Genomic DNA, 70,148 nt, shown 5'->3' with positions numbered 1-70,148 from the left:
TAGTCCCTGAATGATCCAAAAGTTTGTTTTAGCATGCCAAACACTTCAAAGCCTATTTCTAAGCTATGTAAAGGATATTTAAGGTATGTTTAACTTATGGACATGTTCCGAAATGTTCGTTACAGTTCAAATTGGCATACTTTTGCAGTTTGTCAAGTTTAGTCCCTGTAAGCGAATTAACTTGTTTTTGCTATACCAAAGCCTTCAAAACTTATTTCTAAGTTATGTAAAGGATATTTAAGGTATGTTGAGTATATGTTGATGTTCCGGAGTATTTGTCGCATTAAACCGAGTACATTTACGCACCAGTTTGCGTATAATTCTCCAGAAAGCGATATAAAGTTTGAAATTGAACAAGAATTGATATGTGCAAAAGATACACATATTTGTACAAGATCCCAAGTATGAAATACAATATTTCATTGGCTTGGTATTTGTTTGATGGTCGCGGTGACACAGGTGTCACAAATTTCTTCTCTGGGAACACTTGTGTATCCAGTCTTCACTGGTTCACTAAAAAGTGTCTCTCTATTTGAAGGAACAAGTCCATCAGTGGATGATATTTGGAGTACACTCCCTGAATCAACCACTGTTACAACCACTGCTAGTGGGAAATCAGATGATCCCGTTAAATTGGGTGATGGTTTAAAAGTTCAAAAGGTACCAACCACTACTGCTCCAGCTCAAGCACCTGCACAACCTGCACCTGCTGCAAAAGAGTTATGGAACTTATTTCAACCACTGCTCCAACATCAAAGACAATTGGCTGATCAGCAGCATGAGATACATGTTCAAAAGCTGAGAAACATGATGGAGTCAAGGTTTAAAGACACCCAAGCTGACATCAAGGCTATAAAGGCCCACATACTGAACACCACTGGCATTGCTCCTCCCACTGTTCTCTTTATTGATAACCCACCACCGGATAATGCCAAAAAGGGGGAGAAAATCAAGCAGTGGAAGAAGAAGGGAATTGAAGATGGTCTTTACATTGAGCCACAACAAGATAGTATGCTCAAAGACATCCCTTTGCCAGATGGGTCCAAAAAGATTGATGTTACCACTAATGCCATTGCTGATGCATTAGCAGAGGTAAAAAGGGATAGAAAGGCTAAGGATAATGCCAGGTGGGAACAGGAGAAAAGAGCATTTATGAAGCTAAATAAGCAGGGTACTTCTGAGCCTAAGGATGCCAGGTGGGAACAGGATGAGCCAAAAAGAAAGAATCCCACTAGAAAAGTGAGGGAACCCAAAAACAAATCATCCAAACCCACAAAGCAAACTTCTAAACCTACCAAAAATCTCACACATCAATCTTCCACCCAAACAGTTGTTGTAACACATGTTGTATCAACAACTACAGATACTTCAGTGGTTTCAACAACTGCTAGCCAAACACCTGCCACCACTTCAATACACACCACTTCAACACACACCACAACCACTGCCTTACCACCACCACTAAAAATCAACTCACCACCAAAAACATCACAAACACCACCCTCATCCCCTGCCAAAAAGCAGAAGACAACAGATGTTACAACATCTGTTGTAATGGCAACAGTTGTTGAAACACCAGTTGTTTCAACAACTGTTAGTCAACAACCTTCCACTTCAATCACTTCCACTACAATAACCACCACTCAAATCACTACTACTGATCCATCCAAAACATCATCAGCCTCTCCTCAACCTAAAAGGAGAAGGTTAATTCTGAAAGATGATGATACTTCACCACCACCAACATCTTCACAACCTCTATCACTTGTTACTATACCAAACCCTATTCCTCTCTCATCAGCTCAGGTTCAAAAGCCAATCACTGACATTACTCTTGCAGGTGTCCAATATCCTCTAGAACTTGCAGCAGTCAGAGAAGAGATCAAATCCTTCTACTTTGAGGATGACCCTGCTAAAAGGAGTTTGCCATCAGTTGGAGGATATCCCAGGCCTAACAACATTGAAGAATACTTAAAAGTTAAGGCTCAACAGGCAGAGGATATCTCAAAGAAAAATTCACAAGGAAAGTCTGACAAAGAAATACAAAGGCATTATCAATTTCTGCTCACACAAGTCAGATCTTTGGAGCAGTTTGCAAAAAATGCTTGTCAGCAAATATCAGAAAGAGCAGATGAATCCCTGAGAAAAGATTACATTGAGAATATCATGGCTTATAACAAATACAAGGGAGAAAAATATATGTATAAAAAATGGACCATTCCTGAGCTTGAAAGTGAAGCAGCCAGGATACAAGACATGATAAAAAACAAGGTCAAAATACTCCTCCTGATTGGGCAAAGTACAAGAAAAATGTGCCTGATAAGGCATTGGAGCTGAGGAGAATGAAAGAGGAATTAATAACAGCTGAGTTTGGGTCTAAAAACCAAGTGATGAGGTGGAAAGAAGACAAAGTCAGGGTCACTTACAAAAAGTTGGAGGATCTAAGGAAGAAAAATCCAAAGATTCCACAAAAACCTGACTACTCTGAAGCAGAGGTTTCAACAAGACCACCAAAGCTGCAAATCAGAAGAGCCACTGCTCCAGCTAGTGCCTTTCTTTATTAAAGAAGAAGGCAAAAACAGATGGATGCTGAAACAGCAGAAGAAATAGCTGCTGGTAATGAAGTGATAAAGATGGTTTACAAACAGATGATGGCTGATATTCCTGAACTTGCTCAAGCTCAAAGCACTGCTCAATCAGTCATCACCAGGCCAGCATCTCCAAACTCCTCATCTAATAAAAATCTCCCAAGAAACCCACCAGACTCAAAAGTAATAAAGTGGAAAACTGATAAACAGTCCCATGTACTGACTGTGATCAAGTCTAGTGGAGAAGTGAAGAAAATATCAAGGGAACAAGCACTTGGCCTAAGTCTTGAAGATCTGCAGGATCTCCTTGATCTTCCACTGTGCAGGGATGAAGATGGCACAGATGCCTTAGACTTTGAGTTACAACTCAAAGGGCAAACAAGGGAACTGTTGATGAGGCAATGAAGCTCCACAATAATGAAGAGTTTTGGCATTATCTGTTCCTAGGGGAGATTGTTGGGAACCCTATCAGAGGAACAGATAATTAAAGCCAAAACTAGATCAGAGCAATGGATCCAAAATAAGCAAATGTTTTGTATACAAGTCTTTCCCCTTGAAAGTGGTTTCAACATCTGATGACCTTCAATCCACTAATCCTTACAACTGATGACCTACAACTGCTGATCAAGTCAAAGACTGATGAAGACTAAAGCTCTGCTGATCAATCTACTGCTATGGGTCAAGCACTGCTTAATATCTCAAGTACTGCTGGAGTCACAACAGTGGAAGGATAAAGTAGTAGTTTAGCTTGTTTTATATAATGTATTGTAATCAGTAGTTAGCGTAGCAGTGTTTGTATAGATCAGTTGTTTAGAGTTTGTTAGGAGGTTAGATGTCACTTTCATGGTGATGTCAGCAAAGATGCCACAGTGGTTTGGGCGTGCCTATAAATAGAACAGTACCCTGTACTGTTCTATTAGCTCTCTTCATTAGTTTCATTCCTGTACGAACAATCATTGTGAGCTCAAGCTGAGGGGGAGTTTGTTACATACTTGTATATTGTAATTGAATCTTGTAATAAATTCAAGCATTCGGTTCAATGTTAAACTTGTATGTTGAAAGCAATTCTCCTGTTTGATTGTGTGCAAAGTTTGTTTCCATTTATATTCTATTGCATTACTCATTCATCTTTCATCTTATTCAAACGTAAAACACAATCAATCCAAACTCAGATCCTAACAGTACCCTTTGTCCTTTTTCTTCTCAATTTGTGGTGATAATATCATAACTAATTGAGATGAAAGATAACCACAAATTGAGATGAAAGATAACCACAAATTCAGCCATGTTTTATATAGTTTATATAATCATAACTTGATTATCACCACAAATTCATACATGTTCAGATGTGCATGCCGTGCCAAGCTATAGGGACGGTCATGCATAACTAAGTCATCACCAAAAGTCAAAAAGTCAACCCAAGATGGTCAACAAATGTGTCGAAGCCAGCCTATAGCCAAAACCAGAAGAAAACAAAGTCATGCATGGCCATGTACATTCTTGGCATGACACTGCTTCTATCCCATAAGTTAGTAGATATGCATGGTCATGCCTCATCTGGGCATGGCCATCCCTATTCCACAGCAAGTCTAAAGGATTTTTGAATGGGACAGGTAGAAGAAAAGACAATAATTGCTAGGAGACAACCTACAAAAAGGAAAAAGAATATTGTCCTCCTTGTCTCCACAACTACAGCAAGTACTAGCTTCTAGAAAGCCTTGTCCTCCAAGTATGTACAAGATGCCATAAAGTTGTCTACATAAGGACGAGCATAGCCATGACCACACTAAGCACGACTGTGCATTAGCCAGCAATTCACCAAGACGTCAGCAGCTAAGCACGACCATGCACGTGCCTAACACGACCATGGCATGTCAAGAAAAAAATTAGAAGCTTCATGATATGATAAATATGACAAGGCTGAAGAAACTGCTGGGACATGTGCCCACGCACGACCGTGCAAAATATAAGCACGGTCGTGCCGGTAGTATCCGGGATCAATAATATGCCAAAAGTACAATATTGGTGGTTTGTTTGGTAACAAGTATACGCACAGTTGTGCCTGTACTATGCACGACCGTGCACCTATACTAGACAACCACTATAAATAGAGGCCAGGGGTTATTCCTTTTCTCTCATCCCTGGAATCACACGATTCCCGCACCTAACAGGAACACTCTATCCCACAAAAACACCCCTTGGGGTTTAGGGATCACTTTAAAACCCACCTGTAATAACCATAATAAGAGATGGAGAGAGAAATCTTTTTCATTCTTATTCAAGAAGTCTTGTATTCTACATTTGTTCATCATGATCCATTCCATGATCAATGTTTGTAAGCAAGCTTGTATGGCAATTCTTGGTTAAACTTCTTATATTGCTTGGGTGGAGATGAAACTTGGTACAAATTACATGTTTAATATTTAGAAAAATTATGTGTTTATGTTTTTTTTTATAATTCTTTCCACCCTTTTTCTTTGTGATGAGGCCTTGTTCTTCAATTTTGGTATTTGATCTGGTGAGTGTTCTTGATAAGTTAGTAGTGTGAAGCTTATCAGTACACTCATGGTATGTAACAACCCATACACTGGTAAAGGGATTCCCATTTTGGTAGTGGCTAACCCATTTGTGGTTGAAAGATCACACTTTGAGATTAGCCCTCGCTTATCAAGAACTTCATTGGAGCCTGTTCGGTCTATATACTAGGCTCTAATCTTAAGCCAAAACTTGGTTGGATTACATCGCCTGCACGATCTTTTTGCTAGGCTTTGGCACGGACCAAGAGTTGGTAAACTCATGCTAAAATGTAAACGTCTTTGTATATATATATATATATATATATATATATATATATATATATTGAATCACGAACGCTTGTTGCAGAGAAATTAAACCGAAACGTAAAACATAGAAAAAAATAAATAAGTCAATCCAGGACCCGCGCGTTGGTCGAACTTGTTAAACGGAGAAAAATAGATGTGCTGTGACGGGCCAGTCAAACAGGAAAAAATATACGAAAAAAAATGTTGAACCCCACACGCACGTTGCGGTGCATTAACTCACAAAATTTAGAACGAAACGAAAAACTTGGAAAGATGATAAGTATGGTGGACCAAAATTGAAAATAAAAAGAGTTGGGATTAAATTGCAAAAGATGAAAAGCTTTGGGTTAAAGTAAAAAACAAAGGGTCTAAATTACAAAATTTAAGTTATTTATTAATCTTAGATAAAGATAAGGATAAAAATAAATGATATCTATATATTAGTTATTACTATTAATATTAAAAGAAATTTATTAATTAAATAATTATAAATAAAATTTATGATGTTGAAGGAGATAATGACATGTGGCATATTGAAGTCTTTTATTATAAGTTAGATGTATATATATATATATATATATATATATATATATATATATATATATATATATATATATATATATATATATATATATATATATTATAGCGTCACTTGTTAAATAAAGATCAATCGCCTCTATTAAGACCATGTGTAGTGGTAACTTGTTATAATGCCCCCACCATGGGGCATTATCCGACACGTGGCAACCCAGTAAGCATGGGGCATTATAGCATAAAGTGGTGTAGTGGGGATAATGCCCAAATAATGCCCCTTCCAATTATTAAACAAAAAAAAAAGCAAACACATGGATGGATGGTGATTGGCTAGTCAAAGTTGTCATACAAATGCTCACCATTGATTGGTTCAACAAACATGTGCACAGCGTTTTAATTGAAACGCCCAACCAATTTTTTTTTCGAATATAACGCCCCAAAACGCCTAGTGTAGTGGGGGAGGGGGCGTTTTGGGGCGTTTTTTTTCAATTTTTTTTAAAAATAACGCCCCACTACGGGTGGTCTAAGAAAAAGTCACATCAGCAACATTATTACCAATTGTTTATGCCTTTGTTGGCCTTAAAAAGGGATCACGATTATAAAGTTGCACAAGTTGTTAATGTTGTAAAAGAAAAAGAATAGTTAGATGTCTTTAATATAGACATTACGGTGGTTTTATAAACAAGCTTTTCAATGGGCTAAGGTAATACAGTAACCTGACAAGGAGCCCTTACATTTTAACCACAAAAATATATTTTGTAAATTTAATAAAAACTCACTAGGGACCTTAGTGTCACACCCTACAAAATCAGTGTTGGGCGTAACGACTGGTATCTTCATTGCATAGCGGAAGTATAAAATGCTAAGACTTCTAGATAGTTGAACGCCCGCTAAATACTCGAATCAAAGTGGGTTCTTCTATTCCAACTGTGCCATAGTTTGAATGAGTAACCTGAGAAAGAACATGCGAAAAATCAACATAAAGTTGGCGAGTTCATAGTTTGTTTGAAAAAGATTTGGAATAAATCTTTTTGATAACCGGTTTAATAATATGAGCAAACGTAATAACATCATTTTCCTCGGCATGTCATTTGAAAACTCTGTACATGTAAAACTTGTTTAACCGTCAATGTCCGGGTACCACAAAGACAACTTGCCTGCATGAGCCTATAACCAACCTCGTGCTAGAGAATGCCTCGCCAAACCATTTACTCAAGACGGTAACTGGCGGTTATAGTTCCGATATGCAGCGAGGACGTCCCTGTACAGTTTTAAGAACCCTACGGCTCTTACGGTTGAGTAGAGAACAATCCAGTCCTTATGTTTGTATGTAGGACAATCCAGTCCCTGTATCTGTATGTAGGACAACCCAGTCCCGATGTTTGTAAGTAGGACAACCCAGTCCCATTGTTTGTCTGTATGGCAACCTAGTCCCGTTGTTTCGTATGTAGGACAACTCGGTCCCTAATTGTAACTAGGACAATCTCGTCACTAGTCATGAAACTCATGCATGTTTCTAAAATACGTGTGTGTTTTGTGAAAACCAGTATGTTTAGCGTAAACCTTTCATAAACCATTTGAGTTAGTTGGAATTCATATGCAACATAGTTTAGAAATACGTAGTTTTCGTTCATCGAAATATTGTGTACTTTTTCAAAACTTGCATGTCTTTTCACCCCCGAAAAAAATTATAAAAATGTAAAACCGTAAATAGTGAGGGTTATGAACTCACCTGTATATCCTTGTGCAAAGCTAGCATAATACAATCCAAAATGCCGTTTCCAATATGTCAACGCTAGCATGCAATCTATAACATTCCTATCAAGGAATAAACTTATAAGTTTCTACTAAAAACGTAGTTAAACTATGTGTCACCGAGCTCTACCGCCGCATCGTCGCCAGCTTCGCCGGCCGGAGTCTGATCACCGGACAAAGAGTGAGAGAGAGTGTGAGGTGGGCTAGGGTTTGAGAAATGAGGGTGAATGAGAAAGTGTGGTATATATACTTAAGGTTTTGGTGGGTTGGGCCCAAGGCCCATTAGCCCGTTTCTATTGTTTTGTGAGGCCCAATTATATTTCTAAAGCCCGCTTTCGCACCCGAACTTTGTGAAATGTCGTAAAACATATTAGATTTAAAACACGTAAAATAGGGTTGGTAGTCGACGTTTGACGCATTCGTTCGTCGGTTGCGTTAAAATCGCGTAAAATGCTTTGGTTGTCATTTTTCGATCCGCTTTCGACTGTGGATATTAGAATTTGATTACGAAGCTAAATATATCATAATATTTCAGTTTTTAAGGTAATACACGAGTCCGATGCTTCCGTTTCGTTTTTGGTGCGTTCCTACAGTCACGTTTGTCGTTCATGTATACGTTTTGTGACGTTCGAAAGCATGACAATTTAGCAAAACCAATTCACGTGTTTAAAATATACGTATAAGACTCGTATTGTTGGCGTTGTCAGTTGTAACTTTTCATTTTTTTTATATTAAAATAGAGTATATAAAACTTATATTATTAGACGGGTAGATTACGAGTAAGTTGACTGTTAGAAATATGAAGTACCTAGACGGACCTAGGAACCGTTTAATAATTATAAAAAAATACATTATAATTGACCTTACTCCGTTTTTAATGAAATTTAGGTCAAAATGTAGATAAAAATATTCTCGTTCTAATGACATATTCATCGTTTTATAAAACGTCATATCTTAGAAGTTATAGGCGATAAATGAGTGAAATAGCTGAATTAATTATAATATATAAAATAATAAAATAATCAAAACAATTGAATTAAAATGTTGTCTACTTGTATGGCGAAGATAAGAAGGCATCTAAATTTCGTGGCCTCCAAGTTGAAGCCTTCCACTATAAATAGCACATAAGCTTTTTAGAAAATTTTGCTCAGATCCTTTCTTTGTCTCTCACGCTCTCTCTCTCTCTCTCTCTCTCTCTCTCTCTCTCTGCTCTACCTTATACCCATTTTTCTTTAGTATTACACCCATAAATCCTACAAAGCTCTGCTCCGTTTTAAGTGTTTTAACCCCTGATCACTAATTCGACACCATGTCCGATTGATCTTGAACCCAGCAACGGATGTCAATGAGCTGCCTGATTAAGGCTATGCTTTGTAAACTACGTTGGGTTTCTGATCTCATGATGTATTGATAAACTTGAATTGGGTGCATTGTATATTTTATTAAAAAGCTCAGGAGTTATACCCAAGATTACACCAGGAGACTTTTATTTAAACCCAAAAGGTTACAAAGTGAGTCATTCTCCTTTTTCTCACATTATTGTGTGACATTATTTAAAATGCTTTGCAAAACTCTAAATATTTTCAGTTATAATTACAGTAATTAAGTCTTTATATTCTGAAATTACTACCAGTATGTGGGAATGCTTTCGGAACCCTATTTGTTATATATTATTTGATGTACATTATAGGTAAATGTCACCAATACAATTGTATATTTATATACTATTTTTAATAATAAAATTAAATGACATTATAGTGTCTTTAATAAATGTCTACTAAGATAGACATCGTGAGTTATTTAATATTTAAAATAGTATATTATAAACCTTAATATGTATAATATATAAACCTTAATCTATATCATAACAAAATTAAACGATATATGTCAATTATATATTTAACTTTTAATATACTAAGATATACATTGGGAATACATTATTTCAAAACCCGGTATGTGGGGTTTGCTATACATTATTTGATAAGCGTCACAAGTTGAAAGAATGATCAACAGTGATATGACCACAGTCACTAGTTGAAAGAATGATCAACAGTGATACGACCACAGTAACTAGTTGAAAGAACGATCAACAGTGTTACGACCACAGTAACTAGTTGAAAGAATGATCAACACTGATATGACCACCGTCACGGGAATCGCTTAGTGACAAATACCTTTGAATAATAGTAAGATATAATATATACATTACTTGATAACCTTCACTATTGGACGAAAGTTAGCCAATGAGTGATATGACCACCGCCACATCGAAACTGCCACCGTGTGACAATACTGATTGAGTTTTTGGTAGATATAAACATTGTAATATCCTTCTTAATACTGTAAAATATAACAATATATTTTTATAAAATAGTATGAACTCGCCAGTATTTCTTGCTGATAAAATGTTTTTAAACGCGTTTTAGGTAACTTACTATGAAAGTAATAGAAGCCAGCTATGGAGCACTGAAGGCTTAAATAAAGTGGTTATAAATACCGGAATAAAAGAAGAAATTATGTTTTATTTATTGGGTTTATCTCTATAAAAACATTTGAATAAAATACGGGTTTTAGCCCATTTGTTTAATATTAAAAGTTTGGCTTTTTTTACAAACTCTGAAATTATTTCCTAACTACGATGCTGATGAAAATTTTTCCGTTACTATTTAATAAACACCGGTACCACTTGACTGGTTCCCCGCTCCCGCTCCCAGGGTGCGGTCAGGGGTTGTGACATCAGTATTTTGTCCGGTGTCAGATTGTTATCGTTTAACGTTCGGCAGTTGAAGGGGTATGGTCCTAAATCTCGCACCAGGCTTGGCTACGAGAGACCATCACTTACCTTGTTACCCCTGTCAACAAGGACCTCATGCGGGCAACGTGCGAACCCAATTTACTGTCCCAATCGGAAAAGTGATGAGAAGACTTACCTTGTGTATGAAAATGGGTTTTCGTCACTACAAGGGATGTCGTAACCACTGCGGTTACCGCACATAGCAATGCGGCCCAAAACCGCATTCTGTAGTCCCATCAGTGGCACTGCCACTTTGACTTCAGTAACAAGCAAGCAAGTGGCCTGTCCGGGCACTGACAGCGGTCAGCTGCCCAGCCCACTTGCATGAACAGATGGCAGACAGACTGACAGTCGCAGCAGGACGTGGCATCACCTCAGGAAACGTCCAACGCTTCCGTGACCTGCGCTCCTGACACACCTGTAGGGGCTACGCGTTGTCGGTCCAATTACCCTCCTTCGCTCTTTGGCAATAAATACTCATCCTGGACCAGGTTTGAGGTAACGCTAATCTGCTCTCACTCACATACTACTCAAACACACACTTTGCTCTCAAGCAAATACTAATTCTCATGCCGGAGAGTGGTAACAAGGAGCACCCCCACCCCATCCTCCTTGTTACGAGTCACGGTGTGTTTCCTTATGCAGGAGACATGTTAGAGGATGGCCCTACCATTGATCTCAGAGATAAGGGATTAACCCTACTTGAAGAGCCCAGTGACTTAACCCTCCCGGTTAACAACTGTTTCATCAGTAGTTTTCCCGCAAATCACTATTCGCATACTGTAAAGCCGGATAAACGTTCCCAGGCATACCAAAGGCCTAATTAAGTTAATTTGCGTCTTAAAACACTACTTATTGTTGTTTTGATGTTTGTTATGTGCGTAATTAAATCCTAAAATTTCCTGTTGTTACACTTAGCTCGGAGCAGAGTATTTTTAATAAGTTCACCACATCACAATGATAATAACTTAACTAGAATTCATTCCAAGTGGATTCTAAGCCTAAAGCAATACTTTGATATTCTCCACTCATTATTATTACTCGCATTTGTTTTCTATTTTTATATTTTTTTTTCTACAACCCAAACAAAAGATAACTAACTAAACTAGTTGGTAACAAAAGAAAAGTTGATTAAGTAAAAGTCATGCCTTTTGGGTTCGATACTTGATTCTTACATAAATTTTACTACAAACGATATGTACACTTGTCTATTGTGTCTGTTAAGTCTAAGTAAAAATCATTTATTATAAATTTGAAAAAAGACAACTGTGTTCAAAAGTTACTAAATTAACACACCTAAAACATGCATATCGGTATGTATGTATGTATGTATGTTTGTATGTATGTATGTATGTATGTATGTATGTATGTATGTATGTATGTATGTATGTATGTATGTATGTATGTATGTATGTATGTATGTATGTATGTATGTATGTATGTATGTATGTATGTATGTATGTATGTATGTATGTATGTATGTATGTATGTATGTATGTATGTATGTATGTATGTATGTATGTATGTATGTATGTATGTATGTATGTATGTATGTATGTATGTATGTATGTATGTATGTATGTATGTATGTATGTATGTATGTATGTATGTATGTATGTATGTATGTATGTATGTATGTATGTATGTATGTATGTATGTATGTATGTATGTATGTATGTATGTATGTATGTATGTATGTATGTATGTATGTATGTATGTATGTATGTATGTATGTATGTATGTATGTATGTATGTATGTATGTATGTATGTATGTATGTATGTATGTATGTATGTATGTATGTATGTATGTATGTATGTATGTATGTATGTATGTATGTATGTATGTATGTATGTATGTATGTATGTATGTATGTATGTACGTACGTATGTACGTATGTACATGGCCATGCATGACTTTTGACAGCTTGTCCTCCTAGTGACTGATGCGTCAGGCTGATTCCTCCTAGTGGCTTGGCTCTCCTCTTCTACAAAGATCTTGTTTCTTGCATAACCAGTGGTGAGAGCATGGGAAGCAAGCAGTGGCGGACCTAAGAATTTTTTCCTAGGTGTGCAAAATATTTTTAAAGATTTTAGGCCCCTTGCTTATAAAAAAATCGGTTCATAGCGGGTCGGATCGGGTCGGGTCGGGTCATGTAAAACAAAAGAACATCAAACTAAAATTTATGTAATCATCAAAAACACGTCAAACGTCATTACAAACGTATTCAAAATTGTGCCCTGCAGGTTTTCATTTTTTTAAATCTATCCAAAACATCATCTAGAGATACTAAACACACCATAAGTTTAATACATTCTTATTTATGATTCCTATCACATATAAATTGCTCCATAAGTTCATAAAACAACACTAAACACTTAAACAAAATAAACAATCATATTCAACCATAGTTCATAATTTTCAATTTTATTTTCAAACATTCAAGCCCTAGTATTAAATGTTGTTTACTTGTAACTAATCATTTAAACAAACAACGCTAAAAATATAACAAAAAATCATTTAACTACAAGTCTAGAACAACCAACAAAACATAAAAAAATATAAAAAGATCAAACCCTTATACATCTATATTTTTCTCCTAATCATCACATAAAACAACAAAAAAAAAATTCAATAAAGAAATCATACTAGTTCTACATCGGAATTCTGGCGTAATATGGGTCGATCTTACCTGAATTTTGGTTTTTCCGGCAAAAAAAGCCGTCCGGCTGTGGGCAGTGGCGTCAAGTCGCTGAAAGTTTTTTTTTTTTTTTTTTTTGCGGGATTTGGAATTGGAATGGGTGGATGGTTTTGGGTTACTTTATTTAGTTCAAATTTCTTTGAGTTGGGTTGGGGCTTGAATTAATAAAAATAGATTGTAGATTGAGCTTTGATTGAGTTAAGTAATAAAGTGAATAAGTGGTTAAAGAATAATCATATAAATTATGTTATATACTTATATATTAAATAATAATCCGTGTTTATTTTTTTTATAAATTCATAATATTCTTTTTCTGGGTGGGGCGTTAAAAAGTTTCAAGGGATGCGGGTGAAAATTCCTAAGGGGTGTGACCGAATTTCTGACGTAAAATAACACTAAAAATTATCTTTTTCAAGGGTGCCCTCGCCCACCCACGGGGTGGAACAAGGGATGTCAAATCCTCCACCGGCGACGAAAATCAGCGACGACAACAGAACCGACGATGCGACCGAAGATTCAGGGTGGAGGGTATAGTCAAACACCTTTAGGGTGTTTGAATGAAATCCTAGCCAATAATATTATGCCATGTCAACTCACCATTTCACTCCTCATTTTGCACTCAATCAGAGGGTATAGTCAAACACCCTAGGGTGTTTGAGTTATATATTTTTTAATTTCTAGAAATTATTCATAAATAAACAAAACATATTAAAAAATATAAAAACAAAGGTACTTTTAATTAAAAAACACATTACATAAGAAAAAACCTAACCTAAAATATAAAAATAAATTACAAAAAACATAATTTAAAATATAAAAATAAATTTACAAAAAACTAATTTAACTATTCGTCGTCGGAATCCGCTAAAAGGTGGGGTAAATCTTGTTCTCCAAGATGCTCCACAAGATCATATTTAAGTCTATAATGCGTATCTTCATCAATGAGCTCGTTATAAACAGTGTCTTCGAAAACGGGCTCGACTGGAGGATCCCGAATATGTACCGGTGCAATCGCGTTTCCGTCATCTTTTAGAATCATATTATGCATAATAATGCACGCATATACGACCATCCTAATTTTTTTAACACTCGTAGAACGCATCGGGCGATGAAGTATATGCCATTTTGCCTTTAAAACACCAAAAGCCCGCTCCACGTCTTTTCTTGCCGCCTCGTGTTGCCTCTTGAGCTTCTTTTCTTTCACAATGTGAGGATACAGAAATGATTTAACAAACACGGACCAAGTAGGGTAGATTCCATCGGTATGATAGTATCCACGCTTGTACAAGTGGTTGTTCATGTAAAATGGGCATTTTGGTGCAGTTCCATTTCGCTCAGTAAGAAATAACGGAGATTGTTGGAGCACGTTGATGTCGTTTTGTGAACCTGTTGGACCACAAAAAGCATGCCAAATCCATAAATCCTGAGAGGCTACCGCCTCGAGCATAACTGTCGGGTGACTGTGATCCCCCCTCATATATTGACCCCGCAACTCCGTTGGACACATTCTCCAAACAAAATGTGTACAATCAAGACTACCCAACATCCCAGGAAGGTGATGTTTCTCCTCATGAGCTTGGTACAAGAGCGCAACGTCGTGGCTAGTAGGTCTACGTAAAAACTCGGAAGCGTATAAATTACAAACCGTTTCGCAAAAATATTCTAGACTTTCTCGGGAAGTCCTTGTGGACATATTTAAATACTCGTCGAACTCGTCTAGAGCATTGCCGGTTGCTAGTTGCTTAATCGCCGAAGTAACTTTTTGAATCGATGTAAAACTCTTCCTACCACTAGCATCCGCGGCGTCTTGAAACCACGAGTTATTCGCTTGCACGTCACTCAAAATTTTTAAAAACAACCTTTTGGACATACGAAACCTTTGACGAAAAACGTCTTCATTGAATACGGGCTCGTCGACAAAATAATCTCTCATAAGGTTGTCGTGACATTTCACTCGATCTCGATACACAGTTTTCCTTTTTTTAGAAGTGCCTGTGTCTTCCAGTTGAGCGGCTTCGTTAATAAGATTTTGGAAAAAAATTAAACTACTATCGCTCGAGGAAGAATCATCGTCTTCACTAATATCAATCGGAAGGAATAGCGGTGGTATATCATCCATTGAAAAAATGGGAGTGATGATTTTTTAAAAAAAAAAATAAAGTTGGATGGAGAAGAGTTGTGTATTTTAAATTGATTGGAAATGTGGGTATTTATATTAAAAATTCAAACGGTCAATTTTTAACGTTCAAAATATTAAAAAAAATGGGTCAAATCAGTCACTTCATTTCGGTGAGTGTACACCGAATTTGCCCTTCTCTCTCCCGCTCACCGATTGCCGCTAAAAGGGAGGTGTGGTCACCGAATCGGTGACTTCACTCACCGAACAAGTCAAACATGCCTATACCCCCTACCCTAAGGGTGGAGGGTATAGTCAAACACCTTTAGGGTGTTTGAGTGAAATCATATCCAATAATATTATGCCATGTCAACTCACCATTTCACTCCCCATTTTGCACTCAATCAGAGGGTATACTCAAACACCATAGGGTGTTTGAGTTATATATTTTTTAATTTCTAGAAATTATTCATAAATAAACAAAACATATTAAAAAATAGAAAAACAAAGGTACTTTTAATTAAAAAACGCATTACATAAGAAAAAACCTAACTTAAAATATATAATAAATTAAAAAAACATAATTTAAAATATAAAAATAAATTAAAAAAACTAATTTAACTATTCGTCGTCGGAATCCGCTAAAAGGTGGGGTAAATCTTGTTCTCCAAGATGCTCCACAAGATCATATTTAAGTCTATAATGCGTATCTTCATCAATGAGCTCGTTATAAACAGTGTCTTCGAAAACGGGCTCGACTGGAGGATCCCGAATATGTACCGGTGTAATCGCGTTTCCGTCGTCTTTTAGAATCATATTATGCATAATAATGCACGCATAATCAACCATCCTAATTTTTTTAACACTCGTAGAACGCATCGGGTAGAACGCATCGGGCGATGAAGTATATGCCATTTTGCCTTTAAAACACCAAAAGCCCGCTCCACGTCTTTTCTTGCCTCCTCGTGTTGCCTCTTGAACTTCTTTTCTTTCACAATGTGAGGATACGGAAATAATTTAACAAACACGGACCAAGTAGGGTAAATTCCATCGGTAAGATAGTATCCACGCTTGTACAAGTGGTTGTTCACGTAAAATGGGCATTTTGGTGCAGTTCCATTTCGCTCAGTAAGAAATAACGGAGATTGTTGGAGCACGTTGATGTCGTTTTGTGAACCTGCTGGACCACAAAAAGCATGCCAAATCCATAAATCCTGAGAGGCCACCGCCTCGAGCATAACTGTTGGGTGACTGTGATCCCCCCTCATATATTGACCCCGCAACTCCGTTGGACACATTCTCCAAACAAAATGTGTACAATCAAGACTACCTAACATCCCAGGAAGGTGATGTTTCTCCTCATGAGCTTGGTACAAGAGCGCAACGTCGTGGCTAGTAGGTCTACGTAAAAACTCGGAAACGTATAAATTACAAACCGTTTCGCAAAAATATTATAGACTTTCTCGGGAAGTCCTTGTGGACATATTTAAATACTCGTCGAACTCGTCTGGAGCGTTGCCGGTTGCTAGTTGCTTAATCGTCGAAGTAACTTTTTGAATCGATGTAAAACTCTTCCTACCACTAGCATCCTCGGCGTCTTGAAACCACGAGTTATTCGCTTGCACGTCACTCAAAATTTTTAAAAACAACCTTTTGGACATACGAAACCTTTGACGAAAAATATCTTCGTTGAATACGGGCTCGTCGACAAAATAATCTCTCATAAGGTTGTCGTGACATTTCACTCGATCTCGATGCACAGTTTTCCTTTTTTTAGAAGTGCCTGTGTCTTCCAGTTGAGCGGCTTCGTTAATAAGATTTTGGAAAAAAAAAATTAAACTACTATCGCTCGAGGAAGAATCATCGTCTTCACTAATATCAATCGGAAGGAATAGCGGCGGTATGTCATCCATTGAAAAAATGGGAGTGATGATTTTTTTAAAAAAATAAAGTTGGATGGAGAAGAGTTATGTATTTTAAATTGATTGGAAATATAAGTATTTATATTAAAAATTCAAACGGTCAAATATATATTCAAACGGTCAATTTTTAAGGTTCAAAATATTAAAAAAATAGGTCAAATCAGTCACTTCATTTTGGTGAGTGTACACCGAATTTGCCCATCTCTTTCCTGCTCACCGATTGCCGCTAAAAGGGAGGTGTGGTCACCGAATCGGTGACTTCACTCACCGAACAAGTCAAACATGCCTATACCCCTTACCCTCATAATCGACAGTTCCACATCCAGACTTGACCGACAAATCTACATCCAAACGTAACCGGCGAATCCATCTTTCTCTCTGCGACTCTTCATAATCCATCTTTCAAATCAAAGACCTGCAATGGCTCTAAACTTGCGATTGAAACCAGAGACCTGCAATAGCCTATGAAATCGCTGCTCAAGTTCTATTTTGGCGTTTCTTCAATTACCGTTTCGTCCTCTTGTGCAATCTTGTTTCGCCGACGCCGTAAACCTCCGATGGTTCAGAAGAAGCCATCGATTTTAAAAGTCTCTGCCAACGTCGTTCGGATTTTTTATAAATAGGCCATTTGTTGTTGTTTTGTTGGACCACAAATACTCTCTCTTAAATGTGACATTTTGGTAATGTGAGTTGGTCAACTGACATTTTGGTAATTTTCCCTAGTTTTATTGTTTTAATTCATTTGACTAAGGAATAGGGCATAGGAAATAGGGACTAGGGTTTGAACAATTCCAATTTTACGAATTACAAGTTATTAACTTTAGATTCAAAAGATTGTTTGTTTGTATGAGTAGACGAGTAGTTAATGCAGATTAGAAATAGAGGGTGGAGGTAAAATAGGAAGTTTATTTCGCTAGGAAGGATAGGAAGCAATCATAACCGTCCAATTGCACAATCTACGGTCTAGATCAAAATCAAATTAAAAACTGTCATTTAAACACGCTCTCCGGGGTTTCAGGGGTATTATCATCAAAATCCAAAATAACCACCATTGAATATACATAGAAATCCTTCGAAAAAAAGTGCATTACGTTTTACACTTCCATTGAACGATCAAACACACACAGAAATTTGAGAAAATCATACTCCATTGAACTTCATGGCGTCGTCGAGAGATAATTTGAAGGTTTACATTCGAGTTACTCAAAAGAAATCCGTCGCTGAAAACCCTAAATCATCAAAGAAGCAAAAAACATCATCAGCAGAAGAGAACATAGATGAACAAGAAAATATTAGCCGAAAATCACCAATGAAACAACAAAGAACTAGAAAACGAAAAGATATTTCAGACAATGGTAATTTTATCTATTTTTGCTCTTTAACTGAATTCAAGTTACGTTTTATGAAGTACAGTAGACCTAATATATGATATCCGTTCCGAAAAATAGTTAATGAGTTATATCTTCCCCTATCTTAACATTTTTGTTAGTAGAGACTACATTGCGTTTTATGTTAAAACTATGATCTAAGATGCTAATGCTTCTTATGGGATTTATATATTGTGAATTAATGCGTTTTACCTTAATAAAGTTGCAGAAACAAAGAGATTATTATTATGAGAATTGTAATCGAATTTTAGAACATTGCATTTTATCTTTGAATTTGTTGAGATACATATGTTGTTAACTATTGCCTGTTAAATAATATGATTTAAAGTATTGCGTTTTATCTTTTTTTTTTTGAAAGGAAAACTTCATTAATGTTTTATCTAAAACATGGGAATCACTGCTTTTTATCTTTATAGTGTTAGCTAATTCGATTTATCATAAATTTGTTAATTGACATTGTTAACTAATGCGTTTTATATTAATTTATCATAAAAAACAAAATGAGATTATGTAATGTTAATTTGCTGTGTTAAATAATATGATTTAAAGTATTGCGTTTTATCTAAAACATGGGAATCACTGCTTTTTATCTTTATAGTGTTAGCTAATGCGTTTTATCATAAATTTGTTAATTGACATTGTTTCATTATTCTATTTGAAGTTAAAAAACAAGAGGAAAAACAAAAAAAAGGAGAAAAAAGAAAGTGGTGATAGAATCATCAGAAGAGACAGTTTCTGATTCCAATGATAAAAAATCTAGTCGAGCTATTGTTCTGCATACTTCCGAACAACAAGTAAATTCAGGTAACATAAAACGCATTTAACAAATTTCAAGAAAAAAAAATATATGTTTTTAACACAATTCAATGTGTCAGATAATGATTTTGTTGATCCACAACCAAGAGTTAACCCGACAAAAAATCAAAAGAAGGAAAAGGCAGAATCAAAACCAAAGAGATCACAGAGGAAAGATAAAACAAAAGAACTACCAGAACAACAACCATATTATGATTACGACGGAAAAAAAAATCAACATAAGATGTGCAGTCAATAATCTAAAAGATTATATTGAAAGTTTGTCAAAAGAGCAAAGGGATACTGTTAGAGAAATAGGGTTTGAGAGCATACTAAAATTCAATCTGCATTCAGTTCCACGCAAATTTGGATATTGGCTGGTAAAAAACTTTGATGCTGAAAATGATGAGATAAATACCGGAGATGAAAAGATTAAGATCACAGCTGAATTTATCCAAAAGGTACTTCAAATACCAAATGGAAAAACAGAGATTGAGGAAAAATTGAGACCAAAAGACACTGATCTTATAATTAAATTCTGGCGCGGTCAATTCAGCAAAGATATATTGAAGAGAATGTATGCGCACAACTTGATTGGTTATTTAAAATCAAGAAATGAGCTTGGAAGATTGTTCAAACTAAATTTCTTGGTTATATTTTTTACAATCATGGCAGAGGCAATGCAAAGTAGTAATGTTAATCAAAGATTCTTGCCATCAATGAAAAGTGACAAAAAAACCCAGGATTTTAATTGGTGTGAATATATTCTGTCGGTTTTAAGGCGTACAAGAAGACAATGGCCTGGAAATGAGAAGCTCTTCAATGGACCTATTGCATTGTTAGCGGTATGAAATCTGATCTTTCACTATTGCTGCATATTTGTTGAATGCTTGTTTAGGCTGCTTGTTTATATTCTTTGTTTGTTTAAAATTTTACTTTATAAAACGCAATTTATATTATAAAACTCAATGATCTTTCATTTTTGTTTCTTTATATTCTTTATTTGTTAAAACTTCTTTTCTAGTGTAAAACGCAATATTTTTGTAAAACGCAATATATTTAAAGTTACAAAACATTAGTTTTGTAAGTTGTTTACAATGATTTATATTTTAAAACTCATCAAAATTTGAATTGATTATATTTCTAAAACGCAATGATTCATACAGATACTATATGCTTACAAAAAACAAGGATTTGACGATGCTGAAAACACTGAAGTGTTCTCTCTTGATAAAATTGACTCTACAACATTACAAGAATTTGAAGATGAATTGGAAATTGCTGCGCAAAATGAGGGGAGATGTCTTGTGATGGAAAAAAAGAAAAAAGTCAAAAAGACTAAGCAAAAAAAGAAAGATGAAAAGGATGAATTTTATGTTTATCCAACTGAATCCGAGAATGAAAACGAAGAAATTTTTGAAAATGAATCTAAAGAAAATGATGAAGACGATGCTGAAGAACAACCAATCACATTACTTAAAGCTGCAACAGACTGGATTGATCAAGAAGAGAATCAAGAAAATGTTCAAAACAGCCCAATTAAAACCAATGAAACTGAGAAAACACAAACAGAAAGTGGAGGATCATGGGGGCAATTCTTCATTAAACCATCAATAGGAAATAAAGATAAAATGTGGGTAGACAGTTAAAGCCGACTGCGTAATTTCATGCCATCACAAAATCAAAGTGAAGGTCTTTCTGACATTCATTCAACAAAAAGTGGCGATGAAAATATGAAGAACACTGAAGATAAAAGATCACATGAAGAATATCTTGTGTCTGTTTTGGATAATCATTTAAAAGGATTTGAAGATATTTTCGAAAACATCCAATCACGCATAGATGAGCTTGTCGAAGAATATCCAAACAGTGAAGCTATTCATAACAAAGTAAACGAATGGGTTTCATTGATGGAAAAATTAAACCATCAAGCAAAAAAGCACAAGAAAGTTAATATTGATTCAAATACGATGGAAACACCATCAAGATTTCTAAATTTGAGCCAAAATGAAGACACTGAAAATCAAATCATTTCAACTCCATTAATTATAAAACGCAATGATGATGATGATGCAAAACGCAATGAGGATAACACAGCTGTAGTCCAGTCCTCCAATCCAGAAAAAAACAGTAACAATGACCCTGCATCTATTCTGCAAACACACATGGAAAAACCTTCAATGGAACAATCATCATTTAGCGAAGAAACTCCATCATTAATGTTGGAGATGATCAAAAGGACAGATGAAGAAGAAAAAAAATCAAATCAAAAGAAAATTCAGGATAATGAGGTACCATCCTTTGATTTGAAAATTTCTCAGTTGTCTTCAAATGTTGATGAAAGTGAAGTTGAAGTTGATGCTACTCCTCACGCTGCACAAACCGAAATTCAAGCGGAATCTGAAAATAGATCAATCGAAAAAGATGTTCAAATTACTGGAATACAAACAATGTTTGAGAAAATTGAAGAACAGGATAATACTGAAAAGCAAATCAGTGATCTAATTCAAAACACATCATTCCTCAACCCACAAGAAGATCCGTATAAAACACCTGCAAAATCAGTTCATCAAGAACAAACAACAACAGATATAAGCAAAACAGAAGAAATAATAACAAAGATGGTACGACCTGATCGAGAGAAAAATATACCAGAAGTATTTTGTTCACCATACTATCTAAGACAAGTAGCAATGAAGGAAGCAAGAACGGCACACGAAAACAACATATCGGGATACGCTTTCCATGTAGAAGGAGAAATGATGTAAAAATTCATTTATATAGACTAAAACAAAAATAAAAAAAATATAATTTATTATTAATTTTTTTTTTTGCAGGGATACTCTCTTTGAAATCAAAGAACATGTATTTCTATATAGATATGCTGTTGAAACAATGAGGCCAGGATTGGAAATCACCGGAGAAGTAATCAATTGTTGGTCTTATATTTTGAATGAAGAAGAAAAAAGAAGATCAAAAGACAACAAAACTCCAAGATTTTTCTGTACTATTCGAATACTGGTATGATATATCACTAGTACAAAAATGAACAAAGGATGCTATGGGTGTTTTCAAAAGATGCGGTTGGTAGGTTGCAACCGCATCTTTTGATTCATCTAACAAAGTCATGTATTCATTTAAAAAAAACATCGCCCAAAAGATGCGGTTCTAATGTAACCGCATCTTTTGCATCTTTCAATTTCGCAAAAGATGCGGTTCTAATGTAATCGCATTTTTAGCATCATTCAATTTCGCCCATAAGATGCGGTTATAATATAACCGCATTTTTTACATTCTAGTGAATGAATGTACTTGACCCATTCAATAATTAATTAATTCAATCCATAAAGTCTGACAACTTGACTTTTATATACATAAATTCGAACCATTTTAACCTTAATATAAATAAACTATTGATAATATATACAAATCAACTCACATATATCTTAAATATTTATTTTTAAAAAATAAGATATTGATAATATTTTGACTACACACGTAGTCAAAGGAAGGAGAAAGAATTCAAAAGTTTGAAAATCATCATCTTCTTCCATCATCTTCTTTCCTTTAATATCTCAAACAAACATTTCATATTTTTCATATCTTTTTCCTTTGATACTTGAAGAAACGAAGGCTCGTCAAATTTGTATCATCTTCTTCGTTTTATCTTATGTATACATTAAACTAAAGGTATTATTTCATTTATTGAAATTTTATTTTAGTTTTATTGAATATTATTGAATATATTTTGTTATATTTAGGTGAAGGTCGAATTTTACAAGTTTTTTTAGACATCTCATTCAATCATCAAGCAAAGGTATGAAATTTTAACTTTATGTGGTTATTTGTTATGTGTATGTATATTTGTGTGAATACCTTCGGTGGGTCGTAAGTCGTGTTGCACGTTAGGTCAAACGACTCGTCTATAGAGCAACAGGAGCCTACACCGATACCAAATAATGTTGCCATGAAACCAAACACTAGAGCTACATGTGAAATAAAAGGAAAAATCATCTCATCACATGCAGTTATCTTAAAATAGAATGCAAAATAATCAGGTTTGGGAAAGATAAACAAAGGCAAGACATGAAAAACTAAAAATCTTTCCATTTAGATACTGCTAGGCGTAAGTCACGTCACACACACATACATATATAGGCACAACACTAACTATATTGGACCATTTACTAAGTAATTAAGTTTTAACATGGCCGATGGCCGATGTTGTTAATAAAGAACCACGCAGCTAATGTGAATACCATGACTAGAAATTTTGAACCATTAGAGATTGGTCGACAAGCATCTGGTGTTTTTGCATCACCGATGTATCCTGGCCAACATGTACAGTTGTAGCTCCCTGTTGTATTAATGCAACGCCCAAAACAAAGGAGGTTGCTTTTATCGTCACTCTTTGACGTCTAGGAAAGAAAAATGTTCAAAAATTAAAACAAACTTTTTTACAAGTCAACTAAATAGAATAATGCATGTGTGCATTATATATATAGCAAACGAATATACAATGCTTGTTGTAGGTAGACTAGCTAATATATCTCATAACAATCAAACTATAAAAAAAGAACTTTAAGCAATTCAAGTATTCAACCTGCTTCATACCAGCATCGCGTTACTCGTATAGGTGAACTGCAATGAAAGAAACTGGCCAAACTAAGCCATAGCTAGAATAGTAGAAGCCCAAATTCTAACAGCGAAAAAATGAACCAATAAACCCTAAAACATAAGGAAATTAAGATTATACGGAAAGGCAACCAAGTAGACATCAATCAAGTAACAACATATCAAAATGTAGCTGCAAAAAATCCATTGAACATTAAAAAGATCCATAATATAAGAATAGAAAGCAAAAAAAAAAAAAAAAAAAAAGACACACCTTCGCAGCGACGCCAAGTTCATACATAAACACAAATCGAATAACGCATAGCCAAAATTAGACCTGGCAAACGGGTTGGGTCGGGTCGGGTCATGGGTCAAAACGGGTTCGGGTCAAAACGGGTTAATTAAAAAACGTGTTGTTTTGGTTCGGGCGTTCGGGTCAAAACGGGTTCGGGTCAAAACGGGTTCGGGTCGGAACGGGTTTGGGTTAGAACGGGTTTCGGGTCGGGTCGGGATGGTTAAAATAATGTTTTTTTTTAAGCGACTATCCATGTTTAAAGGTATTTCTCCTGAGAGCTTGTTATTATGCATATTTAATGACTCTAAAGAAGATAAATTTGCCAAAGACGTTGGAAATTCACCAGTGAGATTATTGTTCTGTAAGTTCAAAATATTTTTCACCCTGATTACCATACACCTGAAACATAACGATTCACCTGTTGTAGTATTTGAATCCCAACACCAACAATCAATGCTTGTTTAATACCAGCTTGGAAAGATCAGCCCAACTCCTCACATCTTTAGTAGACGGTTGCGGCTTGATCAGACCCGACTGAATCGGGTTCTGACCCATCGTATTATCTAAACAAAGAACTGATCTACTAACAAGAGCCGAGGCCCGAACCCCGTCACCGTCGTCTGCAACCGGGAGTGAAGCAATGGACCCGCGTCTGGATTCTGCACCACCCTCCTGGTGCAAGTAAATCCGCTGCAACCCGCCCGCTTTCTTCCCGTCTTCGGTCTTCGTATACGCCAACTGCCACCCACCACCAATCCCTATCACACTATTCGACTCGCTAGGCTGAACTGTGTTTAACATACTCCTAGAAACCGGAGCAATCATGTCTTTATCTACACTAGTTGAATTAAGCGATAGCAACGGGGTTTTTACATTATCATTAGTTTCGTCCACGGATAAGTTCCCATTTTCGTGATTACTCTCTACATCCCAGTTATCGGGTTTATGCTGATCGCCATGAAACATGCTTCCGAAATTTGGGAAGATCATGCTTCCGGTTTCGTTCTGTTTCTCGTGAACACTTCCGAATAGAGTCACTATTGGATCCATCATTTGTGCATAGATGGAACATACTGAAGTGAATCTACAAAACAAGGGTTTACAAAGTTTTTGGTGATATACCAAAGAGTAACTAGCTACAGATATACCAAACAGACACCACAGAACAAAACAGAGGTTTTCAGGTTTCAAAATACAATGTCAGTGTAACAAAGTTTTTGTTTCTTGACAGTAATTGTTGACAAGAAGTACTCACAAGTGACAAGGGATATATAAGACGGAAAATCACCTGGTCATACCAATTAATACTTCATCTCTTCATCTCTTCTGGCATATAAAAAAACAGTTCTGAAATAGAAAACTAATCAGATCAACTAAATCCAAAACATTCACATAAATTATGATACTTATGATACACATATTAATACTTCATCCCTTCTGGCATATAAAAAAAACAGTTCTGAAATCTATGAACCTAAGAATAACAATTTGGCAACTTGTTATCGAACTAGAGTTTGAACTTTATAAGTTACCTCAAAAGAGAAAGTGCATATTTCCTCCGATGGTGGCTGATAAATAACTATGTGTGTGATTCAATTAGGGTTAGGGGAGGTGTTGATGATAATTTTTGAAAACCGAATTGAAGAACGAGGGAAACTTAGTTAATATCGGAGGGAAAGTGAAAATTTTAGGAAAATTATTGGAGGTAAGACCATGGGTATGGAGGGGCGGGGGTTTGCGGCATGGGTTGACACGTGGAGTTCGAGCCCCCTTGCTGGTGAGTGACGTGTCCGTAGGGTATGGCGAGGCGGGGCGTGGCTAGCCCGGTGTGGCTTGGTCAGTTGTATTAAAATAAGAAAAATATAAAATTAAAACATGGCCCGCTATGCCCTAGCCAACAAGCAAATAAGAGTCGGTCACATAGGATCGCTAGCATGCCCCACGCCCGGCCTTAAAATCCCGCCCAAGGGGCCACGCCCAAACCCAAGCCCACCCGGGGTGGTGACTTGGGCGTTTCTCTCCAACTCACGTGCCAACCCACGCCCCATACCCCATAGTCTAAATATGGTTAGGATCCCCTTCTTACATACACACTTATTTTTTTTTAAACTAGTAGGAAACCCACCGTGCGAGAAGTAAATAATGTTCAAAAAATGGAAAGGCGACAAAACTTACATAACAAAAAACATGTAATAAAAAATAAAACATAGCATAGTAATTTCATAATAGAATGTATGATACACGAAAGTGCATTCCTTAGTCGAACTCTCGCTCCCTTGTTTTAGCTTTGTAAATTCTTGTTAAAACTTTGGTGGTAGAACTTCTTTAACTAAGGGTATCAAAAAGTTCTTCTTTAATATATTATATATTTTCAGATGGATCGTGATTATTGGATGTATAAAATTTCGCGTGTATCCGAAATTTATACAGTGGGTGTTCGAAGTTTTATTAAGGCTGCCGAAGCAAATCGCGTAAAGAGAGGAAGCCGTTCGATTTGTTGTCCTTGTGCCAAATGTGAGAACCTTAGATATTATAACTGCAATGAAATAGAGTTCCATTTGTTCGAATATGGTTTTATGCCTCAATACCATTGTTGGTCAAGGCATGGAGAGTCACTAGTTGATTTTAGCACCTCCTCGACCACTTTAGACATTAATGATAGTACATACAACAACGACTCATTATACGTTGATGACCATTCAAATGACCCTAGTGACAATTTAAATGATATGTTAAATGACATGGAGACTAATAGGGGTGATGCCGAAAAAGAAAATCTACAACAACTATTTGAAGATGAAGAAAAAACATTATATACCGGTTCTAAATTTACGAAACTTGATGCTGTGTTGAAGTTGTTGAACTTGAAGTCGAAAAACGGATGGAGCGATAAAAGTTTCACAAATTTATTAGTGCTTTTGCATGACATGCTTCCGGAAGACAATGAATTACCAGTTTCGACATACCAAGCAAAAAAGTTGACATGTCCGATGGGATTGGAAGTTGAAAGAATACATGCATGTCCAAATAATTGTATATTGTATAGAAAGCAGTATGCAAATGAACATAAATGTGTTAAGTGTGGTGCATCCAGGTATAAACGACTAAAAGATTCGGACGACGCTGATGATGATGTGAAAAAAAATGGACCACCAGCTAAAATGTTGTGGTATCTCCCCATTATACCGAGGTTGAAAAGGTTATTTTCAAACGAAAAAGAAGCAAAATTATTACGTTGGCATTCAGATGAACGTGTAATTGACCAAAAACTAAGACATGTGGCGGATTCACCTCAGTGGAGAACCATTGATAACAAGTATCCTGAATTCGGGAAGGAGACGAGAAACATACGGTTTGGGCTTAGTTCAGACGGGATGAATCCTTTCGGGAACATGAGCAGTCGTCGTAGTACGTGGCCGGTTCTTTTATGCATCTACAATCTTCCACCGTGGTTATGCATGAAACGGAAATACATTATGATGTCGTTGTTGATTCAAGGTCCTAGACAGCCAGGTAATGATATTGATGTGTATTTGTCTCCTTTAATTGATGACTTAAAAACTCTTTGGGATTCGGGTGTAGAAGTATATGATGCCTATAAGAAAGAACACTTTCAATTGCATGCCATGATTTTCTGTACAATAAATGATTTTCCAGCATACGGAAACTTGTCAGGATATAGTACCAAGGGTAAGAAAGCTTGTCCTGTTTGTGAAGATGAAACAAGCTCAACATGGTTAAAAAATTGCAATAAAACTGTATGCATGGGGCATCGAAGATTCCTTCCGAAGGGTCATAGTTTTAGGAAGAAAAGAGAGGAGTTTAACGGAGAGATCGAGACCGGAACGATGAGAACACGGTTCGATGCATTTTCACGAGTTGAAAATCTAAATACTGTGTTGGGAAAAAGATCTCGTGATAAGAGTGGAATCAACTGGAAAAGAAAATCAATCTTTTGGGATTTACCTTATTGGAGAGATTTAAATGTTAGGCATTGTCTAGATGTTATGCACATAGAAAAAAATGTATGTGATAGCTTGATAGGCTTATTATTAAATATTCCGGGTAAAACTAAAGACGGGATTAATGTCCGAAAAGACATGGTACTTTTGAATATACGTAAAGATCTTGCCCCAGAACAAAGGGGCGACCGTATTTATCTGCCACCTGCTTGTTATAACACAACAAAAGAAGAAAAAAGGCAGTTCTGTCAATGTTTGCATGATATTAAGGTTCCATCAACTTATTCTTCAAACATTAAAAGATTGGTGTCGATGAAAGATTGTAAATTGCTTGGAATGAAGTCTCATGATTGTCATGTTTTGATGACACATATGATTCCTATCGCGATTCGTGGATTGTTACCGGATAACGTCCGACATACGATCACAAAACTTTGTTTGTTTTTTAACAACATTCACTCAAAGGTTATTGACAAAGAAGACTTGGATAAATGGCAAAAAGATATTTATGTTACCCTTTGTGAACTAGAGATGTACTTCCCACCATCATTTTTTGATGTAATGGTTCACCTGATATCTCATATCGTACAAGAGATTAAAGCTTGTGGTCCGGTATTCCTACGGTACATGTACCCTTTTGAAAGATACATGGGTTACCTAAAAGGTTTTGTAAAAAACCGTAATCGACCAGAGGGCAGTATTATTGAAGGGTATACTTCTGAAGAGGCGGTTGAGTTCTGTCAAGGTAATGTTATCAATAATATATTACAATAAATAATATTATATATATATATATATATATTAGTGTTAATTTACAATATAATAATTTGTTTTTTTCATAGGCTATATGGAGGGTGTCGACAGTGTTGGTGTTCCAGTAACTCGTCATTCGGGCCGGCTTCTGGGTCAGGCAGTAATTGGTATCAAAACAACCATGCCACAACGAAAAGACGTGCAAGATGCACATTTAGTGGTCCTAAAACACATGACATGCCTTGCTCCATATGTTAATGAACACATGGAGATGTTACGGTTGACACACCCGGGCAAGGATGATTTATGGTACATAAACACTCAAAACAAAGAGTTATCGAAGTGGATGGAAATGAAGGTAACCAAAACAGATGTTGATGATACTGTGAAAAGGCTTGGGCAGGGTCCAGACTGTAGAGTTATAACTTCCCAGGGGTACGACATTAACGGTTATACTTTTTACACCAGTGATCAAGATAAAAAAAGTGTTGTGCAAAACAGTGGAGTTACTATAACAGCATCAACGACCGAGTTCAGCAGAGGGCGCCACGATACAATGATGAATATCGCCAAAAATTCTTATTATGGTGTTATACAGGAAATTTGGGAATTGGACTATCATGATTTCACTATTCCTTTGTTCAAATGTAAGTGGGTGAACAACAGTACAGGTGTTCAAGTTGACAAATATGGTTTTACACTTGTCGACCTTACCACTGATGGCTATAAATCTGAGCCATTTGTTTTGGCAAAGCATGTCACACAAGTTTTCTTTGTCAATGACCCAAGCAAACCAAGATACCACATTGTCTTGCAAGGTAAACGCCGTATTCTTGGTATTGATAATGTCATTAACGAGGATGAATATGACCACTTTGATGATCTACCACCATTTTCGGTCGGTATTGAACCAAGTAATTACGACAACATTAAGCACACCAAATACCTACGTGATGACACCGATGGGATTTACGTTGATTAAGGTATGATATACTTAATACATCAATACACCTTATTCTTGTTTTTTAATATAATAATAATCATTTTATTAATATATCTTATTCTTATTTTATGCAGGATAAACGGAAATGATGAAGTAAAAAGACGTGTTTGATTATTTGTGCTAACTAAGGAGACATTTTCGATTGTTTGTGTTATTTCATTTAAAACTTTTACATTGGATAGGCCAATGTTTAACTTATTGATACACTTTTTCACTTTATTTTTTTAATCGTACATTTTCAAAATTTTGTGTAACAGGGAGGTGATTTATACACCACTAAATATGATTGTACATGTTTAGTGATGAAAATATAATATTACCTGAAGTTAGTTTTAAAAGACCTTTTGTTTGTTTTGTGTAATACTTGGTGTAAATAAATGAATCATGTAGTATTAGTTATAAATGTTATTTGAAAAACAAATTTAACCTTTCAAGTCGATGAGAGAAAAAACTTTCAGCAAAGAGAAGTCTTCCCTCCTTTCCACCAAGGATAATTATATTTTTTTAAAACCGTAAGCCTAAACCTCCTTCCCCAAAATTCTCCCCCCAAAACTCAAACCCCTACAATCTAACCCCACGTTCCACCACTTCCCACATTCAATCTTTCAATTTGCCATTTGCCACACTCCATTGCAGCCCTAATTCTCCAAAAAATTCACCCCTCAAACGCCCCTCTCCAGCCAACTGTTCTGGCGCCCCCCAAACCCCACAGCGCCATCTCTCCAGCCAACTGCTCCGACGCCTCAATCCCTCAGACGCCGGCCTTCGTCACCCCTCAAACGACATCTCCAGTTCCGAAACCACATCTAAGAGGTGATGAAAACCCTTAACCTTCTGTTTTATAAATTTCATTATTTATATGTTTGGGTCTTACATTTGATGACTTGATGTGGTTGAGGGTATAAACATAAATATATAGTTTGTGGTCCAGATTCTTGTTTGTATTGCACGTGTAGTTTATTCGAAATATGATTGTTAGTGTATTACACGTGTAGTTTATTCGAAATATATATATATATATATATATATATATATATATATATATATTCGAGCAAAAAGTACTTCAGATGAAAACAATTACTTCAGAACCTGGACCCATGGAGCACTTTGTTCCTCTTCTTGGAACGCTATAATGTTTTGTTTTCGAGCCGAGCCAGCTCGTTTTTTAATCAAGCTGAGCTCGACTCGACGACTCGACCATAGAATATTTTTCAAGTAAAGTCAAGGTAGCAAGACAACACATCGAGTAGGTTGGGTAACAAAAACTTATTGGTATGGGCCGCAAACACCTTTTTGTCGATTTTTGAAGCTCTTTATTTGCAATGTATTGACTGTAGGGGTGCAAACGAGCCGAGCCGAGCCCGAGCTCGACCAGGCTTGAGCTCGAGCTCGTTTAACATATGAAAGCTCGAGCTCGAGCTCGGCTCGAATATAATTTTTCAAGCTCGAGCTCGGCTCGGGCTCGACTCGTTTAGTATTTATCAATTAATTTATATTTACTTCAGAACCTAGATGAAAACAATTACTTCAGAACCTGGACCCATGGAGCACTTTGTTCCTCTTCTTGGAACGCTATAATGTTTTGTTTTCGAGCCGAGCCAGCTCGTTTTTTAATCGAGCTGAGCTCGACTCGTGGCTCAGCTCAACGGCTCGACTCGTGGCTTGGCTTGACGGCTCGAATCGTGGCTCGGCTCGACGACTCGACCATAGAATATTTTTCAAGTAAAGTCAAGGTAGCAAGACAACACATCGAGTAGGTTGGGTAACAAAAACTTATTGGCATGGGCCGCAAACACCTTTTTGTCGATTTTTGAAGCTCTTTATTTGCAATGTATTGACTGTAGGGGTGCAAACGAGCCGAGCCGAGCCCGAGCTCGACCAGGCTTGAGCTCGAGCTCGTTTAACATATGAAAGCTCGAGCTCGAGCTCGGCTCGATTCGAGCGTTATTTCTAAAGCTCGAGCTCGGCTCGAATATAATTTTTCAAGCTCGAGCTCGGCTTGGGCTCGACTCGTTTAGTATTTATCAATTAATTTATATTTACTTCAGAACCTAGATGAAAACAATTACTTCAGAACCTGGACCCATGGAGCACTTTGTTCCTCTTCTTGGAACCAAGGTTTAAAAAAACGGAAACGAGTTTCGAGGCGTTTTCACTTCGCCTCACGAGGCGTAAGCCTCGAGGCGAACCGAGGCGTAAGCCCGAGGCGGAATTAAAAAATAAATATAAATATTATAAATCTTATAAAAATAGTAATACTAACTAAATGCATCATCAAATTCATCAAAATAATAAAAAACACACATAAAACAGACCGAAATTGCTTGAAATTGACACAAAAACACAAAAACATCAAAAACAGATATCTAAAACCCCTGAGGCGCACCTGAGGCGCAGCCTTTTTAGCGCCTCAGCCCTTCTGAGGCGCACAAACAGTAGAAACCCCCTGAGGCGCGCCTCAGAATCGTTTTTTGGCCGTTTCGCCTTTAGGCGCACGCCTCAGCCGTTTTTTAAAACCATGCTTGGAACGCTATAATGTTTTGTTTTCGAGCCGAGCCAGCTCGTTTTTTAATCGAGCTGAGCTCGACTCGTGGCTCAGCTCAACGGCTCGACTCGTGGCTTGGCTTGACGGCTCGAATCGTGGCTCGGCTCGACGACTCGACCATAGAATATTTTTCAAGTAAAGTCAAGGTAGCAAGACAACACATCGAGTAGGTTGGGTAACAAAAACTTATTGGTATGGGCCGCAAACACCTTTTTGTCGATTTTTGAAGCTCTTTATTTGCAATGTATATTGAGCATGACTACAAAACCCAATAATAGCTATATCAATTTAAATAAAGTAACTCTTTCAACAACTTTAAACCTGTTTGGCTTATTCCTTTTTTAGCTGAATTCTTTCTATTCGACTCATTCTAGATATCTAATCGTCCAATTTTAAGTGAATTAAAAACACAAACCTTATGATTCGTTAGATTTCTGATGCCGGCCCCCAATACCGCCATGCTTTTGAAATGAAAAAAACGAAAAGTTAATGTAGTATATGTATATATGTATTTGATCTTTTTTGTCGAAAAGCTCTAATAAAGTCAACTTTTTTCTTATGTATGTGAACTTTAGGTATGGCAAGAAAACAATCTCAAGAAGATACCCGAGAACTAGGAAAAGATACAAAGAAAGCAAAACGCGGACGTGGGATTGCTTGTTTCTCAAAGAAGATACCCGAGCACAGGAGGCATATATATTTAGATAGAAATAACAAACCATATGGTGACCTGCTTTCAAGAGTGAGGTCATGGTATGGGATGATGGTTCAACATATCTTCCCAGTTCATATTCAGATGGAAGACCAGGAGGACGAATACTTTGATCGTCTATGGTTGGAGACTAAGGTACGTATTATACTTTAACATGTTAGAAATCTAAAATAGCTATAAATTAAATTTTTTTGCCCAACCCAGAGAATTGAACTTTATTCACAAACAAAGCCACAACACAGACCCTTAGCAAGCTGCTAAGGGACACAGAACAGAATTGTTCCAATTAGATAGCAAATACACCCAAACAGACACTTATGTCCACACTCTCCCGGTTTTCCAGGTCCAACCCATAGTTGTCAAAAGCGCAAAAGGCGCGCGCCTAGGCGCTCGGGCTCAGCGAGGCGCGCCTATAGCGCCTGGTGGTAGCTTAGGCGCAAAAATGGATTTTTTTTTTGTAAAAACTGTGCTCAGGCGCAAAAGGCGCGCGCCTAGGCGCTCGGGCGCAACGAGGCGAGCCGAAGCTGAATATCCAATTGATGTTGATGGAAGTTTTGATGACTTTGATGATGCTCTTGATGATTGATGATGAACTATAAATTTAAATGTTTTAGTAACCGCAAACGTTTGTATAATTCCTAGTAACTTTTGGTATCACTACGTGTGTATAAGTCCTATACTTTTGCTACTAACTATTAGCTACATGATCTTAAATGACATATATAATAGTTTTTTTTTATATCTGAAATCTTATTTATTTTCCAAGCTTAACATATTTTTTATATTTTATTTCTCTATATGCGCTTTTCTTAAAAAAGCCCACGCTTTTTTGCGCCTTGCGCCTAGGCTCCGGGCGAGGCCGATGCGCCTGGCCTGCGCCTTGCGTCTTTGACAACATATGCACTTGACAGTAACCTGAAGCATACATAATATTTGTGTATGTATGCAACTGACAGAAACCTGATGTATATGTAACATGTGCATAAGTTTATTTAACAAATAAGTTGAAAAACAGTTGGCAAGTGACAAAGTTATCAAACTTCCTGGTTGCCGTGTTCAAAACATGCCTACATTGCTTTTATAATTAGTCTGTGTCTCACTGCGGATTGATTCAACGCTGCGTGTTGCTTTAAATGAATAAGGGTCATCCATCTGTAAGCTCATTTGTCTAAATGAGAACCCATCTCTCATCGCTGGTTGCTTTCATTTCTTTGGGTTCTTCCAGCTTTAAAAACATTAATTAAAAGGAGAACGGGGTCAACTTAGTCAAATGGATATTTTCTATTATCTGCACTGGTCAGTTGAGTCAAATGGGACACTTTGTACCTATGTTGTCAAAAGCTCGTAAGGCGCGCGCCTAGGCGACCGGGGCCAGTGAGGCGCGGCTATAGCGCTTGGTGGCTCAGGCGAGAATATGGGTTTTTTTTTGTAAAAACGCTGCTCAGGCGAGCGCTCAGAGCCAGGCGCAGGTGAGAAAAGGCGCGGGCTTCAAACATGTGAGGCGCAATGAAGAAGAAAAAGGAGTGACAAACTGATTTAAGTGCAGCAATTACTTTCTGTGTCTTCGTTCTTCTCACGTTCCTTCTTTTTTTTTCTATTTTGCAAGAGCGGTAGTCTTTTTTTTACATAGGGTTTTAATGTTTGCGTATTTAAAAAATATTGGGCTTTCCTTTTCTAGTTTTGTTATATTTGAGCTTTCTTTTTTATTTGCTACTTTCTGTGTCGGCGTTCGTTTTGCCAATCCCATTCCATATGCCATTGAGAGTCTTTCTACCGGGGATAATATTCCCACTTCTGCGCCCGCTGTGAATCGAAGCAACAACCTTAGCCCACAAATCATTGCCACAATTCTTATATCTCCACCACCACTTAGCGATAAGACCTAAGTTTAAATCTCTGATGCTTATTATGTTTTACACCGTGTTTTCTAAATTTTAGAAATATTGGAAGATTACTACCGATGAACCTAGAGAGTATATGAGGAGTTGGGCTATAAGACTTGGCACCAACTTTAGATCTCGACTTGTTAGAGATTATGTAAAGGAAGGACTAAATGCTTGTGACACATATCCATTTATTAATGGTGATCATTGGGATGAATTTGTTGAAATAAAGACTAGCAAGAAATTTCTGGTATGTTTATTATTTTTTTTTTTTTTGTTATAAATATTATTATGTGTATACACTTGCAAGTAATGAATAACATTTTGTTTATTTGTGTGAAGGAACGAAGCAAGAAAGCAAAAGCTAGTGCTGCCATGAACAAACACGTGCCCCATACGGGACGAGGCGGGTGGGATCTTATTGAAAAAAAGAAACATATTATATTGCCTCAACTGGAATCAGTATACAAAGAAATTAGAAGTATTCAAAACTCACGTTCAAAGTTGTATTTAGCCGGTAGAGCCAAATATAACATAGAAACCCAGTTGTATGAACTTGAAGATGATGCATATTTGGAGGCTCGTAATTTGGTAAATGATTGTGTTATATAATTATATAAAATCGATTTTGCTTGATTTGTTAATATTATATTAGATTGTTTTAACAAATTTTATAGCTTGAAAAGGAACAAGAGATGATGGCAGATGGAAGTTATTATAAAAATAAATCAGACCCGCTAGTTCAAGTTCTTGGACCTGAGCACCCCGGACGAGCACGAACAGTATCCGGGTTTATAGGTAATGACTATGTCTGTGTATATATATGTTGAATATATTTATAGAAATTGATGCTTTTGTATTGAGTTGTAGGTCATACTAGGGTTCATGGAGGTCTATATAAAAATGTGAGCCAAGACTCGATACCACTAGTAGACACGAGGCCAACCTTTTGTGGCTCTAGCTATGGGTCTAATGGACGAGTCCACTATCCACCAATCATGGTAATACATTTTTTTGCTAAATTTAAATGTTATATATATATATATATATATATACATACTAAAAGCGTTGAATGATTTTGCAGAGTCACACCGAATGTGAGTTGTTAATGAATATGGCTGATAGGTTAGAGACGGTGGCTTATGGTATGGCATGGCCTAGCATGTCAACGATGATAGATTCTAGCCCAATATCCGAGGGTTGTGTCAAGGTGGAAGTGGATGATATTGTTGATAAACATAAGAAGTCGGAAGTTTATTCAGTCACCAAAACAAGTGAAATTAAATTGGTTGAAGATTTGGTTCTTCGATATGTTCAATGGCCAAGATATGCAATAAAGGTATATATTTTTGTGTATGTATTATAATATAAATATATTTTAGTATATCAATAGTTACTATATATATTTTTTATAAATTGTAGCTTAAGAATGAAGGAAGACAAAGCATGTCACCTAACGCCCCCATTGTGAACTCGAGGCGTGGGTCACAGAGTCATAGAGGCGCCTCACCATTGGTAGCCGACTCAATAATACATGATGATGACACCAGAATGACTCCAGCTTATCATCCATGCTTACAAATGGTAGCTAACCCATTTATTCTTATATCTTTGGTTAATTTAGTTATATTTGTTAGTGTCCTAAAACTTTGTTTGTTATTTTAGATTGGCGAAGACGATCACCAACTTCCAAGTCAACTTCAAATCGAAGATCAAGATCTTTTTAAAGATGGTTTTGTAAATATGGTAAGTTTTCAGAAACTTGTTTATATAACAACTTGTATATATAGATGTATATTTTCTATATACATATATACGTGTATGTGTGTATACATATATTTACCTACTAATGTTTTTATAATGATTTTTAGTTGCAGCAACAAATTGTTACAAATGCTCCCATACAGGTATCCGAACCTGTAAGGGTACCCGAACCTGTACCCGAAACTGTACCCGAACCTGTACCAGCACCCAAACCTGTATCCGTACCCAAACCCAAAAAAGTACGCAAATCCAAACTTGTACCCAAACCCGTATCGGTACCCGTACCTAAACCCGTACTCGCAACTGTACCCAAACCCAAACTCGAACCACATATAAAACTCATAACCGGTTCTCAAGGCGAAACATGGGAGGATCCTAAGTTGAATTCGATCAAGCAGAATTTACGAAACAAAACCGGTCTCATTCGAGACGTAGTTGATAAATTAGACAAACTCGTTAAGCACCGCACTCACATTCGTACTTCTTCACCGCAAGGGATGTATCCCACATCGGTTCAATATCTAATCCCATATTCGGAATTGTTAAACTTATTTCTAAGGCGGTGGCTTGATATTAGCGTAATACATTCGTTTTCCATGTAAGTTGTTTTAATATTGTACAATAACTTTTTAGATATAATTTAATTTACTAACTTTATCATTTATATATATGTATATTAGGTATTTTTTTCTGTCTCCCAATTCCCGGTGTGCATTTTTTGATCCGTACAAAATTTGTGGTGCAAAATGCGAAAGTGATCCGGATGATGTGATAAAACACATCAAAGAGGTATACGAGCATCATGAAGACAAAAGATATTTTCTTGCACCTTATCATGACAAGTAATATACAATTTTCCTCAATACATACACATACACATACACATATATTAAATTGTTCTATATATTTTATTTTTTAGCGATCACTGGAAGCTTTTAATATTTGAACCAACCACTTCAAGCGCATTCATTGTTGATTCAATAAAAAAGGGAAAGTCGGAGGAAAGTTACCTCATTTCAAAGCTAATTCCCAGTGGTTTCGAGAGAACTTTTACATGGACAGTTATCAATGTAAGTTTTCTTTTTTTTTCATGTTTTTTTTCTGGTGTTTAAAATAATTAATTGTGGATTAACTGTAGTGCTACCAACAACCGGGCTCATGGGAATGCGGTTATATGTTGATAAAACACATGTGGGAGTTTGTTGAGACAATTCAACATGACTTTATTAATCGTGTAAGTGTATTTCATATATTTAAGATATATCAGCCTTTTAATTTATTTGTATACATTTAGATATTGTGTTTTATTTGTTTTTCAGAAATGGAATACACAAGAGAAGACTTCGGGTGAGGAAATTGAATCTATGGTCGTAGACTTGATGGAGCGTTGGATTAAGGAGGTGTTTGGGATTCGGACATGAACTCCGTAAAGGTGTCTCAAGGTTAGCTCAAATTCCCCCATTTAATGTTCATTTAGTATAAAAATATGTATTAATACACAATGATCTTTACAGTTTTTGTATCCATTTAAGTGAAATTTTAAATCTCTCTTGAGAAATTTGCTATGTTAATATTTTCACCCTGAATATCAATGCATGGGAATTCATGATCAGCCTCAGGTTCTTAGGTGCTGCATGGTAAATGGATATAATAAATTCTTTGTATAAATTCATACTTTTTCATCAACATTACAGGTGCTTTTAATTAACTTTGTTGGATGTAGCAAATTCGACCAGTTTTCTTGAAAATTGAAATGGGGTCAAATCCTATATAATGTGTTGTGTATTTGTAAAGTTTAAAGAAAAATTAATGTAAAGTGTTTTGTGCGTTGGTCTAAGCCGATTCGACACCCTAAAGTATATTGTATTGTGCAGTGTTCAGGTTGCAAATGAATTAGGGAGAGGAAATGCCAAAGCAGCCAAATTCTCAATTAAAGTCTTCTTGGGGACTCTTATTGCAGTTGGATTGTTTTTCTTTGTTCTCTGGTTGGTTTGATTTTTGGAAGAAAACTTGCCTACGCGTTCACCACTGATGAAAGAGTTGCAGATACAATATCAGACCTTTCTTTGCTCCTTTCTTTTTTGGTCGGTTCAGGAAGTTATTGTATGTCAATTTCATCTTTAGAGTTATTTGTATTGTTGAAGTTCTGGAAAACTTTTGCAATATTGTGTTACTTTGAAATCTTAGTATTTTATGTTCTTGGGTTGTATTACATTTGTTCTAATTAATTTTGTTTTTTTTTTATTTTTAGACAATTTGTTAATCATTGGAATTTATTGGAAATTTTTAATAAAATTTCCTGAAAATTATATATATATATATATATATATATATATATATATATATATATATATATATATATATATATATATATATATATATATATATATATATATATAACGCCAACAGATGCGGTTCTAGAACCCCATCATTTGAGTATATTAGGAATAGCTTTTTTGTTAATATATCAAAAGATGCGGTTCTAGAACCGCATCTCTAAAGCATGTTATGGAAAAGTAGTTTTTTTGTTAATATACCAAAAGATGCGGTTCTATAAAAAAATGCGGTTCTAGAACCGCATCTTTTGGAACCGCATCTCTTGGCATATAGCCAAAAGATGCCTTGCCATAAGATGCGGGTCTAAAACCGCATCTCATAGCCAATTTAACCGCATCTTTTGATCAAATCTGTACTAGTGTATAAAACTCAATTCTTCTGTTTTCGTATAATGAAGTATTTTGAAGTTTGATTGAATGAAGTTTTATAATTTATTTCTTTAATAAAACGCAATGCTTACTTTGTTTGAATGAAGTTTTATAAAACGCAGCTTAATGTTTTATTACCTTCATAAAACGCAGCTGTATATTTATTAACTTCATAAAACGCAATAATATGTTAATTTGTTTAATTTTACGCAGACTTTTCCATTGAATGATAAGGAAGAAACAAATAAAGATAAGATGATAGAAGCATTCACAATGAACATAGAAAAAATTCTTCAAGGTGCAAAGGTAAAAAGCATAAAGGATTTTAAAATTATCCTTGTCCCGATTCTCCATATACAGCATTTCTTTGTGATCTCCTTCAATCTTGAAGAGAAACAAATATTCATCATTGACAACAGTGCCAAAGAAGAAACAAATAAAGCTAAATATGGGGATGTGCCTGAAAATACAGTAAGTATTCTTACTTATACTTTTAAAATACATATATAAACCACCTAATCTTTTTGTTTTATTTTTTTTTTTCTGTAGAGGAATGCTTTGGCAGCTTACCTTAAATCTGTTGGATATGAAAAAGTAGATGATATAAAGAAAATAACCCCTGTTAGAATGCAAATGAAATGGAGGACACAATATAATGGAATTGACTGTGGTATATTCACTATGCGTCATATGGAATGTTATCATGGAGAACCGGTCGAAAAATGGGATTGTGGGTTTAACGTGGAGTATGAAGAACCTGCAAGGGGTAAAAACAAAAAACCAGTCAACAAGCAGACCGCACAACTTGAAGATTTAAGAAGGAAGTTCATCGCGAAGATATTATTGCATGAAATCAACGAACAAAGAGATTATGTTATTGAGGACTCAAAGAAGTTTCGAGACCTCAGTGCGAAACTTAAAAAACAATCCTATGACACTAGTTTAGATAGGATTAAAGACAGGCTTTCTAATGCTGGTTTACTTTGATTTTGAAATGCTACTTATTTTCAAAACGCAATGTTTTGATTTTGATCTTGCTAGTTACTTTGATTTAGAAATGCTACTTATTATAAAACGCAATGTTTTTTCATATAACACAATATTTTGATGATATTTTTAAAATGCACTTATTTGTTTGTTATTTTATAACACAATATGTATCCTTTAAAATTATTTAAACATTATTTTGAAAAAAATTTATAAAATATATATAAAATTTATAAAACGCATCATTTTAAAAGTATGCTATAACTCAACATTGTCAATTTTAATTTTAATATGTTTTGATTATAAAACGCAATGTTTTTTTCTAATTATTCATTTCCAAACATATAACGCAATATAATTTATAACGCAATGCATTTTTTTTAAATTTTTTTATAACACAAAAAACATAATTACAATAAGGACAATAAAAAAATAATATATTATAATCTTCTTAAACGAAATGCTATAAAAAAATAAAATAATATACAAAGAAAAGCCTTAAAATACTGTGTATGATAGAAATTTATACAGTTGATTAGACCAAAAGCCTTAAAATGCCTTAAAAAGCCTTTTGGATTCCTGATAGCCAATACTGTGTATGATTGAACATTCAATTCAAAGAAAAAAATAAAAAATAATCATTTTTATTATTAAAAACAGTTGATTCAAATTCCTCTAGCAATATATAAGAACATAAACCCTAAACTATTTTCACATTGCTCTCATCATACACAAAAAATACACCAAATACCCAACACACACAAACCCTAAAAATGGCTAATGCACAACTATCAGTTTGGTGGGTTAAAAGAGGCAATTTCGTTCTTCAATTCCTTGATGGAAAAAAAATAAAATACCATTCCGTTGCTTCTGTTCTTCATAACTGCAATGAAGATGTTTTGAAAAAAATGAACGAAATAGGTATACCACCTTCTTATTACACAAATCAATCAGCCGCACTGTTCAGAATTCTACACAAGAGATATGGTGATCCGAATCAAACTGCAACTGAAGATGCCCAGGTTACATCTTGGGAGTTCATTGAGGAAACTTTCAAAGTTTCAGTGACTTGGGACGATGGTGAAGTGGAGATGTATGACCCAAAGGACATATCTACCAATGAGGATCTAGGGTTTTTGAAGCAGTTATCTGAAATACCAATCATCAACAACTCTGGTAGCAAATTTGCAGAGAAGCTCCAAAACGCAGTAGTCTCACAGGTTGAACTTTGGGTTGAATCTGAAAGTGATGAGGAAATCCCTGATGGAAGCTTAGGGTTCTCATCCGATGAAGAAACAAACTTTGATCCATGAAGCTGATAATGCTAGTAATTTTTCTTTAATTATGTGTTTTGAAAACATCATGTTTGTGGGTTTAAAAACTATCATCATCTATATAACGCAATGTTTATTATATCCACTTGCATTTCTTGTTTAATTTTGTGTATGATCTGTGTGATAATACAACGCAATAATCAACAAATACCATTTAAAGTATATTGTATTGTTCTATGTATAAAACGGAATAACAAAAAAAGCTGATAAGTGATTTGGAAATACCATATAAAGTATATGGTAAAGATCAAATATATTGTTGTTATCATAAAACGCAATTAACCAAAACAAACTGATATTTATGAAGGATATCTCAAAAACGTAGTAACAAAAAGAGATGAAACCTATACATCATAAAACGCAATGACAAATTTTTTTTTACTTATTGATATCTGATTTCGAAAGAATTTGTATACATAATTACATTCCATTGCTAGAACCTATAGCATTAGAAGAAACCTTATATTTACATGTTCGACTGTTATGTCCTTTTCCACCACAAACACGGCACGATTTCTGGATCTTTGATGATTTCTGAATTGCAATCTCACGATTAGACTTGATCCTTTTTTGTACACCGCATCCTTTGGTCCTTGTTTTGATGGGGACACGAATCATAGAATCAGATTTCTCTATGTTCCCTCCAATATCAGCAAATCTTTCTTTGCGAGTAGGAGGCGGCGCAGCAACCATAACCTCATCCGCTTTATCAATATAACTTTTAATAGGATCCCTGTAACGACACAATTCATCTAAATCGCCAACCAGCCTATTAACCACATACTCATTTGCAACAAAAATCTCTCTATAAACTTTATCAATCTCACTATTCCTACCAATTTCATCAAATCGAATATTGGAATGATTTGATCCCATTGAAACGACATCTCTCGTCCATCTTCTATGAACATATCTTCTAGGAAACTCACTAATATCCTCATACCGTAATACGTAAAATATATGGCGGCACAATATACCAAATTGTTCAAACCGTTTGCAAGAACAATTTATACTTAAACCATCTTCTTCTTTGTTGTATTGCACCTGTAAATAAGATTAAAAAGATATATAAAATTAGTGAAATGTAATATAAAACGCAATGAATAATAAATATAATACAGATATAACCATATGATCATATAATGTTAAAACGCAATTAAAGATGAAATATAAAACGCAATAGATATTTAAACAATATAAATTTAAAAAATTACCTTGAAAAAAGATGTGCATGGCTGTCTGAAATCCTTTATTTCAAAATATTGAACATCACCCACGGTATCAACAGACTTTGACATACACTTTGTAATAGCAGCATCAATTTCAATTTAAATATCCTTAAAAATTGTCTGGGTGTATATTTCTGATGCTTGTTTCTCCAATACAAAGTCACTCCACGGTTTACACTCAATATACCTTGTATCATGATCATTCCTCCTATGCTCATGCCTTTGAATATCCATTGCAGTCTCAAAATGAGTGAAAAATTCAACAAGTGTACATCTTGGATTGCAAATCTGACCAAAGAAGTAATTCTCGCTTTCACATCTTGACGTAGTACGCATAAGCCCAGCCAAATCCTCTCCATGGTAATAAGCAGGAATCCAATCAAATCGAAGATCGTACATGTCTTTTAACCACTCATGATTTTCCAATCCAAAAGTAGACATTATTGAATGCCACTCAGTTTCAAAATCTTCTGGAATAATAGTATCATTCCAAACAACACGAGTCATTCTTGTATTAAAATCAGTGTTTGCTGACTAAACAGGACCAACCTGAATAAAAAGTTATAAAATCATTAAACATAAAACGCAATAACTTAAAAAGCATTGATTGTAAAACGCAATTGTTTTGTAATTCTATTGTTAAAAATGTTGGATTTTATTGTATAATACATAAAACGCAGTAATAAAACAATTATAAAATTGCAGTTTGTTATATCATAAAACGCAGTTAATACCTTTGTCTTCAATTTCTCCCATATATGCCACATACATAACCTATGCCTACTTCTTGGAAGTACATCCTTAATAGCTCTCTTCATTGCAGCATCTTGATCAGTAACCACAACTTTAGGCTCACTTCCAAAAGCATTAACAAAGCATCTTAAAAGCCATCTATACGAATCTGCAGTCTCCGAACCAAGTAATGCACCACCAAATGTGACATTCCTAAAATGATTATCAATACTAGTAAATGGTACAAAAACCAAATCATACCTGAATAAAAAAAATTAAAAAAGCATCAGAAAATTTAGAAGAGGATATATAACGCAATAGAATTTATATAACGCAATAAATCAAAAAAACTTACTTGTTTGATTTATAAGTAGCATCAAAACCAAATATGTCACCAAACACTGTATAATTTTTTTTTGATTGCTCATCAGCCCAGAAAAGCCCTCTCAATCTTCTATCTTCACCAATAACATAATCACATGTGAAACCAGGACAACATTCTTTCTTCCTAATAAGGCGCCTAACTACCATTTCTGCATCATACTCTCCGATGTAAAGATTCAAATCCCTTCTATAATTCTTACAATCAACTTTACTAGCTCCAACTTCACCAAAACCACCATAGATTGTTTTCATAATATTGAACGCTTTAACAGGTCCAATATTGATTGCAGACAATCCAGATATAAAACTTTCTTTCACATAATCGATACTTCTGGCAGCCGGCAAGAAATGAATATCTTCATCTTCAACAAAGATATGATTATGTTCTTCTTCAAAGAAGTAGATTTTAAACATATTATTGTCCTCTAATAATAGTTTCACATGAGAATTGCATCCAACTCTTTTTGAACCTCTATTTCGTCTAACAATCTTTTTACTATTCTCAACTGAACCAGAATCTATTGCTTTGGAAACATGAAATCCTTCTTTTGAACAGACAATATATCTTATTTTTACTAAACCACCAACATATTTCCAAGAGGTATTTTTTCTTGCAGAAAAACCTGCAGCAAGTGCATATCTCTGATAAAATGCAAATGCCTCATCAAATGACTTAAAAAGCATTCCAACAGCAGGTGTAAGAGATCCACTGACTTTAGGTTTGAAAAACTTTCTTCCACTGTTTATGCATACACGTTCCTCCCACTTGGAAATGTTATCTGAAACAATTAAAAAGAATATAAAACGCAATACCTCTTACAGAATAATGTTTTTAGTGATAAGCCTAAAAATATGTTCAGTAAAACGCATCATGTGATCTGAAACACTTTACAGAAAATCATAAAACGCATTACAACCTATATAATAATGTGTTTACTGTTAAATCTCAAAGTATGTATATAATAATTTAGAAATACAGACCTTTAAGGTTTGTATAAGAAGTATTATGAGTAAAAGCATAAAACGCAATACATTCAGTAAAACGCATCCAATGATGAACAAACAAAAATTGTACAACAATAACAGTTATAGCTAATATTTAGCTTTATATTACATAAATCTTAAACTACAAGTTTGTATGCATATAATTCAATTAATATCATAAAACGCAACTATTAACTAAAACGCAATAAAAGGATGAAGAAACAAAACAAACAAATTATGTTAAATTATACAACAATAACAATTAAACTTATGAAATATCAAATATTAATTACAGAAACACAAATTATAAAACGTAAAACAATGAAATTTGGACAAAAAATACAAAAAATAACTCAAAATTGAAGCTAAACATACCAGCAGAGTCGGACGAAGACATTGAAGTTATCGAATTGACAAACGAAAGAAGATTAATGTTTGAAAAGAGTTGAATTTGCGATCGATGGCGATTTAGGGATATGGAATCTTCAATTCTGTTATGAGAGTGATGAACTAAGAAAAGAAGTAAAAATCTATAAATTAGAACGAAGATATGATAATGTAAAAAGACCAAAAACCCCACGCGTCCAAAAATTTAAAAATAGATAATGAACGGCTGAGATTGCTTCCTATCCTTCCTAGCGAAAATTAACTTCCTATTTGATCTTTACCCTAGAAATAGAACATTGAATGTTTATGAGTTATAATTAAGTCTAACGTGATTATTTGAAATCCATGATAAATTGTGAATACTTGATAATTTGATTATTCACTTGAACGAGAATCATGGTAAATTGGTAAGATTCTAATGATTTATTTTGATTTTAAACATGAATCAATTTTCAATCGCAATCATTGAAGGATGCTTTTCGGTAATGAAGCATGTGAACTGTGAAGTCCAATTTGCGTAATCGGATTGGTGATGAGAATTTAAGCGATGGTTGAATTTCTTCAATTGAAAAAGACTTGCTTAGGAATGTCTCACTAGACGATGTTATAGCTAATTTTCCAAAAATGAAAACTTTTAGATTTTAAATTTCATCATGCATTTGAAATGACTTTTGTCATATAAAATTTAATTTTATTTTCTATTTTTATATGACTCTACCTAATCAGACACGAATCAGACCGGAAAAATTATTATATAGCGATAGACAAATGACCCCTATAAATTTTCGCTCCACACGAAGAAAAAAAATCTGGGTCCGGGGCAATACATGTAGATATCAATTCGGTGCGACCCTACCTTAACTAAAACATTGCTTACAAGCACAAAGGATAATTTGCATTTTCGTTTTCTAGAAAGTATCAAACTAAATATGGTTATGATATAATGAAGTAATGATTTTAGGAATGAATGATGTGTTTGGTTGAGTGAAGTCACGTTGATTTCATGCAGAAACCCCTTAGCCGTATCTATGTAAACAGACACACGTTTAAGCCCATCTATCACTCTATTTGCCATTGATATTAACGTTAAACATACATACATACACTTTCATCTTCTCTTCTTTGTTTTTTCTATAAACATATTACCACCACCAGCCGGCCACCAATGAAGATGATGGCTGCAACTTCTACTACATTCGTCGTTTCTCAGATTGACTACCGACGTCTTGTTTCTCGACGCACTAATGTTTCCTTTAGCCATAGGCGCCGCAGTCTTTGTTCCTATCCAACCCGTTGTGGTAAATATCATTTCTATATATGCTTGAATATTAATCATTTATAGTGATAAGAAATCAGAAGTCAAGTTTCATTTAAAGTAATTAATCATTTTGACTGACTATTTTTACGTAAATTATAAGTAGAAAAGCAGTAGGAACTAAAATGAACAGTGGAGTAGCAATAAATGCAAGAATATTTACTTTCATGATCTCATCGGTTTTTTTTTTTTTTATTTCACAATAACTCGGGATTTAATCCCATAGAGATGATAAATCTTTCACCTGTCAATTCAATGAACGCATTACCTATCGATGATCTTGAATCGGATCAATATCATGAATAACAATATCTGAGCTATTAAATTAATTCGTCGTCGAGAATTGAAATTTATAGCATCAATGGAGTCCACACTGAAAACGAAGCATCCAACAAGAAGACGAGTGGTTGTAACGGGAATGGGCTTGGTAACTCCTATTGGTCAAAATCCGGATGAATATTACAATAATCTGCTTGAAGGAGTCAGTGGCATTAGCGAAATTGAGTCTTTTGATTGTTCAAACTATCCAACTGTATGTCACATATCATTTCTTGATCACTCATGAATCATGTTATTAGTAAAGATAGCCATAATTAACAAAGTTGAAATCACAGAGAATAGCTGGAGAAATAAAAAGATTCTCTACGGACGGGTGGATCGCGCCAAAGCTCTCCAAGCGGCTGGATAAGTTCATGCTCTATATGCTTGTTGCAGGCAAGAAAGCAGTGGCGGATGGCGGCTTAACCGAAGGTGGTATGGAGAAGATTGATAAAACTAGATGTGGAGTTTTGATTGGTTCTGGAATGGGTGGGATGAAGGTTGTGAGTGATTCTATTGAAGCTCTGAAGGTTTCATATAGAAAGATGACTCCTTTCTGCGTACCGTTTTCGAGTACTAACATGGGCTCATCATTGCTAGCCATTGATCTGGTGAGATCAAATCATTATCATGTTGCATATGCAGTTTTAAACATTCAACACGTCTTCATAAATGTTTTAACCGTTTTCATATTTAACTTCAGGGTTGGATGGGTCCAACTTATTCTATATCTACCGCTTGTGCCACAAGTAACTTCTGCATATTGAATGCTGCAAATCACATCATCGATGGTGATGCTGTAAGTGTTGTATTCATGCCTATTCTATGGTGCACCATCATTGGTAATTTATAGTGTTCTAAACTTGCAGGACATGATGCTTTGTGGCGGCTCTGAATCCGCCATTATACCAATAGGTATAATCTTATTTATCTTACAAATTGAACTTGATCTTGAACATAAAGATGAAGACTTGTGCAGGAGTTGGAGGTTTTGTGGCATGTAAAGCTTTAAGTGAGAGGAACGATGATCCTACCAAAGCTTCACGCCCATGGGATTCGGTATATCTGTCTTCTATTATCTAACTTTTTATGTTTATATGTTAACGAGTCGAATTGACTAAAAGGATCGCGACGGATTTGTTATGGGAGAAGGAGCTGGTGTCTTGCTTTTGGAAGAACTTGAGCATGCTAAAGTATGTTTATAAATTGGATAGTTCTCATACGAAAACATGATCATTTACTAATCATGTTTTCCATTTTGAATTCAATATTGATATCAAACTGATGCACAGAAAAGAGATGCTAATATTTATGCAGAAGTGTTGGGTGGAAGCTTCAGTTCTGATGCTTACCATATGACAATGCCTCACCCTAAGGGTAGATCAAACAACCCTCTTATGTACGATGTATGATGTATGAGCGCGTGTAATTGACCATCGGGTTGTATGTACCGTTATTAGGTAGTGGTGTCATATTATGCATTGAGAAGGCGTTATCTCAGTCGGGTGTGGCGAGGGAAGACGTGAACTATATTAATGCTCATGCTACATCTACACCAGTAGGGGACATTAAGGAATATCAAGCTATTGTTCATTGTTTTGGCCAGAACCAAGAGGTGAAAAATTAAATCAATACACCACTTGGTTGTTTTTGTGAAACTTGACTACTTACATTAATACAAAATTTGATTTAGTTGAGGGTGAACTCTTCAAAATCAATGATCGGCCACCTTATGGGAGCCGCTGGTGCTGTGGAAGCTATTGCAACAATACAGGTAATGCAATGAAGTAATTTGCTGTTTCGTTTTACTTAGACCGTTTGTTTTGAATCTTAATTTTAGTTTCGGTATGTTATATAGGCGATACGGACAGGTTGGGTACATCCAAATCTTAATCTTGACCATCCGGACAAAGATGTGGTATATATGACTTCCTATCGGTTTCTTGTATTTATAAATAAGCAGATCCGGGTTGCCTTTTATCTTAAATTGGTCAAATCTTATAAACGAACTACAAAAGAAGCAAGTCAAACTACTAAAACTTGGCCAAAGTATATTTATTAGGTCATTTTATTCAACGATTTAGACTTCTATTGTACTAATATTCACTAATATTCTAAAACAAACAATAAGTGCTAATTAGGCAACCCGATCTGTCTCAACCTGTTATCCCATACCCCGTCCCACACCCATCTTACTACCGCTAATTATTATATGGTTGTTGCGCTAACCTAAGATTTAAATTTCAAACAGGACATGAATGTGTTGGTGGGCCAAAAGAAAGAAAGACTTGATATCAAGGTGGCCCTATCCAACTCATTTGGGTTTGGGGGTCACAACTCTTCAATATTATTTGCACCCCTTCACTAGATCTTGCAATAATGTAAAAAAAAAATATTATTATACTTTATGATCAATTTTGTCATCACACTTAATTAAACCATCTGATCTACATAAATAGTTAAATACATTCTTTTATTATATAGCAAGATAAACATATATATATATATAAATATATCTATATATCAATTGATGATAATTATATAAATGATATTATATAAATGATATTATATAAATGATAATAGAACATGGTTATGCATGATCAAGACGATTGATGAGATAAAGAGCGTTACTGGTAACTTTAGCGACATTTGTAACCTTCCGTTTGATATCAGACCGAACCTGACCTTCAATCTCTTTGAACCCATCTAGACATGTGTCTTCATTGGTCAATGCTGCACTGACCCATGTCTTGGCATTGCTCATTTGCCACCTGAATGTGCCTCTTTTGAGGTCCTTTAGTTCACTCAAAGTCTTCCTGAGGTCATCCACAGAGTCTGCTATTTGGCTAGTACAGTCCTTCAAGGCGCCCTTCTCGCGCCTATCAGCTTCCTTTTGCAGCCCGGAAAGATATTCTGACGCTTTGGTTGCTCGAGAAATGCTGACTTTGATTGCGGCTTGTGCGAGTTCACGTGGGGTAGTGGCTGGGCCTTTGTATAGGGAGAGTGTGTGGATGCAGACTTTAGGGAAGGTGGCGTGTTGGCATGATGAACGGACGAGATCGGATGACGGGTTGATGGTGGTGGAGGAGGCTAGAGTGATGATGGTGAGGATGGAGATGGTGAGGAAGATGCAGGCAGCCATGAGGGATTTGAAGGTGAAGTTAAGTTTGCAAAGTGTGAGGTTGTAGTAGGTGGGAAGCAACTAAATAATGAAACATAACAGACATATGATATTAATGAGATAGAAAATGTAATGGGTATGGGCTGGACAAAAATGTAAAATTTTAAGTGTTACCAACTCTTTTTAAGGTTATTTTCATCTTTTTTCTTGTTGTGATTATCAGATCCATATAGAAAAGGAAAGGCTGGCAGTTTTCTTATTATAAATGCTCACCAACATTTGCTGGCCAATAAACAGTGAACAAAATAAAGATAAGACGTGTAGGGTTAAGTCGGGTCGGGTGAGGGGGATATGTCGTTGATCCAAGAGCTAGCGGGACTAATACTTGCATCAACTGGTTTACATTTGAAATCAAGGGTCCATAAGTAATGGACGGAAATGTCTCAACGTCCCCGATCATGTGGTAAACAGCCATAGGTGTGGTGTCTCCCATCTATCAGGCCAGAATTTGATAATTTAGAGCCCTGATTTTACACTCAACCCCCCCCCCCCTAATATATATATATATATATATATAGGGGGAGGTTCATTTGAGAAGAATCTTCTTAAAAGAAGAAAAAATGAATTAATCTAAACCATATATTTTTTTGATCAATGGTTGTGAATCAAGATATCATTTTTGTCAACTTTTAATTAATGTTTTAACTACTAAGCGTAGTATAGACATTTTGATGTAGAATATTAATAAATATTTTAAAGAGTTACTCAATTCTTATTAATGCAACCATAAATTTCTCCTTCACCATCAATAATGTATTAGCTCCTACACAAATTTTATTAGAAGTGACAAAATTATTTAAAAATTGTGCCCTACACATATTTTATTATAAGTCGCAAAATTATTTAAAAGTGTTTGAGTCCTACACATTCTGTATCCTACACCAAAATATTGTTTTAATCGTGTAGGAAACGTTGAAATGTAAGATCATGTGTAAGATTAATTTTATTGTGTAAGGTGCACAACTATTTTATAAGATAGGCTCATTAATTTGAATAACGTACACAACTATTTTATAAGATAGGCTCATTAATTTGAATAACAAAAATAAATAATAGACTCATTAAATAATTTGTTTAAATTACCTTTGTATCCTTTATTCTTTTTATTCTTAATTTTTAATTCTTCTCATTTGAACTCTGCACTATATATATATATATATATATATATATATATATATATATATATATATATATATATATATATGTATATATATATATAGGATTAGGTTCAAACGTGAACAAAATCCCAAGAGTGAACTGCGTGAATTGATCTGGACCCTTGATTTTTATGATCTTGAGATTAAAGTGAGTGGCATGATGGTAATTATTTGGTTAATTTTTTCCATTTAATTAAATACAAAAAGGGTATATGTGTAATTTCAATCTTAAATTGATTGCATATATATCTCACAAATCAAGTAATCAATTATCATCTTAAATTGATTGCATAAATCTCTCACAAATCAAATCAAGGATTAGGAAAGATGTAACTTAATTCAATTATTAAAATAATTATTTGTTTAAATGCGATGTACACATGTGTATTCTGATTTTGCCCTCTTTTTAATGTGATGTACACATGTGTATATCGTCTGTTTTTGTTATATGTCAGAATTTTTTTGTATTGAATGTTGATGTACACCTGTGAATTACTGTACACATATGTACGATGCTGAGTACACATGTGTACTGTTCTATTTATATCCAAGTACACATGTGTATACCGTTGAAATATGAAGGTTACGTGGATCTTAAAAATCAAAATTTAAATTCTGATGATGAAATCTGAAATAAAAATTAAAATTGAAATCTGGTGATTTTTTGTTTGTTTTGATAATTATCTTATTAATAAATAAACATAATGTGGATAATGAATTTAAATTAGGAAAGATGTAACTTAATTCAATTATAAAAATAATGATCTAAATCTAATTTTTTATATAATTACAATTCTACCCTTAACAACTAAAAAGGAAATCAAGGGTCCATATCTGTTCACGCAGTTCACTCTTGGGAGGTTGTTCACGCTGGAACCCTACCCTATATATATATATATATATATATATATATATATATATATATATATATATATATATATAGGGTAATGCTAGACAAAAAACCCTCAAATTCTTAGAAAACTCTGGAAACCCAAATCTCCCCCCATTTTTACCGAACCTCCTGACATTTTTTTTTTTTGAAAACAATTACACATGTAATATACATAGTGTGTTTTGGACCAAAAAAAACAAAAAAGCGCCGAAGGGATTTTTTTAAAAAAAATAAACAAAATTCAGTGCCTAACATGTGTTAGACAAAAATGCTGAAAGTTGCTGAATTTTTTTTTTAAATTATCCCTTCGGTGCTTTTTTGATTTTTTTGGCCCAAAACTCTTAAAAACATGTATATTACATGTGTTATTTTTTTCAAAAAAAAAAATGTCGGGAGTTTGGGTTTTCTAGGGTTTTTTATATAGATAGGGTTTTCTATCTAGCCCTACCCTATATATATATATAGGGGATGGTTCAAATGAAAACCACTTTTATTGTGAAAACTCGAAAACTAACTAAAAAAAGCCTAAAAAACACACAAAAAAAAATTTTTTTTTTCAATTTTTTTTATAAAAATCGCTTGTTTTTATATATAAAAAAAACTTTTTTTCAAAAAAAAAAAAAAAAATTTTGTCTAGTGCACATGTGTAATAATACACATGTGTAGTACACATACATATGTGCAGTATTACACATGTGCACTACACAAAATTTTTTTTTTTTTTTAAATTTTTTTTATATTAAAAAACCTGCGAAATTTTGATTGCAAAAAAAAATTAAAAAAAAAAATTTTGTATGTTTTTTTGGCTTTTTTTAATTAGTTTTCGAGTTTTCACAATAACTAGTGGTTTTCATTTGAACCTTCCCCTATATATATATATATATATATATATATATATATATATAGGGAGGGGCTCATGCGAGAACCACCCTTATTGTGAGAACCTTGAGAACCAATGTGAACACAACCTAAAATAGTTAAAAAAACCTAAAAAAACCTAACCCCCACCCCCCCCCCCCCCCAAAAAAAAAACCTAACCCCCCCCAAGCTAAATGCTAAAAAAAACCTAACCCCCCCCCCCCCCCCCAAAAAAAACCTAAACCCCCCTCCCCCACCCCCAAAAACCTAAACCCCCCCCCCCCTCAAGCTAAAATGCTAAAAAATAAACCTCCAAAAAACCTAAAAAAAATATAAAAAAATCTAAAAAAATTTTTTTGAATTTTTTAATATTTTTATGTTAAAATTGCTACTTTTAGAAGCCAAAAAAAAACAATTTTTTTTAAAAAAAAAAAAAAAATTTGGCTTCGAAAAGTAGCAATTTTTTTATAAAAAATATTAAAAAATTCAAAAAAAAATTTTTGTGTGATTTTTAGCTATTTTTAGGCATTTTTGTTGTGTTCACATTGGTTCTCGAGGTTCTCACAATAAGAGGTGGTTCTCGCATGATCTTCTCCCTATATATATATATATATATATATATATATATATATATATATATATATATATATATATATATATATAGAGTGGGGATCCTACGGAAAGTGTGTTTTTCCTAAAAAGTGTAAAAAGTCATAAAACACAATAATTTCAGGCATAAAACACACCTAAAACTCACAAATAATAGAATGAATATTACTAAAACACCATATTCAAACTCTAATAGTCCATAAAAACTTCAAGCGCATCATCGTAGAACTATGAATATAAAACACAAAATGCTAAACAACATAAAACACAATAATATTTGTCATTCCAAAATCAGAGCCTTAACATCTAAAACACAACACAAAACCCACATACATGATGTTTTACTAATCTTCATCATATTATTTGTGGGTTTTTGATGTGTTTTATGGTTGACATTATTGTGTTTTATGACTTTTTACACTTTTTAGGAAATTTGGACTTTCTGGCCAACTCCTAGCCTATATATATATACATGGTTGTAAAAATCCCGACTAGTCTCTGATTAGTCGCCGATTAATCACTAATCGGAGGTTCACCGATTAATGGCCGATTAATAGCTAGGCAGTCAATGGCGGTCCTATTCTGGCCAAATTTTGGCTAGATGCCTGCCAAATTTTGACCAAACCATATAAATTCCTTCCAATTACTTAAAAAAATGGGTTAATGAGTGGTTAAAACATGCCTACTTTAAAAAAATACATATAAAAATGTGTGCGTGTGTATATGTAACTAAAAATTACATATAAAAATCTCAATCCGATTAATTTTGATTAATCCCGATTAATCGCTAGTCGGTACCCCACCGCCCGACTAGCGCCTAGCGATTCTTACAACACTGTATATATATATATATATATATATATATATATATATACATATATATATATATATATATATATTTATATATAGGGAGGGGCTCATGCGAGAACCACCCTTATTGTGAGAACCTTGAAAACCAATGTGAACACAACCTAAAATAGCTAAAAAAACCTAACCCACCCCTCCCCCCCCCCCCAACAAAAAAAAAAAAAAAACCTAAACCCCCCCCCCCCCCTCCCAAAAAAAATGCTAAAAACTAAATCCCCAAAGAACCTAAAAAAATCTAAAAAAATCAAAAAAAAAATCTAAAATATATATTTTTTTTAAATATTTTTTATGCTCAAATCGCTACTTTTAGTGGCAAAAAAAATAAATTTTTTTTTTTTTGGCTTCGAAAAGTAGCGATTTTTATATAAAAATATTAAAAAAAAAATTTTGTGTGATTTTTAGCTATTTTTAGGCATTTTTGGTGTGTTCACATTGGTTTTTGCGGTTCTCACAACAAGAGGTGGTTCTCACATGATCTTCTCCCTATATATATATATATATATTTCTCTGAGTTTTGATTTATTTCGTTCTCTATATAAAAATGTGTGAATATTTTATTTGAGTAACTTACTCGTCTCTGAGTTTTGATTTATTTCGTTCTCCATGTAAAAATGTGTGAATATTTTATTTGAGTAACTTACTCGTTTATTAGAAAATCAGTTTCATAAATATTTACTAAATTTCAGTTTTTCAAAATTTGACTGTAACGTAGACTTACCATATAAAAGATTTAATATCATATAAACTTTGTCTTGAGATTATTCTCTGTTATTCTTATTTCCGTGGGTTAGAAACTCTAAAATAAAATAGTTAAACAATCAAATAATTGGGTTTTTATTTAAAGTGAGACAGTGAATTATATATTCATAAGTTGCTGTGGCTTGTGGGTGAGAATGCTACAAGTGATGGGGTGGTACATGGGTTCCATAACTTCTTGGTAGCATATAAATAGATAAATATCATTAAATGATAAGGAAATTGATGATAATTTTACTTGTTATATGAGTGTCATCCATGTTGTATGATCAGACCCAACCCCACATCTTCATGTTTGCTATCCTCATTTTGACTAGATACAATTGTTTGGGGCCCACTGGAGTACATTCTGACAACTGGGCCCTGGTTCACATGGTTCTGGCCTAATTCACAAAAAATATTAACCAAATGTAATGTCTATTTGTCATTTTCTTGATTGTGGTTCTCAAGTTATACAGGTTGATCTATACTAGCTGGTGTATACTATAGTGTACAAATTTACATTCTTTTTGTACTTAAAAAAATGTAAATGTATGTATATTAAGACGTACAACGTTACACGCGATTTTACTTTAGAAATACTCTTTGTGGAACTCAAATCGTGTCGATGTCTTGTGACTCATCTCGTATGATAATTTCTTCAACTCCTTTGCCAAAACCGGCATCCCACAATAGAATACTCCTACCAAAATCAACACTTATCTAAGCATTAACTTATAATTTAACTAACTGAGTCGGGTTTTTAGGGGATTATTTACCTACGGTTGTATTCCGATGTTTTGATGCTACCTTGGTGAACACCTCTCCCCAATTTGGTCTAGCAAAATGTGTCCTTACCTGCAACAGAACTTTGTGTCTTACTAGTTTCATTATAGCATATCTAATAATGTAGCATGTATAATGTATCATAGTTCATACTCTAGTGCCAGATAGGATGTCAACACCATGTTTGGCATGTGTAAGTGCTTGAACCATAGTTATTAGAGTTGATCTTGCATCACCCTCCTCATAAACACTTGTTAGATAATTGTGCATCTCAATTTGACCCTATTTCAAAATAGTCACAATCAAGTTAATTGGTAGATCATTAATGACACACATCAAGATTTAAACAAGTATGTAATATGTTATTTACTTTGTGATCCATTTCAGCGACTTCGTTCATGACTCCTTTGAACCATTCAAACGAGCCGGGCTCCCTAGTGACCCAATAAAAATTTGCACTCTTAGCCCTTCTTGATTTCTTCTTTTCAGTTGTTGATGCCATATTTGAAGATGCTAGACTCAGAAGACTATCGCCTGAAATACTCGTTTCCGTGTTTGAATCTGTTTGGTCTTCTAACGTCCGGTTATTGTTTAACAAGTCTCTTAGAATACTTATGAAAGGAGTAGCTCCAATTCCTAATCCCACAAGAAGTAACACATCGTAGTTCCGGTAGTCTTGCGCTGGTGCACCGTAAGGTCCATCCAACAGTAGCTTGGGTAAACTGCATGATATAATATTTTTGTTTAGTTTTTTGATTTTCGTCATGCATATAGAATAGTGAGCTTTTAACGCCAGATATAACTACCCTTTCGAATTGACCTCCCCTAGCTTCCTAAATTTGGCGCGTCCAATTGTACACGCTGAACCATTATCATCCGTCAACACTTCCTTTAATTCTTTTGTCCAGTCTCCAACTGTCCGGATGTGAACACTGAGGTAATCGTCTCCTGGTGACGAAGTAATTGAAAACGGGTGCCTAATCATTTTATTAAAAAGTAGGAAAAATAAACATAAGTGTTACTATTAAGAACTGTAGTATAGATTGTAGACATATGTAACATATATATACCATTCGAATGGAGAGATTGAAGGGCACTGCAGAAATATATACTGCCCACTCCTGTATTTAAATCCGTTCGGTTTAGACATAATTATGCTGAATACATCTCCTGGAAGGTTGGAAACCTACGTAAAAACATGTTATTAGTATATTTTTACGTTCGTAAACAATGAGTCTTCTTAATCTATATATGCCCCACCTTTATGATTTTAGCAGAGTAGTGTTCTGACCGTCCTGTTCTCAAACTCCGCTCGGCTGCATATATTAAGATTGGGACGGAGATATACATCCATGTCTGCGAGATTCGGACATATATTCTTAGCCGAAAAACAGTATTGATATTGTTATTGTTTTTCTACCACAAGAACAAAAACGATTTACCGTTTTCTCAGTCCACTTATGAGCCAAGAACAAGAATGACCCGTGAATGATGAGCAGTATGTACACCAAACCAAAAAGATGATGTGAAAACCAAAATGCATTGAATCCTGTCAACCGGTTAAATGGTGATGGCAGTTTTAACTGATTTTTCCTAAAATATTTTGAAGCTAGAGTGAAAGCGAAGGCCATCAATATCAGCATAGAAATTCCAGTCACACCTTCCACACCGGCTACTAATTCCTTGTATGTCGGCTTTTTGTCATGAAAATCTGATGCTATGAGAGCAAACTTTTCTGGCGAAGAGTTTACCAACCGAGGGAAATCACAAATCATATGATTTCCAACGTGCAAAACGATTCCAACGGCTATAGCGAAAGCAATTGTCTACAATTCATATGTATGGCATGTAGATATAAGTTAATAATACATTTTATAAAAGGTTTCTCATGGTGTAAATGTGTAACGTCTAAAGGATGGTTACTGGTTAATCAATCACCTTGTGAAAGTTGATATTGTCATCGAAAGGAATGAAGAAACAGGCTCGTGTAGACCTTAAAACCGTTAGCATGTTTCTACAAACGGGTAGAAGAATAAGAGCCATATTGAGTTTGAGAGTCTCGGCAGCCCCTTTAGCAGTGGTTAAACAATAACCCATCACCTGAAACGCCGCCTTGTGTTTATATTGCTTAAATTTCCAAGAAAATAACCATGCCATGGCTAGAAACCATAGCAGCAAAACCCAACTTCTTTGCCAGTTTTCGATCAATGCCCACCTCACGAAATGACTTAGCCGATGGACGATGCTTTTTGGCTTCAGTGAACTCAAATTCTGGCTCCACCCTCCACTTGGTATGCTTAGAGGTCTACTGTAGTTCATGTAAACTTCTCTTTGTAGTAAAAGTGTTTCCAACTGCCATAACTGTGAAGCAAAAACATTCAGTACTGTTTTTTGATAAACATGGGGACAGTGGTGGATCCAGGAACTTCTTTTAGTGGGTTCGTTTTGGTAGATTCTCACTACTTTTTCCAAATCATACAAAGTTCTTACTAATTTTTTCCAAACCGAGTGGGTTCATGTGAACCCACAAAACAGGGCTGGATCCACCACTGCTTGTGGAAAATGTTGAGTGCATTACATGAAAATTTTCAATTTAGGAGTGTAATCTCTGAACACAAAAACACTACACAAACCTAACACGGAATTTACGTGTTTTGGGTTTAGTCTAAAAGGGCCCAGGTCAGTTTCGGGTTGAACCCATGAATACAATTTAGCTAAACGGGTCAACCTGGTGGGTTCGTGGGGTGACATGTATAATCTATTTATTGTTAAAAAGATAATAAAAAAGTGTGTTTCTGTAATAACTTAAACTCATTAGGTATTTTATCTCAAAATTTAATAGATAAAAGAGAAATGAGCATAACCTTAAAAGTAAATATTTTAAGTACCTTTGTTTTTCTTTTTTCTTTCTTTTTTTTTTGTAAATTTGTATTTTAGAGTATTAATATTCAAAAGGATATTCGTGTCGTGTTCGGGTTCATGTTGGGTCTGACCCGCCAACCATAAAAAACGACACACTTAACACATTTTTTATCCACCTTGAATCCTGAGAAGGCTATAATTTTGTGTTAAGAGTTGTTTTTTTCAGCTATATTACCTCAATATAACCAAGATTTTCAGGGTCAAGTTCTTCCATGATTAAAGAAGCGTATTCCTCGGCTTCTTCTTTCAACTTTGACAATCTATTTGCTGAAGCGCTAAGCACGAGCAGCTGTTTATAAATAGAAAACAAAAGTACATATTATAGTTAACTATTCCAGAGTCAATAATCCCTTTACTAGTAGAACTGCAGAATCCAACATGATATTATTGTTTATGTGATAATTGTGCCTGCTAGTTACATGTCTCAATAATTACAAAAATAAAGAATCTTATGTACCAAATACATATATACCTCTTGTATCTCGTCCCTCGTAATCCTTCCATCTTCGTTGCTGTCGGCCCTGCATTTACAAGAGCGAAAAAGAATCATAAAAACTTTCTTAACAAGAAACACGATTCACAAATTGGTCAACTTCATCATCAAGTTGTATATAGTTTGATTTCATAAAATAATTTGTAATGGTTGCCAACAAGCCAAATCCAATTCAAGATACAAAGTTTGTTACAAAACATTATTCTTCAATAAGAAATAAAATTCACCATTACATTACTTTTAGTTTTTAAAGCCAACAAAAAATCATATTCAGTCAATTTTATTATTATATTTAGAGGGGCATCCTTGCATTCAGGTTTGATTGTTTGAATAATGAATACAGAGCATGCTAAATGACCAAACTACCCTTTGAACGAAAAACTTAACTCTAAATCTGGATTAAACTAATCCTACACCTGTATAATCTATTCTTATGATTTCTTTCCAATATTGCATCATAAATTAAACTAATCTTACACCTGTATAATCTATTCTTATGATTTCTTTCCAATATTGCATCATAAAGAAATCATAAAAACCATTGTATCAATTAAATCTATAAAACATTTAAAGAAGAATAAAAGAAAACTAGTGAACAAACTCAAGGGCTGATTAGTCATTTCGCAAGCTTAAAGAACCTTTAAATGTACGACTCTGGCAGAAAATATTTTCAAGGGGTGCGGGCAGAATTTTACCCTATAAAATACACTACATTTCTTTTTTCAAGAGGCGTGCCCGCTCACCCGGGTCTCTTACTAGGTCCGCCCTTGACTCTGAATCCAGTTTTCAGTTTTTCCCGCGAACTAGAGTTTTTTGCAAATTTAACCATTTGTATACAGAAATTTGTAATTAATTGCAACATCTTTAACAGAATTAGTGGCATACATATCGAAGAAAATCTGCAGACGCGCGTCGAAGCTCTGATCGGATATCTGTAACCAAAATTCATGAAGCTCTTCTTTTGTGATCTTCCCCAATTTCTGCTGCCTTCTTCTCGCCAATGCATCGAAAACTCCCACCGCAAATTCCTTCGAATCCGCCATTCCTGCAAAAAAAAAAAAAAAAAAAAAAAACACACACACGTTAAATAATAAATTTACTGGGCTCTTTTTGTATCGCGTTCATCATTTAGCACATTTAGCTGGTAACCCTATATAGTTTTTCTATTTATTATTTGTCATTCTATTCACTATTCACTATTCATTATAATAATAATAATAATAATAATAATAATAATAATAATAATAATAATAATAATAATAATAATAATAATAATAATAATAATAATAATAATAATAATAATAATAATAAAACGCTAGCCACTTTTCCTCGGTACATGTTTATCAATCAGCATGTATAACCTAACCTAAGTTTTTAACCATCACCTATACATTCGGCGAAATCTTCTCGCGCTAGTAACCCATCCTCTTTAACAAGGCTCACAAATCGCGACTCAACGTTTCTCCACAACTCATTAACATCCTCCGTGTTTGTAGTTTTACTGATAAACCGCAAACCCCCTAGCGCTCGTTGGGCGCTAGATTTCGTTCGAATCAGCTGTGCTTTCATTTTCCTAGCATCTCTTGACGCAACAACACGCTCCACACTCGCATCAGAAAGCGAAGAAGCTCGTGAAGAAGATGCCGACGACGACAGCCACGAGAACTTCCTACAAAGCTTAGACTTGACACTAGCATTTGGTGACAATTGTAAAGCGACATGATCATGATGATAATTAGAATTGTTTACAGATGGAGTCACATTGCATAGAATAATGGAATCGTCTTCCAACTGCAACGTGACTTCCACTAGGTCCTGATCATTGTTGTTGCGGTGTAGATCGTTAAGGAATGTCGGGAGCATTGTGCCCCCGATGCCGCCATAAACGTCATTGAAATTTGATCTTTCGTAAGAACAACGGCTGCTAACGGGAGAGTCAGAACTCATGGTTGTCTCTGAAGTGTTGGTTCGGGTTCGGAGTAGAAGAACATAGGTGTTTAAGTGTGAATTTGGATTGAAGAATGGAATCAATGAAGGGTTTGTGAAATAAACACACGAATTCAACGCTTGTGTGTGTTGAGAGTAGTTGAGTCTTGTTTCTTTAACCCCCACTCTTTTCCAACTCCTACCTTGCTGCTGCTGTTATATTTTCAAATTTCAGTTTGCTTATTTTACAAATTCACTCCTTATACTATTGAATAGTTACTCTTTATATTCTCATCATCTAAGATTCTTAACCAATGATTTTATTTAAAAGCTTATATAAATTTTTTTATAATGGCGACGGCCACAGTCTTGTTATTCGTGTTAGGTTTGGGTTCACAAGACCAACTCGTTTCCAACTATTTAATCATTGTAATTTTGAAAGAGATTCAAAATGAAAAAAAAAAAACCGTCTAACTAGTTTAAGTATTTTCTTTATAAAAATATGGATATGATCACTTGATAAAGGTTTGGGTTCAATCTCAAATAAGATGATAATTTAATGTAATTTAGTAGTGATTATGAGTTGTATACCATTAGTTGTTCAGGAAAATAAAACGAATATGCATACTCCATCAACTAAGTTAGCGTGTTAGCTCATTTTACTCGATTAGATAATCAAGACACACAGGTCGTGTCTAGATTACTCGTTTTGTAATGCGAGCTGAGGTATCAAAATGTTGTCATCTTATCATTCAAATACAAGCAAACCCAAAGATGCCCTAAGTTTACTTGTTACATATTAGGCTATATATTGTGGGTTTAAAAGAGGGGGTGGAAGGTGCCACCTCAATGGGGTGTGGGGCACACCACCACGTAGGAGCACTAGAGGTAGTGCGGGATATGGACTCAGGTGGGCTCGTAGGCGTGGGGCTAGTTTTGTAATTATTATTATTATTATTATTATTATTATTATTATTATTATTATTATTATTATTATTAAATAGTATATATCCTAAATATTTTTAGTCATCTTAATCCAATATCATATTTCATATAAACTCAAATAAAAACCTCCTACAACACACTTGTTAGTAGTGTGAATAGTGAAAAAAAAACTATGCCTATGTGGCAGCACATTTTTTCACATAAAGCCCTGATATAGCCCCAACAAACATAGTGTTAGTGTAGTTATTAGTTGTATTTTATATTCGGTATTTGCACATAAATATGACACAACATGAATTTAATAGAAGATTGGGTTTTCCAATAACTTCATGTAGTGCGGAGAACCGAAATGTACCCATATATGCATTACATGAATGATAACAATATGAATGTCAAATTAAAGGATATAATAAAAATATTTATTTTGTATATAGGTAGTTTACTTAAAAACTATATTTAATGAATTGTTGATTTAAGAAGACAACGGTAATCTATTTGTAGGGTCAGGAATTAGAGAACACGGTGAAAAGTATGAGAACGGTGAGAATGCTTATGGATCATCCGATCAAAACAATCTATGAACTAGATTGGCGCGGTGACATTTTAGTAAATAACACCAATTTTATTACGTGGACGCGCGTCATTAAGGGTAAAAAAGTAAAAAACCATTCCTCACATAAAACGCCATTGAAAAAATAAAACACCAAATAAATACAAAACGCCAATTTTATCACTGCGTACTTTTTTCTGTGTTTTTATTTAAGTTCTCTGGCTACAAAAACGCCATAAAATATGAAACGCCATTATATATAACGCCAAAGTTTACATCCGGATAAATGTTAATTACATTTTTTGTTATAAAAATAACATCTCGCCTAAACTACGCGTCAAAAAAATTCTATAAATAGAAACGCCTCACCACCTTCCGTTTATCACACCAAAAAAACACACAGTGGTTGCTAAAAAATTTACAACTCAATGTAAAACGCCAAAAAATACAACGACAACAAATATATTTTCTTTGATCCTCAGTAATGTTCTACATGAAACTTCATTTAATGATTTGTTACGTGAGTATAGAAAGATTTTGCTGCATGAGATGTACAAAATTGAAAAAAGAGGGACTGATGACACTCATATGTCATACTGTCATCTTTGTTCCTGAAGAAGGTTTGGATGATAAGAAGAGATCTATACCAGTGTAAATGCTACTTTGGCCTCAATGAATATAATGAAGACCACAGGCAGATAGCATCCACCCACAGAGGGTCACTCTATGTCTCCAACATCCACAAAGACACTTCAACACATGAATAAAGAAAATAAACAACGCCAAACCCAAAACGCCATTTATTTGTCACATTTCTTGTAGTTTCAAAAGAAAAAAGAGACTGATGACACTGAAGATTTTTAAATCATAAATTGCTTCTGCTTTGTTTTTTTGTTCAATTTTTCTTTATCTATTGTTTGTTTTGTAATGTCAGTTAATAAAAAACAAAATAATATTAATGCTATAATGAAAAATATAATAAAATGCCAAATTTAGCAAATACGTGTAAAACGCCATAATGCCATAAAAAAGCCCCCAAAAAACTACCAAACTATAATAAAATTAATTTGAACAACTAATATTATAAAAAAGAAAGCGTGAAACAATGTGCAAAGAATATAAAACAAAAGAAGTCCAATAGTTATCTAACCGCCATTGGAAAACAAAACGCCATAATTACAGCCGTCATAAGATTTGACGTGTTACACCATTAAAACAGTTGAGTCTGAAAACAAAACACAGTAAAACTGCAAAAAAACAGTAAAATGAAACGACGGAAAATATAATTACTAACATTTATTATATTAAATTTATTTTTTTTTCAAAACGCCATAATTACCTGACACACGCGGGAAAAAAAAAGTCAATATAAAAGAAGACCATCAGAACCCAAGCTCAAACACGCCAAAAAGACTAAAATGCCACATATTCTCCAAAACGCCAAAAAATTTAAAAAATGGCTAAGGTTATTGCATGAAGGTTTGAAAGGAAAGAAAAACGATTCATCATAAAGTTCACTGACAGGAGAAGGGTAAAGGTAAGAACAATAAAAGCCATGATGGGAATGAATGAAAATGTTCAGAAGGATATCCTGGTCTTTGGGGTTCCAAGAGACAACGATTGTGAAAGAACAAGAACTGTAATAAAAAGACTGGAAAGAAAGTTTCCAGCAGAAGATGATGAAGAAGATGATGATATTGAAGATACTCATATACCAAAACTTAGCAGTTGGGTATTGCATAAAGAAGAAGGAACACTTGAAGTTACTTATCAAAACGGGGTGCAATATTCAAGACCAATGGAAGAAATGTTGAAGACAGGGTTGCTATCTATCATTGAACGACTCTGTGATTTAACACCTTCAAACGATCCAGAATCCAAGGATGCGGTGATATTCAAGAATAGGCTGCATGAAAGAAGAGACGAGTTAATGGCGTTATACGCAAAAATGAAATTTGATGATGAAGAATCTGAAGAAATTGATGAAGAAAGCGATGGGTACATCTCTTGTAATTCCACCTACGGAAGACTATTAGTTTATTTTGATTTTCGTTTTATTGTAGTTTTATAAAATATTAATCTATGGTAATGAATTATTAACAAAAAGATACAAAACGCCAAAAATGACATGGAAAAGGCCATAACGCCAAAAGATTAACTATGTGACACAAAAAGAATTAATTCAACGAGAAGAAATCTGAGAAAAAACAATAAAAAGCCAAATAATTAATAAATCTACATAACGCCAAAATTATCTTGCACGCAAAAAATAAAGAAGCATGTCAAACGCGAAAATCGTGAAAGGAGAAGAATACTAAAAAGACAAAAAAACCCCTCGGACCCTGATCATGCCCCACGCCACGTGTTCGACCAGGATGCGTTCTCACCGTTCTCACATTTTTTGTCGTTTTCTTCTGATCCCGTCTCTCTATTTGTAATCTAAATTAAAGATATATTGAAAAATTTACCTTGAAGGTACCTAAATATTTTACAGTTTTTTTTTCTCTTAAAGGTACCTTGATCTCTCTAAATATTTTACACTTTTTGTTCTCTTAAAGCTCTATTAAGATTTAAAAATGCCACTCTATTTTTAGCTCTAGATGATTTTGCCTTTAATAATGTGGATTGATTCTTTGATTCTTAATGTTTTTGTGATTCTTAGAAAATATGTGCGTGCATGTTCCTGATTAATAGAAAGATGAATAATTTAACTTGAAACTTTTTAGTCTATGTCCTAGAATGCAATAAGAATGGATTATTCAAATCAAGTTGATTATATGATATGTTAGCTAAATCTTACTTTGTTTTGTCACATGAGAGGTACTCAATATAGATATTGGTTGTATGTAAGAGCACAACTGCACATTTAAACGTGTTTGGCTGATGAAATATATATAATAACTGGATTACCAGCTCGTTGAAAATGAAAGGCTGCATTCATGAAAACTTTTTAAAATGCAACTATAACAAAGTCATAATCTCCAAATGGACAAGGCTGCTTTTATGAAAACTTAATATAATATAACTTAATTGCAATTTGTTGCCGTTTGAAGTTGATGTCACCTTTGAACTAAATGTTAATAAAAGTACTATACTAACTAGCCCTAGACTAATACATATTTCGATATATTAAAATATAGAGGTCGGCTAAATTACAAAGTGTCTTAACGTAAGACGCGTATGCGAGGCATTATCAACATGCGATTTGGGTTATTTTTTATAACATGCGAAAATGGTTTCTTATATACACATGCGATTTATATATTTTTTTGAACATGTGAACTTCTGATTTTTCAACATGCGATTTCTTGTTATAAACGTGCGATTTGTCATCGCGTACGCGTCATACGTTAAGGCATATTGTACGATACACTTTTTCTTAAAATATAATAGTAAATAATTTTTGGGTTAACTAATACCTCACAAAATTAAAAAAAAATGACCGATCACAACTTTATTCATTCTAAGATTTTTAACATTCTAAAAACACGAATATAATAAACTTTAAAACTTTACTAAATACTAACAAATGGAAAAAGGAATGAAAAATGAGAACATCACGCGTTTATTGTATATTCTCGTTCATTACATGCATATAAGTTTACTTTTCAATAGTAGTTGCATAAGTTTACTTTTCATTAAGTTTAACCAAAATATTTTCTGATAAATCGTTGGATTCTATAAACAATAAGGAAAATTACATTCAGTAAACGGACAATAAGTTCCATCGTAACCCCCCTCCCCCCCCCCCCCCCCCTTTTGATTGTAAAGTATTTTTATTTCAATCAACAAGGGAAATTACATAAGGATAGCAGGTAGACGGGCAAGAAACTGTGCCGCCATCCCCTTCTAAATAGAAAACCCTAATATGCTAAAAACAAAGTCTCGCCCCTGAGGGGTCGAAAAGTTGCTATGGACCACACGCTGAACTCTAGCTAAGAACCGAATCGCCTCCGGCGCCAAGGAGCCAAACATGTCAAACGCCAGGGGGACAAAGGCATGCTGATTATCCTCACAAGCTTTCGCGTGTTTTTCCACCTTCTTTGACTCTGCTTTCAGTACCGCTTGCCCCGCCACAAACCCATTTTCCCGGAACCCGGCTAGGGGGGATACACTTGTGAGATCGACACAAGCATGTTTCCCGCCCTCCCAACCAAAAACTAGCACGTCAGCCGGGCGTAGGGTGGATCTCCCTTCCGTCGGGTCTGTAAAAGAGGTTGGATTCCTTGTCCGACCATCCTATCCTCAAAGACAGCCTTCTAGCTCTTACCCTTCTGCCGTGCCTCTTTCTTTGCCGAGATCCCTGCTCATCTGAGGATATCTATTAACGCGTCTCGAACAAAGTCATGACGATACTTAAACCCCGGCAACTCTCTGCAGTGTAACGCATGCTCCCCGTATTTATCCAGGCATGCTTTACGGCAGACTGGGCAAGTTTCATTATTCGGGAACATGAGGATCATCAGATGGTACTTAAGGATTGACCTGTGACAACCCTCACAAAACCAGGTATCCGTACGACTTAATTAACTATAAATTGTTGCCTAATTGCTGTGCTTAACTGAGATTTCTGATAAACTGCTACTTGATTGTTGATACTTGTACATATCTGCATCATACTTTGATTTTTCCGTCACTACAATATTTACTTACTGAACTCTAGTGACAAACATGATGCACAAAAGCACAGTAGCACTTGAACGGATAACCTATTTGACATGCTGATATAGCCAGCATCAGGCAGACACTGCCTCTAAAGGCCTGAATGAGCCAGAAATATTTTACTACACCCATAGTGTGTGTAGAGATACAAGGGTTGTATAATTGCGTCTCTAGGAATAAGATACAGAGATTGGATGTGCCTAAAACGTACTCTAAGCACAAAACACAGCACTTTTATCAACACACTAGCTTCTAGCTAATTAATAAAGTGCCAAAACATGAGGAAATATTCCTGACACTTTGCAGAATGAATTGTGTCGCTAAAAATATTAATTACGACGCTTAAAGGATTACTTAAGCACTTTAACGGATTACTATCCGACCGAACAACCGGACTATACCCGGAACATAAAAATATTGCCAAAAATATTATTGGTATTTTTCTGAGCCAGTTAGGGTCCCTGATTACCCTAACACCCGCTCTATAACGCATCAAACAACTAACGGGGTTAATCTCTAAAAGTAACCGACTTAACCAAACTAAACTCTAACTGAACGATCAAGATCCAACCGGGTGACCCCACCCCCTTTTGGGCCGGTTTGGTCCCTTTGTAACTAAGGGTACACCTTTTGATTATTAAAATAGATTGCGTGGATATCTAGACGACATAAACCGATGGACGATAGCACTTGAATTCTCTATAAAAACCCTCCACCACACACAAGACTTCTCACACTTTCCAACCAACTTCACTCTCTCTCTTGCCCTCCTCTCCTCTCGGCCGTGACCACCCACCCCCATCCATCATATTTTCGGTTCTTGTCTTGCCATTCCAAGCTCACACAAGTGTCGGGGATCACGTACGAGGAAGCTCGAAGCAAGCGGAAGTTGAAGGACCACGTTCATTTGCTTTTATCCACGCCATTTTCGCCAAAGATCTTCCCTAGCCCCGAGCTAGAGGTATAACATTTAAAACTTGTTCTTGATCGTATCTAAAGTGGTTAAAAGGATTTTTAACGGTTAAAAGTCGGTAACCCATCTTTTGAATCTAAAAAGTCTACTAAAACTCGAATATTGTTGGTTAAAAGCATATAACGCGTGTAAAAGTCGTAGTATTCGAATATGTTGATTGTAGAGACCCGATCTACGATGTGGTGGCTCTTATCATCGTTTAACCCGACTTTGTTAAGATCATGAATCTTGACATACACTTGTTTCTTTTGGTACAAGGGTTAAAAGGTGAAACTCCACCACACGGGAAACATGAACTTGTGTAAAAGTGTTTTGACATGAGAAATAGTATTTAAAACGAGCCGATCTACGTATGTACAAGTGGTACATTCGTAGAACCAAGTGTCGAGAAAATCATGTTTTATATAAGTTGGATAACATGCTAACAAAGATGATTTTTATAAACTACAAGTGAATAAACACTTGTGAAACGAAAGATCCGACAAAATAACAATTTTTATAAAAGTTGTCGGGAAGTTGTAAAGGATGATTTGTTCCAAAAACGGGGTTTTTGCAAGACTAAATTATTTTATACATAGATCCACTAAATATAACGAGATCTACACAATAGTTTTAGAAAAACTACAAGTTCATGTAATAATGCGATTTTACATACTAGTCTACAAGTTTGATTTGTTGAAACTTGTTTAATGTGTTGGAAATTGATTGGTTGATTTAAAAGAAGTGTTGAAATGATTTTGTAAAAGAAAATGATACGCTTGATAGCGTGGCCACCTCCAATTACAGGGGAAACTCTGGCGAAATTTTTCTAAAATCTAACACTTAGATTTATTTACAAGTGTTAGACTACTTTTGACATATTTTCAAATATATTTCGCCATGACTTTATTTACAAATATTCGGAGGTGGGGTTTTCACAAAAATAAACGTGATAAATATTTATTCGGTAAATATATTTTTCACAACACTGTTTATGATTATTTTGTGAAAATGTATAAATATTATTTTTAGAGTAAAAATAATATTTACTAACTTTGTCGAACCCAAAATAATACCAACGCCTATACGACAAACATATAAGTTACAATGGTAATTACTATTACCACTTAATCGCCAAAACGTAACTTACGCTTTATACGGAAATATTCACGAATGCGTATATTGTCAACGTATTATTTTGGAAAGTATTACACGAAGAGAAAATATATTATTTTTGAGAAAAATAATTATATTTTGGGAATGAGAAATAAAATATATTAAGTGAGACTTAAT

The 70,148-nt window shown here is 34.9% G+C and overlaps 11 protein-coding genes across 14 annotated transcripts; 4 read left to right on the top strand and 7 right to left on the bottom strand.

The window, feature by feature from the left end:
• Nucleotides 1–14,037: 14,037 nt before the first annotated feature.
• On the bottom strand, nt 14,038–15,312 carry LOC110944384. The gene is made up of 2 exons (XM_022186047.1): nt 14,721–15,312; nt 14,038–14,219 (listed from the first exon to the last, which is right to left on the bottom strand). The coding sequence occupies exons 1-2, from the start codon at nt 15,310–15,312 to the stop codon at nt 14,038–14,040; spliced, it is 774 nt and encodes a 257-aa protein (XP_022041739.1).
• A 1,448-nt stretch (nt 15,313–16,760) lies between these two features.
• LOC110944383 lies at nt 16,761–17,222 on the bottom strand. The gene has a single exon (XM_022186046.1). The coding sequence runs from the start codon at nt 17,220–17,222 to the stop codon at nt 16,761–16,763; it is 462 nt and encodes a 153-aa protein (XP_022041738.1).
• A 3,859-nt stretch (nt 17,223–21,081) lies between these two features.
• Nucleotides 21,082–22,182, top strand: LOC110944382. The gene has a single exon (XM_022186044.1). The coding sequence runs from the start codon at nt 21,082–21,084 to the stop codon at nt 22,180–22,182; it is 1,101 nt and encodes a 366-aa protein (XP_022041736.1).
• A 1,319-nt stretch (nt 22,183–23,501) lies between these two features.
• On the bottom strand, nt 23,502–26,055 carry LOC110864662 (monosaccharide-sensing protein 1-like). Of its 3 annotated transcripts, XR_002549996.2 has the most exons (5): nt 25,856–26,055; nt 25,612–25,670; nt 24,742–25,407; nt 24,018–24,055; nt 23,502–23,832 (listed from the first exon to the last, which is right to left on the bottom strand). XR_002549996.2 is itself a non-coding variant. In XM_022113776.2 (4 exons), exons 2-3 carry the CDS (start codon nt 25,617–25,619, stop codon nt 24,774–24,776), a joined length of 642 nt encoding a protein of 213 aa, XP_021969468.1. In that variant the 5' UTR covers nt 25,620–25,670; nt 25,856–26,055; the 3' UTR covers nt 23,502–24,055; nt 24,742–24,773. The 3 variants fall into 3 exon arrangements, 1 of the variants encoding a protein (XP_021969468.1); XR_002549995.2 differs by lacking the exon at nt 24,742–25,407 and having other exon boundaries at nt 24,018–24,142; XM_022113776.2 differs by having other exon boundaries at nt 23,502–24,055.
• Nucleotides 26,056–26,698: 643 nt separating this feature from the next.
• Nucleotides 26,699–30,269, top strand: LOC110944381. The gene is made up of 3 exons (XM_022186043.2): nt 26,699–29,030; nt 29,128–30,021; nt 30,116–30,269. Exons 1-2 carry the CDS (start codon nt 26,699–26,701, stop codon nt 30,018–30,020), a joined length of 3,225 nt encoding a protein of 1,074 aa, XP_022041735.2. The 3' UTR covers nt 30,021; nt 30,116–30,269.
• Nucleotides 30,270–33,163: 2,894 nt separating this feature from the next.
• LOC110944731 lies at nt 33,164–39,173 on the top strand. Its single transcript, XM_022186380.2, has 14 exons — nt 33,164–33,433; nt 35,237–35,431; nt 35,524–35,772; nt 35,859–35,979; nt 36,052–36,182; nt 36,266–36,520; nt 36,604–36,765; nt 36,847–36,927; nt 37,053–37,543; nt 37,626–37,787; nt 37,865–38,015; nt 38,084–38,179; nt 38,265–38,387; nt 38,820–39,173. The coding sequence occupies exons 1-13, from the start codon at nt 33,164–33,166 to the stop codon at nt 38,364–38,366; spliced, it is 2,466 nt and encodes an 821-aa protein (XP_022042072.1). The 3' UTR covers nt 38,367–38,387; nt 38,820–39,173.
• A 3,181-nt stretch (nt 39,174–42,354) lies between these two features.
• On the bottom strand, nt 42,355–45,789 carry LOC110863982 (protein FAR1-RELATED SEQUENCE 5-like). The gene is made up of 5 exons (XM_022113160.2): nt 45,676–45,789; nt 44,288–45,095; nt 43,935–44,193; nt 43,186–43,749; nt 42,355–43,015 (listed from the first exon to the last, which is right to left on the bottom strand). The coding sequence occupies exons 1-4, from the start codon at nt 45,695–45,697 to the stop codon at nt 43,735–43,737; spliced, it is 1,104 nt and encodes a 367-aa protein (XP_021968852.1). The 5' UTR covers nt 45,698–45,789; the 3' UTR covers nt 42,355–43,015; nt 43,186–43,734.
• Nucleotides 42,392–43,707, bottom strand: LOC110944732 (protein FAR1-RELATED SEQUENCE 3-like). The gene is made up of 2 exons (XM_022186381.1): nt 43,357–43,707; nt 42,392–43,015 (listed from the first exon to the last, which is right to left on the bottom strand). The coding sequence occupies exons 1-2, from the start codon at nt 43,705–43,707 to the stop codon at nt 42,392–42,394; spliced, it is 975 nt and encodes a 324-aa protein (XP_022042073.1).
• Nucleotides 45,790–46,623: 834 nt separating the features above from the next.
• LOC110865447 (3-oxoacyl-[acyl-carrier-protein] synthase II, chloroplastic) lies at nt 46,624–49,883 on the top strand. 2 transcript variants are annotated; one of them, XM_035974741.1, is made up of 12 exons: nt 46,629–46,985; nt 47,359–47,534; nt 47,617–47,931; nt 48,024–48,119; nt 48,190–48,235; nt 48,300–48,379; nt 48,445–48,513; nt 48,613–48,697; nt 48,781–48,935; nt 49,014–49,094; nt 49,179–49,238; nt 49,572–49,883. In XM_035974741.1, exons 1-12 carry the CDS (start codon nt 46,853–46,855, stop codon nt 49,686–49,688), a joined length of 1,413 nt encoding a protein of 470 aa, XP_035830634.1. In that variant the 5' UTR covers nt 46,629–46,852; the 3' UTR covers nt 49,689–49,883. The 2 variants fall into 2 exon arrangements, with proteins under 2 accessions (XP_035830633.1, XP_035830634.1); XM_035974740.1 differs by lacking the exon at nt 49,572–49,883 and having other exon boundaries at nt 46,624–46,985; nt 49,179–49,391.
• Nucleotides 49,777–50,590, bottom strand: LOC110865448 (pectinesterase inhibitor 3). The gene has a single exon (XM_022114697.2). It carries the CDS (start codon nt 50,460–50,462, stop codon nt 49,911–49,913), a length of 552 nt encoding a protein of 183 aa, XP_021970389.1. The 5' UTR covers nt 50,463–50,590; the 3' UTR covers nt 49,777–49,910.
• A 5,461-nt stretch (nt 50,591–56,051) lies between these two features.
• On the bottom strand, nt 56,052–61,939 carry LOC110865449 (respiratory burst oxidase homolog protein E). The gene is made up of 13 exons (XM_022114698.2): nt 61,206–61,939; nt 60,706–60,865; nt 59,800–59,848; nt 59,503–59,616; nt 58,344–58,766; nt 57,848–58,231; nt 57,666–57,761; nt 57,476–57,591; nt 57,212–57,382; nt 56,776–57,127; nt 56,559–56,687; nt 56,399–56,477; nt 56,052–56,322 (listed from the first exon to the last, which is right to left on the bottom strand). Exons 1-13 carry the CDS (start codon nt 61,765–61,767, stop codon nt 56,213–56,215), a joined length of 2,745 nt encoding a protein of 914 aa, XP_021970390.1. The 5' UTR covers nt 61,768–61,939; the 3' UTR covers nt 56,052–56,212.
• Between the last annotated feature and the right edge of the window lie 8,209 nt (nt 61,940–70,148).

The sequence above is a fragment of the Helianthus annuus genome, chromosome 6, assembly GCF_002127325.2.
Source record: "Helianthus annuus cultivar XRQ/B chromosome 6, HanXRQr2.0-SUNRISE, whole genome shotgun sequence".
NCBI lineage: Eukaryota > Viridiplantae > Streptophyta > Magnoliopsida > Asterales > Asteraceae > Helianthus > Helianthus annuus.
Note: the sequence above shows the minus strand (reverse complement) of the source record. Positions and strands in the feature narration are given on the sequence as shown.

What these genes read in the sequence shown, in the direction of transcription:
- LOC110944384 (XM_022186047.1), bottom strand. Translation starts at nt 15,312, where the DNA reads ATGGATGATATACCACCGCTATTCCTTCCGATTGATATTAGTGAAGAC. An exon ending in GATGTTGGGTAGTCTTGATT is followed by an intron (nt 14,220 to 14,720) that starts GTACACATTTTG and finishes TGATTCTAAAAG; the next exon opens with ATGACGGAAACGCGATTGCA.
- LOC110944383 (XM_022186046.1), bottom strand. Translation starts at nt 17,222, where the DNA reads ATGGATGACATACCGCCGCTATTCCTTCCGATTGATATTAGTGAAGAC.
- LOC110944382 (XM_022186044.1), top strand. Translation starts at nt 21,082, where the DNA reads ATGCCATCACAAAATCAAAGTGAAGGTCTTTCTGACATTCATTCAACA.
- LOC110944381 (XM_022186043.2), top strand. Translation starts at nt 26,699, where the DNA reads ATGGATCGTGATTATTGGATGTATAAAATTTCGCGTGTATCCGAAATT. An exon ending in GGCGGTTGAGTTCTGTCAAG is followed by an intron (nt 29,031 to 29,127) that starts GTAATGTTATCA and finishes TTTTTTTCATAG; the next exon opens with GCTATATGGAGGGTGTCGAC.
- LOC110944731 (XM_022186380.2), top strand. Translation starts at nt 33,164, where the DNA reads ATGGCAAGAAAACAATCTCAAGAAGATACCCGAGAACTAGGAAAAGAT. An exon ending in GTAATACATTCGTTTTCCAT is followed by an intron (nt 37,544 to 37,625) that starts GTAAGTTGTTTT and finishes TATGTATATTAG; the next exon opens with GTATTTTTTTCTGTCTCCCA. An exon ending in TTACATGGACAGTTATCAAT is followed by an intron (nt 38,016 to 38,083) that starts GTAAGTTTTCTT and finishes GATTAACTGTAG; the next exon opens with TGCTACCAACAACCGGGCTC.
- LOC110944732 (XM_022186381.1), bottom strand. Translation starts at nt 43,707, where the DNA reads ATGACTCGTGTTGTTTGGAATGATACTATTATTCCAGAAGATTTTGAA. An exon ending in GTAAACCGTGGAGTGACTTT is followed by an intron (nt 43,016 to 43,356) that starts GTATTGGAGAAA and finishes TCTTATTTACAG; the next exon opens with GTGCAATACAACAAAGAAGA.
- LOC110863982 (XM_022113160.2), bottom strand. Translation starts at nt 45,697, where the DNA reads ATGTCTTCGTCCGACTCTGCTG. An exon ending in GTCTTCGTCCGACTCTGCTG is followed by an intron (nt 45,096 to 45,675) that starts GTATGTTTAGCT and finishes TAATTGTTTCAG; the next exon opens with ATAACATTTCCAAGTGGGAG. An exon ending in GCTACTTATAAATCAAACAA is followed by an intron (nt 44,194 to 44,287) that starts GTAAGTTTTTTT and finishes TTTTTTATTCAG; the next exon opens with GTATGATTTGGTTTTTGTAC.
- LOC110865447 (XM_035974740.1), top strand. Translation starts at nt 46,853, where the DNA reads ATGAAGATGATGGCTGCAACTTCTACTACATTCGTCGTTTCTCAGATT. An exon ending in TTCCTATCCAACCCGTTGTG is followed by an intron (nt 46,986 to 47,358) that starts GTAAATATCATT and finishes TGAAATTTATAG; the next exon opens with CATCAATGGAGTCCACACTG. An exon ending in AAGAACTTGAGCATGCTAAA is followed by an intron (nt 48,514 to 48,612) that starts GTATGTTTATAA and finishes ACTGATGCACAG; the next exon opens with AAAAGAGATGCTAATATTTA.
- LOC110865448 (XM_022114697.2), bottom strand. Translation starts at nt 50,462, where the DNA reads ATGGCTGCCTGCATCTTCCTCACCATCTCCATCCTCACCATCATCACT.
- LOC110865449 (XM_022114698.2), bottom strand. Translation starts at nt 61,767, where the DNA reads ATGAGTTCTGACTCTCCCGTTAGCAGCCGTTGTTCTTACGAAAGATCA. An exon ending in AAAATCTTGGTTATATTGAG is followed by an intron (nt 58,767 to 59,502) that starts GTAATATAGCTG and finishes TTTGCTTCACAG; the next exon opens with TTATGGCAGTTGGAAACACT. An exon ending in GGGGAGGTCAATTCGAAAGG is followed by an intron (nt 57,128 to 57,211) that starts GTAGTTATATCT and finishes TATATCATGCAG; the next exon opens with TTTACCCAAGCTACTGTTGG.